This window comes from Pyrgilauda ruficollis, unplaced genomic scaffold (genome assembly GCF_017590135.1).
Source record: "Pyrgilauda ruficollis isolate IOZ18807 unplaced genomic scaffold, ASM1759013v1 scaffold49, whole genome shotgun sequence".
Classification (NCBI taxonomy): Eukaryota; Metazoa; Chordata; class Aves; order Passeriformes; family Passeridae; genus Pyrgilauda; species Pyrgilauda ruficollis.
Genome location: NW_024526488.1, coordinates 2,280,564 through 2,341,018, shown reverse-complemented (window position 1 = coordinate 2,341,018; position 60,455 = coordinate 2,280,564). Strand labels below are relative to the sequence as shown.

The following is a 60,455-nucleotide window of genomic DNA, read 5'->3' as shown; positions in this document are numbered from 1 at the left end:
CCCCCCGCCTGAACACCCTCCCCTTTCCCCTAATTATTGTTGGTCAATTATTAATTTGCATATAGACCTTGTCCTAAATCCTCCGAACTGAGCACAAGATCGTTCACGCTGCGATAGGCTTTAGCCCGTAGCCCGTGGCCAGGGAGAACGCGGGCTCGGTGGCAGAGCGGATCCAGGGAGCGCACGCTGAAATCTTCCCAGGGCACACATGCTAATTGCGAAGGTGGAAGGGGCTCCAGGCAGCGCCCGCGGAGCTGCGGGCAGGGGCTGCAGCCGGCCAGCGGGATGTCCGCGGGAGCTCTCCAGCCCTGCGTGCGCAGGCAAACGCTGTACCTGTGGAAATCTCCACAGCGATGTATCCCTCATCCTCCCCATCAGCCCCCCATTAGCTCGGGGAGTTCGGGTAGAGCCTTACAGAAAGGAAAAGACCGAGAGCGCCTGTCACGTTACTAAAATATTCCGAATATTGCACATCAGATATTCTTTCTCAAATGCTACGGCAAAAGGACATAAAAGCGCCCTGCGATGGAAAACTGTCGTTCACAGGCAAAGTGCTAATGCCGATGGATTCATGAGGGGCAGGCTCGTAGATTTGGATTTTAGGTTCCCTGTCGTGTTCTTTGTGAGCTTTTCTCTCCCCCACCCCCCAAGCAAACCAGCAAAACCGTACGGAATCCCTCTTGCTATAATGGCAACCTCTCGCTACCAGCCTGCCTTAGAGCAGCGGAGCTCCAGTTCACAGCGAGGAATGAGATCTCAGGAACATTGAAATAGATTTACCTTGATCTCCTACAGGCCTTTTGGAAACGGAGAAGTCACGTTTGATGCTAGCAACAAACTTTTAGTGTCCCTTTAGGTAAGAATTGGTCTGCCAGCATTAGGATGTTAATCAGAAAACGCCTTGGAAACCCCTGGCCTCCTTTACTGGAGCAGCAGCAGCTAGTAGCGTATCCTTAACCGTACCTGATGGAGCAGAAAGAAAGGACCCTCTAATTAATTAAGTGTGTCTAACCGGAGGAGGCTCAGTCATTTCTGAGTTTTGTTATGAGTCTGCCCAATTACTCCTAACGGCGCCGTCGAGCTAAGGTAGAGACGGGAATTTAGCAAGCAATATTTTCCGTGTCTCTGCCTTGGATGCTTTGACGCCGCACCTGCAGAGCGTTTCGGTGAACCCGAGACAGCAAACGCGAGATAAGTGGGGGAGAGGGCAGCGGTGCCCGCACCCGAGGCACCCGAGGCGGGAGCACAGCCTGCTCGGGGGGCACAGGATCCCCACTTTAGCTTCCGATGGAACTGGGCCCAGCGGCAGCCGGGGGCTTGCCCCAGACCCCTCCCCGCTCCCGGCGGGCACGATGAGTTTGAGTGTCCTCAGCCTGGCAGGGACACGGTCACAGCGGGACGGCGGTGGCGCTTCTGAGAGGGCTCTGCGGGGCCGGCCCGGGCGGGCGGGGGTCAGCGAGGGTCCTGCCTGGCACACGCCGGCGTGTCTTTGGCAACCCGAACGCCACGGGTAATGCAGACCATTTCCAGGAGAGCACATGCAACGTGAAACAGGGGCAGGGTGAGTTACCCCGATAACATAACTGGAAGAGAATACAGAAAAATTTCCTTCGAAGGGGAAAACACCCAGAACAAGCCCTGAACGTGCGTGTAGAGTGCAAAGACGATATTGCAACGATTAGAAACAAACTCGTCTCTAAGGGAGATTTTTTTTACCTCTGTCGCAGCCATCGCTGCGATTCTCCGAGCCAGGCGGGCACACGCCCGCGGTACCTGCCGGGCGCGGGGCGAGCGGGGCGAACCCTCCCGCACAGGGGTTCGCCCCCGCCCGCAGCGCCGCCGCCCCTCCCTTCCCTTCGCTTCCCTTCCCTCCTCCCGGACCGCTCGACAAAGCCGCCGGCCCCGCAACAGGGCTGGCCTGGGCCACACAGCCCTGCGGGGGAGCCGGCCGCGCTCCCGTTCCCCGGCGGGGCTGCGGGAGAGAGGGAATCACCTCCGCCCGTCCCCTGAGCAGCCGGGGCGTCGCGGAGCGGCGACGGGAAGGAGGAGGTGGAGGAGGATTGGGGATCCCGAGCGAATAGCTCCCGTATTCCGGATCGAATCACCTTGTTTATTTTTCCTGATGTCTTATTGTGCTAATTGACTTGTTTTCTCCAAGGAAAGCCTATCTTTTCCTCCTTCTTCCCCACATACGGATATTTTTTTTCTTCCAGTCCGGGAGTGTTCTGCAGAAGACTACGGCTTCTGGAGGGATCTGCCCTTTTTAAGGGAGATTCCCTCAGCTCTTTTTGAGACTCGTTGGTTTTATAGCTATTACTCTCTTATTAAAACACACACATACATACAACACATTGATTCCCATCCAAAAGGGCTAATTACATTACTTACAGTAAATAGCAGCCCTGCTGTCCAAGGTCTAGTGTGCCAACAGAGAAAAAAAATCCCGGCTTATTTCACTTGATTGACTTCATCTTTGTGTGAAATTGTGTTTTATGAGCTGTATTCTGGCACTCGGAGGAATGTAACAACATTCAATCTGCAAATAACATTAATTTTAGCTACTTAGGGGGAAAGAGAGGGGAGGAAACTTGCTGCCTGAATCTTGGGTTACATGGAAGAGGTGACTCGAGGAGCCCCTGAGGATGTCTCTGGGATGCTTTGGAAAGGAAGTGGGGGCTGGGGTACTTCTTTCACTAGTCGCGCTAGGGTTTGGTGTGGAGTGTTCCCCAGGGAGCAGGGAGCGCAGGACTGCCGCCAGGAAGATCCTTCAGTAGGGATCGAGGTGTCAGGAAACAGCCAGCAGCTGTTTCAGGGAAAGGCAAGGAAGAGTGGTGTGAAAAGTAAGTAGGAAAACGGGGAACGGAGGGGAGGGAGAGCAGACAGAGAGATTAGCCTGGAAGGAATGCATCGCCCGGTCCCCTGCACACAATGATCGCTCGCAGTCCGCGGCCGGGCAGCGGGCGAGGGTCGCGCTAGGGCATCCCCGGCCGGCCGGGACTGGCCCCGCGGAATGCCCGCGGAGGGGCCGCATCCTGCTGCGGGTACGGGCGGGGGCACCGCGGGCAGCAGGGCGGGCAGCGCCCCGGGAAGCGCTCGAACTGCCCGGGCCGCCCCTGCCTCCGCGGCTCCCCCAGCTCAGCACCTCTCCGCGGGCCCGGGGCGTGGGGAGCGCTCCGGCCGCTCCGGCCCGCCTCGGCCGCCCGGCACCGGCGCTCCTCTCCCTTCTCCCGTTCCCGCGGCGGAGCCAGGCGCGGCGGGGCCAGCCCGAGCGGCCGCCGAACGGAGGTTCCCGCGGCGCGGCCCGGGGGGAGTGGGACCCCGGGGGGAGAGCGGGCCACCCTGCCCCTCGCCAGGCGCCGTCGCCGCCAACTCCCGGGACTCCGTGTTTGGGGGAGGTAATAAATCCCACCCCACCCACAGCCCCGACCGTAATGTTTGTCACTGCTTGCCCATCACTAGGGGTTGAGAGGAGTATGACAGGTCTTTGTTGTCTGAATAAAAATCAGTGGCAGCTCAAGGGAGAGAACTCCTCCTACTAAATTATCAAAAATGGGCTGGCTTTAGTCTCTTAACAAATTGGACAGAGCTCCGGAAAGCAGCAGTCCCAAATCCAACCTACAGGCACTGGGAACTTTAAAGCAACCAGGGACTGCTGAAAATAGCACTTCTTTTCGCTTTCTTTGTATTCAAAACTATATCCTTTCCCGACTGATTCTACTGCCCCAGGTCCAAGTCTCTCCAGTCAGAAGCCCCCAGCTCTCCAGACCAGTAGCAGATACTTTAGCTAGCTTTTATTATTTTATTTTTTAAACTAATTATTATTACATTTTCTCCCCCTTGTTTGTTTTCTGCACATCTTCAGGAAGCCCTCAGTGCTTGCGCAAAGAGAAGCTCCTATTTGCAACCTCCCTCCCTGCGCTGTGCGCCTCGGTGTAAACATTTTGGATGATCTAAAGACTCTGGGGTCTGTATATGGAAATAGTGGGGTGCAGAGCAGAAGAAAATACTTGTCCTTTCCGTCCCCCAGCCATGCTTTTCCACGGGATCTCCGGAGGCCACATCCAAGGAATCATGGAGGAGATGGAGAGGCGATCCAAGACCGAGTCCCGCCTGGCCAAAGGGGGACAGATGAACGGCCGAGATACGGTAAGAATGGAGCTGGCGCTCTTTGCAAGGGAATCTCTGCAAGCATGGACCCGCGTCGGGACAGACCCTGACTTTGGGGAAGAGAAAGACGCTGCTTCCCTCTGTCCCTTCCCTGTCACCCCTTGCTTGTGGAACCCCTTCCGATGCTCCCTGTAAACCCACCCGTAACGCTGGGTGCTGTGCTGGCCAGGCTCGGTTATACATTCGTCTAATCTGTGTCGCTGCGTGTGCTCTCTGGATTAGCGGGGAAACTGTTCTAAATCGTAGCAGGGACGGGGTTTCAGCCCTTGCGGCGGAGCAGCCTTTTGCCCCCGCGTCTGCCTGCGGCCGCTCTGCTCCTGTGAGCAGGGCTGCAGCTGGAGCTCCCGAGGTGTGCTTTATTTTCATTCTGCGCTTCTGGCACCTCCTAAATTAAACCTCAAACCGCGACTACTTACTTTTCGTAACTGTCTTTGGTCTGAAGTGTGTGATTGATACAGAGGCACCGCTCTCTGAGTGTTTTGCCGGCCGACTACTTTGCTTAGAACGTAACATCTCCTCTTTACTTAGTCAAAAGGACCAAAGTCTTCGGATATGTACTAAGGGATGGCGGAGAAATCGAGTGTCACGCTGGGCTTTGTGCAAAGCGAGATCTCCCTTTCTCCAACTTGTAGGGCTTCCGCCGATCGTGCACAAGGCTCTGCACACAAAGTAACGGCCTGGAAAACTGCTTTAAGGTTTTGGAACACAGGGTCCTTTACCCCCTCTCTTAAATAAACTCATGCTTTGTTACATGAGGATTTGCAATGTACATTTAACTCACCTTTCCATCGCTAAAAAGGAAAGGGGGCGAGGAACACAACTTCAGATTGAAAAATGAATGCAGAGTTGCCACTTTAAAACAGTTGAGACTTTAGAACAAGATGTTTGGGATTTTCCCCCCTGTTACTTTATCAGCAAAAGCTGCCCCAAGTTTCACGGCCGAGCTTTTGTCTCCGCCGTCCGTCCGTTTCCCTTTGTCCCGAGCGGCACTCCTCGTGGGGAGCAGATCAATGGGAACTCGCAGAAGTTTACTGAGAAAAGGACACTGGTTTGAGCTGAAATCAGCCCGTGCCACCTTTCTGCCCAAGTCCCTGGCCGTGCTGGTGAGCGTTCATACTCGCTGCTCTTTACACCATCCACCTGTCTCCTTTCTCTTACTCCTGTTTTAAAAGGCCTATCTTTAGAGATGCGGTTGCCGCTCGTTTAAATACGGGTGAAAGTTTGCCATAGAATGAGTGCAAGCCTGAACCCTCTGCCATAAACTTTAGGAAGAGCAAACCGGTATTTTTCTACTTTAAAATGCTGTTCCTGTGAAGTGCTTTAAGATTACAACGCTTAAAAAACAAACAAACAAACAAACAAACAAACGGGGAAGCCTCAGACTTTAAGTTCAGAACCTCAGAAAATAATGAGATCTGCTTTTCCTACTGCGGCCTAATCCATTGCTTTCACGTATTGAAATGACACCAGATCGTTAGGAGAGGTTTACTGTGAATCACGGTAAACACTTTACTAGCGGGGATGGTCCCGGTTCCCCCTTAAACTTCCCGCCGGGAGCCAGGAGTTTCGTCCCAGAGAGCCGTGCCTTTGAACGAGCCCCGGGCCCTGCGCAGGACCCGCTCCCAGCCCGGCCTGCCTGCCTGTCTTTCTCTCCCTGTCTCATCCCTTGTGGTGTGGTTGTTTTGCAGAACATGCCCCCCAGGAGCCCCGAGAAGCCTGCTTTGTGTGCTGGTTGTGGAGGGAAGATCTCAGACAGATATTACCTGCTGGCTGTTGACAAACAATGGCACCTCAGGTGTCTTAAGTGCTGTGAATGTAAACTGGCTTTGGAGTCAGAACTCACCTGCTTTGCCAAGGACGGCAGTATTTACTGCAAGGAGGATTACTACAGGTACAGCAATCAGTCCTCATGGGTTCAAAACACATCCCCTCAAAAGGCACTGTGAACCGAAACGCTCTTTTCTCCACACGGGCTTTCAAAGGTAGCTTTTTGCAGTCAGCGATTCCTTAATCCTTAGTCCCCTCAGAAAAGTCTCGCACGTCTCCAAACTGAACGGGCCGTCAGGGGACGCGCTGACTGAGCATGTGTGGCGGTGCACAAACAGGCGAAGGCTCTCCCGCTGTTCGGCGGTTTCACTCCGTAAAGACCCGACCGAAATTTTCCCCTGGCCGCAGCTTGCCGGTTTTCCCGAGGGCCGGAGCCCGCCGCCCCGCCCAGCCCCGCGGCCGGGCCCGGGGAGCGGGCCCCGCTTGTCCGTGTGTCACAGCTGTCCCGCTGGCCAGCGCCCCGCGGCTCTTCTCGTCTTGACAGGAACGCCAGGAGAGCGGGGGCCCATTCCCCCAGCTCCGGCCCGCCCGGCCCCGCGCTCACGGGCAGCAGCAGGGCCTTCGCCAAAGTCCGGGAGAACGGGTCAGCTCGGGGAGAGGGCGAGCCGCTCCCCCTGGGACCTCAGGGCCGGTTCCCTGAGGCTGTCCCGACACCAGGCGGGCCAGGGGCCACAGCCGGTGTCACGGGCCGTGCTGGGGCCGGGGTGGCGCGACCTGTCGGGGACAGGCTCCCTCACGTGGCCGGGAGGGAAGGCGGGAGGTACCGGGGCAAGCTCTGCCTTTGCCGTTCTAGTTGATGCCCACTTTTCTGTTTCCTTCAGAAGGTTCTCCGTGCAGAGATGTGCCCGCTGCCACCTTGGGATCTCAGCCTCTGAAATGGTCATGAGAGCCAGGGAATCGGTTTATCACTTGAGCTGCTTCACCTGCACCACCTGCAACAAGACTCTGACCACGGGCGATCACTTTGGCATGAAGGACAACCTGGTTTACTGCAGGGCCCACTTCGAGTCCCTTTTGCAAGGAGAATACCCCCCTCAGCTGAGCTACACCGAGCTGGCTGCCAAGAGCGGAGGGCTGGCCCTGCCTTACTTCAACGGCACTGGCACGGTCCAGAAGGGGAGGCCCAGGAAACGAAAGAGCCCTGCCTTGGGAGTGGACATCGTCAGCTACAACTCAGGTGGGAAACACACGCCGAGTCTGCCTCCCGCTCCCCCAAACAGAGCGTTCTCGGGCTTCCCCTCAGCCAGGCAGTGCGTGAATAACTCAGCCAGGCCAAATCTTGCTTAACCATTGGAAAATCAAACAAACAGCCCTCTGAGGGCTGGAGCATTTGCAGGAAAGCTAACAGCAGCCCTCCTCAAAGGCTGTCTTTGCCTATTAATGTCAAACACCCAAACTTAGCCACTTCCCAGGGTAAAGACAAAAAAAAAAAAAAAAAAAAAAACCCCAAAAAAAACCAAAAAAAAAAAAACCCCAACCCAACCCCAAAACGACATAGCTTTCTCCACTAGAATCTCAGATATACAGTTACCATTATTTACATTTGATTAGCTAAAAAAAAAATTCACCACTTAAACCTCAAATTAGGAGTAACCAAATGAATCAGAAAAAATAGAATAAAAGTTATAGTATATGGTTCCTACAATACCAATATAGTATGCATATAACTCAATTTATATATTGAATTTATAGTGATTAATTCTTCAGGCTGAATAATTCTGTTTTACTGACACATAAATGATCAGACTGTACAAGAGGTCAACGAATAAATGTTGTTTCCTGTAACTAAACCCTAACAAATGTAATTAAGGAGAATGATTTCTGTTCTCTCAACAGTAGGAAAGGAACAAGTGCTGCCCTGTATTGAATACCCTCTATAACTCCAGTCACTTGAGTACCCAAACCGTGTATAAACAGTGCTAGTGGCCAGAGGTAGAGGAGTTTCAGGTATGACCAAGCAGTTGAGGCAGAGTTTCATTAGATGAAGGACGAAAGCAGGAAGGGTAAATACGAATTGCCAAACTCCCGACTCCAAAATCGTTTCAGGGAAACTTAAGCTTCCCACGGACGGTAACAGAGGAAAGAAAGCCGTGGGAAGCAGGAGTGATGCAAGGTGTGCTTCCCCGTGAAGCGTGGAGCCGTGCCGGCTGGGGCAGGGAGCCGGGGCTCCGGGCCCAGGGCTGCGGACCGCTGGCCCCACCGGGGGGCCGGGAGAGGGGTCAGGGCCTCCCCCTCCGACAATCGCGGGTCGGTAACAGAGCACCGCTCTGGGCCCGGAACTCTCTCTCCTGCACCAAGTTCAACCCGCTGCCACTGAGATCCATAAGGAATCTTCCACCGCCCCCCTGCCCTCCCCACCCCTCCCCCGGCACCTCCTCTGGGGCCGCTCGTGAAACGGGCTTTAGCTGGGAACCAGGGAGCTGTGCAAGGCGATTTCATCTCCTCTGATGCGTAGACCTTGGAGCCAGGGTAATCACTGCGCTAATTGTTCCTTGTTAATTGAAGATGACATTGGAATCCCTGGCTACGGAGCGGCTTCCAATCAATCCTGAAAGCTGCTAAAGAAAAGGGAACCTGTAGTGCAGCCAGGATTCATTCAGCCCCAGCTTCCAATGGTGGATTTCCCGTGTGCCCACTCTCCGCTCTGGTCTCTATCCCTGGTCCACACAGCATCACCCGATTCCCCAGATTCCTAAAGGGAAATAATCCTAAGGACAATTTAGCGTTAAAATTAGAATCAGAAGTTATGGTAAGATGAAGAGTTATGGATATGATAAAGCTCCCCTTAAACTTCAGATCAGGACTCAAGAGAGACATTATTTGCGAACGCTGACATAATCTTCGTGTGCTGGTCTTAAAACTCCCCTTCTTTACAACAACGGGCCATAGAAGATGTACCACTGACTCCAAATCAGATTAAAAAGCGCCACCCATTATGAAAATACAGCTCACTGCATTGAGAACTCACAGAATCCTCCGTGCAACGGAGAGAAAAAAGAACAAATCAAAACAAATCAACAAACGCTCTGATGCTTTGCACTCAGGCTAGATGGCTGAGAATTCTCTTCTATTAGGGCCGTGATTTTCTTCTTTTTTATAAGCATTATCTAGCTACGTCCAGGGTTGACACATGGTCTCGAGAAAGTTTGCAGCCAAATCGTGCATCCGGTGCAAACGGCTCCAGCCCATTGACCCACTGTGCCCCAAATCCAGGGGGAGGAAAGAGAATCTGGAACAGCCACGAAATGAGTTGCAGTAGATGAAACCACTTCTTGAGAGAAAAAAAAAAATCTCTAACTAATTGGCAGCCACTTCCCTACACACATTTTTCGTTCTCTGCCCTGTGACTCAGTAACTGCTCTTGCACGTAATCATTTACAAAGGGCAAGCAGTTCGCAGAAATTAAATGTCGGATGCACGGCTGCCGCCTTCCGAGGGAGCAGCGGGCCCCGCAGCCCCGGCCGCGGCGGGCGGGCGGTGTCCGGGCCGTGTGCCGCCCTGTCGCCCCGCGGGGATGGGGACAGCGGCGGGCACGGGCACAGCCCTGCCCCGCGCACCGAGCCGGACCTCACCCGCGGCACTCCGGGGCTGGGGCACCGCGGCTGAGACCTCCCCAGTAAGCCGAGTACCTTCCCAAACAATCCCAGCCGCGGTGTCCATACCATGTGCCAAGCCATTATGGAGAACGACCCCCAGCTTTAAAAACGAAACTCCGATGGAGCCAACAGTTTCACCCAGCTGAGCGTGAGCATGTGCGTATTCACAGCCACCCAGCAGGCCCTGGCTTAGATTTGTGTGCACATTATGTTACAGGGGAGCTGAGCCCTGGTCCAGAATGGAAAATCAGACTCTGCTGTAGAATCTACAACAGCTTTTCTATTCTGTATTTTGTTTGCTAGTTTAATTTCTTTTTCACAGCCCCTCGGTTGTAAAGTGGAAACAACAATAAATAACTCAAAATGTTATGAGGTAGAAATCACTCATACTTGCAAGCTGTCTGGAATTAATGTGAAAAATGGAAGAAACTATTCAAAAGTGCTTAAAACATTCAAAGCTTTCTCTATATTAAATCTTATATCATATAATTAATATATATTTTAAGGGAAACTGTGTTGACTTAGAGCTTAGAGGATATAGAAATAAGATGGTGAAGAAGATTTCCTTAGGAAAATATTTTACACATCTGTTCCTTAAAGAGCTATTTACTTTATTTCACTGTGTGTGTGTGTGTGTGTGTGTGTGTGTATGTGTGAAAAACTATGAAGAGTTCACTTGAAGAATTCTTGGCAATAAGAAGCAAACTGTTCTAGCTCTTTTGAAAGCAAAAATTAAACAACCCTCCAATCCTGCTGCAAAGAAATGAGCAGTGTCTTGCCTGACTTTGTGCTTTCCCTTAGTTCTCCAGGAGACAGTGTAAGACTCTGCTCTATGATGTGGCCAAACCACACAACACTCACAACAGAGTGAGCTGAAATCTTTGTATAAACCAGGATTGTCTGAAGATACTTGGAGCCCTCTTCTAATTTTCTCTTGAAAATAAAAACCAAAATAAAGTAGACCACTGACAAAAAGAAAAAGAAGAAAAAAAGAGTAGAGTACAGAAACAAAGGCAGTAAGCAGGACAGAGGAGGCTGAAGAAGTTTGTGTTGCTGCTACAAGCCTGAGTGGCCCAAAGAAAACAACACAAACAAGCAGTTTGCAACTCTGAAGTAAAACCTGAGGACTGAATTCTGGTACTCTGATTTATGTCAGCTCATAAGTTACAGCCCACGCAGTTTGACTGAAGGCAGTGTGATTGCTTGTGAAAACAAGTAGTAAATACAATCCAAATCTGGTCTGAAATAGTTTTTAAGGCAACTTTCAACTCCTGGTCTTTTCAGAAGTGTCAGCTTACTTTGTTTGAAAGTACAGATATACTTCTTACCAAGACTAGGAGCAAAGCTAGCTATAATTAAATATTCACCTGATTTTCTGTCAAAGTGCTGTCTTACCAGCATCTGTTCATGTTGACTTGTCTTATAATTCAAAAGAGAAAACACCTTCAAGAAGCTTTTTATTTTCTTGTGGTTTCAAGTTGCTTTGCCTGTTTTCAGCACGGCCTATATCAGTCTCTGTATTGTGTGCCTTCTCTCTTTCTCTTCTCTCTCTCTCTCTCTCAATTAGGAATGAGGACCAGCTAGGCCTTGTAAATAATCCAGTAACTATTGGAAAGTAGTTCAAAAATCAAAAGGAGCAACTAATGAAACTGTCTAATTTACAGACATTCTGAAGCATTTTTAATTAGCTCTTCTTTAATTAATATTCCCTGCTATGATGACACCATTAATTTTCTCCTGTGTGACTGAACTATCTTTATAAAATGAGATCCTAGAAATTGCTAACCCTTTTGTTTAAGCTGAAAGGAAAAGCACAGATGCATTTCTTACTTTTCTTTTTGCTAATACTGTAATTTCTTTCTCCAGTATGAAGTAATGATGCCACCATCCCCAAACAGCTGCAGCCCTTGCGTACAATTCACACCCACAAACGTGTAATCTGAAACAAACTTATCCTTCATAGACACTTTGAAAATACTGAATCAGGGGAAGAAGAGAAACCCTTCAAGTTTTGAGCCCCTAGCTGCTTGCTTGGAGAAATGTCCTAAACCAGTACTAAGACCAACTGCTGATTGGGATTGGGGGTCTGGATCAAGTCTTGATGCAACTGCTTCCTGGATATATTTTACAGATGAAGGGCTTCAGGCAGTTCATATAAGCTCCCAGGCAGAGACCAAAAACATTCATTTTATCAGCAAAAAACTCAGCTTTCTTGATGAACTGTCATAACAAACTTCCCTGCTGTACATCTCTTTTTATAGGTGCTTGTGATTTGGGGGGAAAATCTCAGGAACATTCAAAATGCTGGTTTGACCTTAACTCTTCTCTCAAGATAAGAATGTTTCAATGAGTAAGATTTCAAAATCTGAATGAGATTTTGAATGACTCTTTGAGCACCCAAAGCAAAACCATCACCACAGGGAAAAGACTTGTTTGAAATAAATGCCAAAGGAGACAGAACTTTCAAAGTCTGCCCTTAGTAGGTACAGGCCTGGGGGACATAGGATAAGGACAGGAAATGACAGTATTCTGGAGCTCTTTTGGTCTCATCAATTATCACATCTGTACCTATCCTTGTATGATCTTGGTCCTTCCTTCCTTCCTTCCTTCCTTCCTTCCTTCCTTCCTTCCTTCCTTCCTTCCTTCCTTCCTTCCTTCACTCCCAGCACTTAAACAGCTGCCAAAGGGTTTCCATTAATAGGTTCTTTGGATACAGTATAGACAGGCTTATGCTGTGCTGTCGCTGCTCCACAGCCCTTCTTCCCTTCCTTGGCTTCCTTGGAAAGATGAGGCAGGCAGGTCTGGCCAGAGCCAGGCTCTCCAGAGGAAGGCAGGAGAGCACAGGGTGAGGCAGCAGCTCTGCACGGGGAGGGAGAAGTGAGAGCAGCAGCCCCTGCCATCCCTCCCTCCCTCCATCCCTCCCTCCCTCCATCCCTCCATCCCTCCCTCCCTCCATCCCTCCATCCCTCCATCCCTCCATCCCTCCATCCCTCCCTCCTGTTACTCAATATTTTTGCCTTGATTCATTTATCCTACATGAGGCATGGCCACTAACTCCTTGCTCACTTTATTTATTCAACAGGTTGTAATGAGAATGAGGCAGATCACCTGGACAGAGACCAGCAGCCTTATCCCCCATCCCAGAAAACAAAGCGCATGCGTACCTCTTTCAAACACCACCAGCTTCGTACCATGAAGTCCTACTTTGCTATCAACCACAACCCAGATGCCAAGGACCTCAAGCAGCTTGCCCAGAAAACAGGCCTGACCAAGAGAGTTCTGCAGGTAAGAAGCCACATCACAGGCTTGACAGAATTTCCCCCTGCTAGTCAATAGCCTTTCCCTTATGTGTAACTATAGCGATATACGTAGAAATACTTTTGCTGGGTGTGTCCCTAGTGGGTGTGCAGAGGGGTATGGTATCATGTGGCAGAAGTGCCAAATGTGTGTGCCTTATTGCCCCGAGGCAGCCAAACACCAAACTGTGGTTTATGATTAGCTGCATCCTCACCATGAAGAGAATGTCTTCAGAGTCCACCACCCAGTAGATCTCCTGGGGTCAGTGGTCTCTCTGTGGTGACTGCACTAAGGATAGAGGTGGAAAATCTACTGATTTTATGGGTGAAGCCTTTGGGCTCCCCGAAGGAGTAAATGTAGCCCCTCAGCAAGCAGACCCCTGATGTGTTTGAAGTAAGCTCTGACCAATATGATCCTCCAGGACCAGCTGGCTCCCCCTCCCAATGCTTGTTAGACAACTGTTTTCCTTAAGAGCCTGCATAGTCAAAAGTCCCTGTGAAGAACCGCCTAGCAAATGATGTTAAAAATCCCTATATGGTCAGTGATAGCTCAGTGAAGTTAAAACGAGGTGTGTATTACATGCAGAGTGCCAAAGAAGGGCAGTGAGTGAGGCAGAAGGAGAATCTATTAGCGGCAGTTCCTGCCCGTGTTACATGTCACCTCAAACACTGCCAGTGAACCTTACAGAACAGAAAGACTAGATGACCCATATCAACAATCTGTAAGACAGGGACGGTGTAATTACCCCTCCTTCCTCTTCAGCCTTTTCAAATAATCAAGGCAAGCTTTCAGCCTTGGCAAAAATCTGCTCACTCACCCTTTGCCTCAATTTTTGTGTGTCTTGACCTCAAAGCTACCAACCCAAGAAACCCTATGTGGCCATCAAGAGAGTTGCTTTCTTTGGGTAAGTGAGCGAGCAGATTTTTCTCGAGGCTGCTCTCTGAGGGCTGTAAGCACCTGCAGCACTGGGCCTGTACACAGAGACTCAGGACCACCAGTAGCAAGAAAAGCTATAGAGTGGCTTAGGTGATGTGCCACACAAAATCAAACATCAAAAATGAATTTAAAAAACAAGAACAAAGACAAAAATAAGCAAAGCAAAACAAGCATCGGTAAAGAAATCCATTGGGATTGGTTTGCAGGTTTGGTTTCAAAACGCAAGAGCCAAATTCAGAAGGAACCTTTTGCGGCAGGAGAATGGGGGTGTCGATAAAGCTGATGGCACCTCGCTCCCGGCACCGCCCTCAGCAGACAGCGGCGCACTCACTCCACCCGGCACTGCGACCACTTTAACAGACCTGACCAATCCCACTATCACTGTAGTGACATCAGTGACCTCTAACTTGGACAGCCACGAATCCGGGAGCCCCTCACAAACTACCTTAACGAACCTTTTCTAACAGTTCATTTTTTTTTTTTAAATTCTTACTCTTCATTATTATTATTATTATTATTATTATTATAATTATTATTATTTTCAAGCCTTTTTAAAAAAACAAACAAACAAACCCACAAAATATTTGGGAAAATAAACAGCTTGATGTGTAGCATCTGCAACCACCTGGCAAATGAGTTTGAAGTAATATGTTGCTATAATATACGAACATTTATTGTTGGTAAATTGTACTCAAATTCTTTAAATTTATCAAATGACTGAAGAGAAGGTGATGAATCATTCTAATAAGTGCCTCTTAAAATTGTATGTTACTTATTTCCAGAGCCTTGAAAAAAATTGATTGTTCCCCCCCACCAAAAAAAGAAGACTCTATTTTCTCCCTGATAACCAGATAAAAACCATTTTAATTATAGCCAAAAGAATGCTGCTTCAGGATTGTATGTTCACTTACAGCATTTAAGAACCCCAAATTTAATTTTATTTTCATAATGCATCCAAAAATTTTGTACTATTTATTTTTAAATGCTGAAAAATAAATACAAAATGAATCAAACTAATCATGGAAACAGTCAGGCTGGAAGTACCAGTGCTCTTTCCTAATGCAGTAGTCACAAGCCTGCTTCTCCCTGAGCACTGGGGAGTCTCACTGGGATAGCTAAACGCTCCTCTGCCAGTTCTGCACCCAGCTGGGATGTCCTTGGCCACCACTGAAAGCCATGCCTGATGGAGGACTTGGAGAGAGACCCAGTGATGAGAGCACGTGTGGGTGAGGATGGCAGGACCAGGCCGTTGGTCTCCAAAATTGTGCCCCGCATTAAGGAGGCAAGATCTGGAAAAAACCCTCCAGAGTGAGCTTACTCCTATAAGAACGTCATTAAAGTAACAATAGCAGAGTAACAATGCAAGTGGAGACTCCTACTGATCTGAAATGTTGCCTAGGGAGGGGTTTTAATTTTTGTCTGTCAAGCAGCTCTGAATTTTTGTAATTAAAAAAGATAAAAATTGCAGTTGGCTACACGGCTTTGATGCCATACCTCCAAAGCAAACAAGAGGTTGCCCAGTTACTTTAGGGAGCACAAAAATAATTTTCAAGAAGGTGTATGCATGTGTACTATTCAAATGAACTTTTGATAAATCCTACTTTTTTTTTTTTTTCAGGGAAATGGAAATAAGCAAAATATAATTTATTAAGATGTTTAAGGAAAAAAAAAATCAGTACAATTTATTCATTATTATTTTGAATTTTCTTTAGATGTTTCCTGAGATTGTATCAGACACTTTGTTTAACACAGGAACTTAAAATCTTTAGTTCATTAATATCTCTAACATATGCTTTAACTTTTTAAACTTTGTGTAAAAGAAAAAAATGTTAGCAAAAATCACACAAAACCAGGAATTGGCAGTGAATAACTTCAAAGCTGATAAACTCAGAAGCCTTGTGGATGCTGATCTGAATACATTTCTTAGTTTACAATAGTGATCTTTCTTTTTTTAGTTTTATTTAAGCTAAAAGTCTGAATGGTCTGGGCAGTGGTGAATGTTCATTTGTATCCTTTTATTGTAGTTGAACACCAATTAGATTGTGGAGAGTCTCAGAAACAAAAACGAACAAAAACCAGTCAAGATCTATGTCTTGCTTTTAGTGGATTGTTAAGAATAACTTTGCACATATACCCCACTTTTTAGACACCATCAAATCTCTTTTTGGTGGTCAAAGTGGCTATTTAATATATTTTAAAGGTGTCCTTTTTGGCTGTATAAATGTGTGGTTACATATTGACAGTTCACTGCCCACATTAAAGTGCATTATTGTAATTTTTGCTCAGGGTTTTTAGAAAATTAGCACAGAAAAGTAGCTTATTTTTAAAAAAGATGATGGAAGAGATGTTAACACTGTAATAGAAGAAAGGTGTGTTTGCCATTATATATTTAGCAAGTATGGTTATCATCTTCTACGGATATTGAATCTTGACTTTTCCTATTTCTATTACCTTATGGGCATTTACCACTAACCAGACCAAAAGACCTTGGTAAGGCTGAGATCTTTATTAATACACTTTTACAGGTAAAAATATTGATACTTATAAATTTTGTTCTTTGACAGAACAATATATGGTACTAGAGATCTACTTTATTAAGTAGACTAATTAAAACTCAGTTCTACTATGTGCCTTATGATATACCTTGGGAGTAAGTTTGTGAAAAATCAGGATATATGTGTTGTTTGTTAAATTAACTGTTTTAAGCCCTTTTGACACCTCACTAGTTTTGTACTGTTTTACCTCTTATTTCTGAAACTCTTTTTATGGTGTATCCTGTTAGAGGGGACAAACATGTCATAGAAAGCAGTTGTGCACTCTTTCAGATATAGTTGATAAATCCAATAATCTTATATATTGAGCTTCGTGTTTATAGTACAGTAAGTGGTCTAGCAAAATTGTCCATGTTTCTTTGTTTATTGATAAATGCATTGTATAGAAACTATTTCCCCTAAATATTTATGGACCAAACAATTGTGATATATCCTATTAAATTTGTGTGAATAAACCATTTTGAATCTAAGGAGTTTTATTTCCCATCAGTTTTTGGTTTTTTTGGTTTGGTTTTTTTTTTTTTTTTTGTTTTTTTTTTTTGGGGTTTTTTTTTGGGTTTTTTTTTTTGTTTGTTTTTTTTTGTTTGGGGTTTTTTTGTTTTGTTTCTTTTTTAAAATTTAAGATCTACATATACCTGTGCGTCTCTTTGCTTTTACGATACCTATGAACAATTGGTATTAAACACAGAAACACGGCCTTTTAAATATTTTAAAGTACAGTTCCTTCTTAGGTTTTCAATTTCTTCATATTCAATGTATATGCTACTGCTGGTGCAATTTAGATTTTAGCCTTTTAACCTCCTTTTTTGAACATGCAAAGTAATGCCCCACTGATTTGATACTGAAACCCTGTCTTAGCCCTCTAAAAGAGCCAGAAAACTAGGAGCTAAAGTAATTGCATGACAAATATAACCTAAATAGTATGATGAAATGAATCAGGATTTAATGCTAGGTATATTGAGCACAAAATAGAATTGCAGACCCCGAAAAGCCAGGTTGCTCTGTAGTTTAATAAATTGTCACTATGATTTCTTTCAGGGAGAACAAATCATGGGGCATTACAGCCAAACATCCCGACGTTTGAAAATTCCCTAAAGTATTAAAAGAAGGGGAAAAGTTTGATCGGAAATCCACTGCAGTGAAGACAAAGACAATATTAGGTTATGATAATCATACATTTAAAAATCTATTGAGCCAAAAAATAAAAACAAAAGACTTGATGTAATTTCCTGAATGTTAACAAAACATACGTTATTTTATGGTGTCTAATTAACAGAACTGAAGGCTTCAACAAATTGTGTGCTATCAAAAACAAATTTAGAGAACCTATGTATAAAACCAGAGCAACCTGGCAGCAATCTACCCAGCCCATATTCGAAGAAACCTTTTCTTTTTTAAAAAAAGAATCACATTTGTCAAGCACAAGTACTTGTAAAATAAAATCTGAGTGCATTCATTCCACTTGCTTGCTAATGTGTACTAGTCATATCTGTTAAATGGATTTTTGTAAATTCAAGGAGAACTTTTCACTCATCCGAGATCATAGGAATCAAAACCCAGTAACTTTAGTACTATTGTTTCAGAATTAATTTTTTTAAAATGAGACAACTCTGCATGCACTTTTCCATCTGTCACATATAGTGTACATTTCTGTATGATGAATTTCTCTTTGATGTTTCTTGTATAATACCTTTCATTAATAAACATTTTATTTGATGCAAACATAGTTAACTTTATGTACACACATAGCTAACTGTTCCAACTAATTTAAACTCTTCTTTTGAAAGGAAGCAGTACAGTGCAGTTCCAATATGCTATATATATATATATCTAAAATCAAAAAGAATGAGGTAGCAATACTATTGCACAGTGTAAAATTATTTCCTTTGGTGTTAATTTTTTAACTTCTTGTATAAAACAGACTTGTTTTAAAAAGAAATTCCCATCAGCATCAACAATAAAACAATCCCCAAATTCTTCATCAATATAAGAAAACATGAGCAGTACAGTGTGTACTTTACACAGTGGCTTTAGAGTACAAGGATATAATTTGTGGGTCCCTGAGCTGTTTACATGGTCACTATGCAATGAGCACGTTTGCTACATAAAGTTGGTCCTAAGATTCCCTGTTCAAATCACAGATGATATTTACAAGCCAACAAGCAAGTGTAACAATAACAATTCTTAGTAATGAGGTTTTGTAACTGTTAAGCAACTATTTGCAGAAAGACTTTTTAAAATATATTCCTATTTAGCTGTATAGCCAAAGCATATGTTAAACAAATTAACATATAAAAGACTTGCCAGAAAATCTTTCATTAAGATGACATTTTTATTATATACTAATGAACCCTATGTAAACAATGTAACTTTTATGAATGATGGACATTAAATATTTCACTTACGTGTATCCTCAGCATTTTGCATGTTTTCTTAAACCTTTCCAGTTTCAGAATTCTAAAAAGAAAACCATACAACTACTTACAACATAGCACAAAGTTATGTACAGGTTACTGCAGCAATCTCTGGAAACCAGTTACTAAGAGTGTTCTAATGGCAATAAAAAGGTATCATTTATTGGTGGTAATTATGGGAAGGATTGTTTAAACAACAGTTTTACAGTATATTGTAAAGTTCTATTGAAAAAGGTTAGCATGGTGGACTTAATTCAAATCAGCTTGATCAGAACTTTAAGTATATTGTGAAATTCCTAAGCTAAGCCTTATGTGTATTTATAACTGCAGAAAGTAAGTAAATGTAGGAAAGTAACTATTTGTGTCATAGCCACAATGTGGTTTCCTCCTGTTGTCCTTAGGAAAATGTTACAACCATTAATTATTCCAATCAGTAAAGAACTTGGTGGTGCTTAGGACCAAGAAAAAAAACCTACGCATTTTAATTTTTCTTTTGTAAATCACTGCATTCTTCAATAAGTTGGATTTCTTCTCTCCCTGATCTAATACTTAACAGAGATATTTCTAGTTTTGTTCATGTGCTGCATTTTACACTTCATTTAAATTAGAAAAATAAATGAAGTAAATAATCCTGGTGAAACACTGGCAAAATCTAAAATAAAACCAGAACAACTTTATTCTTCTGTGTCTGATTAGAGACATTAAGGTTTGATTTTTTTAACAACACTTAGCTTTGTCTGGAGACAGTCCTGCACACAGTGCTCTGACTGACCCGAGAAATGGCACTAGACAATCCAAATTTTTTCAAAGATACAGAACTGTCTCCTGCATTAAGAAAGCAAACATGGTGAAAAGGAAGCATCATCTGAGCAAGAAAAAAAGGAAACATTTCAGACAAGGCTTGAGAGAACTCAAGACAAAGGTAGGTTTTCAGTATTTATGTGAGTGAGAAATGTCTTGGGGGTCTTTCTAGTGGATACATATCCATGTCTAGACACAGCACTTCTTTGCTGTCCTGGTCTTGAAAAAGAAGTCAAATTGTTCAGTCCTAGAACATTTCCCTCAGAATTATTCACTAGAGAAATGGCTCGCAGGACCAGGTCAAGTGACAGAAGGATGACACTGCAGCGCCCTGCAATTGGTGAAATATTCTTTCCCTGATTCCGTGGGCTTTGAGCCAGGAGCTGAATGAACATGGAGATTAAATTACACTCTTGTCTCTAAAGAAAGCATAACCTTCAGAATGAGACAGAATATACGGGACAGCAATGCTGCTCTGTGCTTTGGACTTCATCCTTCAGAGCTGCTAATCCAAGCACCTGGCACATGCATTAAATCGACTTCAAAATATTTCTTCCTCCTTCAGCCAAATGCAGGACACAAATTATACTATTGGAATTTCCAGAAGCTACTACAGTGTCAGAGACTTTATTCAGTTATTCTGCAAAGCTGAACAATTCTTTTGCGCTTCTCACTTGACACAGACTTATCTTGACACATACCTATACACATATCCTTGTCTTGCCTTCAGATAACCAGTACTTTCATATTTATTTAAGTCATTCAAACCTACAGGAAGCAACTCTCTGTGCTTTCACGTTCTAGCAAAGGCAGTTGTCATAATTTTTGTTCTGATGCTCCTTTACCGTAAAACATTTTTTGGAGTAGGTTTTATGTTAGAAGTTTGTACATTTGTATGGTCTATTTTTTTTTCTTTTCATAGCTTTGGACAAAAAAAACCCCCTGACTGTAGTCCTTGATGCGTCTAAGTGCACAGATTATTTTGCCAGCTTTTCTTGCAATATCTAAAAAAACAAATCTATGGTAATCACTGAATTCCTGGCTTGCATGTTACTGTTAAGGTGTTCCCCTCTGCAGACTGATTTTATCACAACAAATGATATGAAATATAGCCAATTCTAATTTTAACTAATATGATTAATACTATAAATTATAGGTGGTTTTTTTAGCTGTACTCCTTTCTGGCTCAAGATTGCCTCTGTTTTTGGAAATAGGATTGTGAAAAGCATCCTTTGAAATTTCTGGTATTTGCTTCTGCTAGGAACAGAGGGCTAGACTGAAGGTCAGCTCTGGCTTGACAAAATATACATGTTATTTTCTAGTTTGGTCTCTTTTCAAATTAGGCTTTAACAGAGAATAAAAATACTGTTAATTATTTCACTGCAAGATAACGAAAGTCTTCCCTTTTGCACCTCAGTTGCATACTTCAGAATGGATTTTTGAGGCAGAAGAGATATATAACTGTTTGCATCTGTGAGAATGCTGCCTGTAGCAAGTAAATAATAAGGGAAAGAACAAGCCAAGAAATGGTTATCAAGTTGCAAGTATAAGGAGTCACTGGGAGAGATGTCGTAGTTTTTTTATTTAACACCCTACGAATTCTTATTTCACCATTTTCTTTGAGGAATTTGGACATTCCACGGACTAAATGCTCAAATAGCTTGCTTTGCCACATGCACCTTGATCCCAGAACTGAGATGCAATAGAGAACAACATGTAACAAGAATTTTTCAGGAGTTATTATCTAGCACAATAAAAAATTGTTGCCCAATGTCCCAAAATCAGTAAAATCAAATGCAACCTCAGGAAAGCTGAAAGCACTGATTACTACTATATCTTAGATAGAGAGACATTCAGGCTCGTGATTTCTTTTTAGCTCCTAGATGATAATTACCTTTACCAAACAAATACCTATCCCATCACAGCAAGGAGCCCTGCAGGTAATGTCAGCACGGACAGCTGAGAGCAGTTTAGAAAGTAACCAAGCTGGCACCTAGAAGGTGAGTATTTTAATGTGCCAAGAAACTTGCATTGTTACTGCTCGGGCTGCAGCCACAAGTATTAGACAAGTATGAGACAACTCCTTTTCTGGCCGTCCAGCAAAATATTTTTTACTTTATAAGAAAGAGTGGGCTACAGAAAAGGATGTTAAATGGACACTGAAAAGTACATGAATGAGACTGCGTGCCTTCTATGTCCTTGCTGGCCCTTTTGTTATAAAATGCTGTGGCTTTGAGACTCAATCAGTTTTACAGACTCATACTACTGCTTTCTTTCTTCTTTATAATTTGAAGATGTCTTGTTTCTTGTATATGAAATTACATAGACAAACTACATTAGCTGAATTAATTACCTGCCGCATTTTGTCAAAACATTTCTTAACAATCAAACCCTTGAGATGGCTATGGGTTTTTTTGAATCTGGCTGGGATAAATTAAGAAGTTTGTTCATTATGATCTACTAGAAATAGTTTATCTGTCCAGAATTGTTCTGCACATACAGTAATGTTAGACTGGAATGAATAAATTTCTGCTCTTTTTAACCCATAACAGAGCACTAACATGACAGCAACTACATAGTAGTCAGTGGCTCGAAAACTAATTGTAACTATTTCTGTTGTTATGGATGGATCAAAATCGAGAAGCTGTTCAAGCCACAATTTACTTCTAAAATAGTACCATTAAAAGACTATACAATCTGTAGTGCTCAGACCTTTTTAAAATAACATCCAGATTCTGAGATCTTTCTATCCCCTTGTATTATAATACCAACAAATTCAAACTGGTGAGCTTAAAAGCATGTTTGTGTTCTTGAACCTATTCAAACTGTCTAAATTAATCGTATTTCCAACATGGACTGCTGAATTCTGGTTAAATCTGGAACTTTTGGATTAAATTTTCTTGATTTTTTAATTTGGATCTGCTGAAATAAAAACTCAGTTTTATAATAGCCTATTGCACTTTCTGGTCTTTAGAAAAACTTCAGAAAAACTCAGAAATAAAGTACTGAATAGCATCTGTAAAGAAACAATTTTATGGAAATAAGAGTTTTAAAATGTGTGGGCCTTATTTCTTTAATTCCTAAGAAAAGTAACAGGGATACCGATTTTTTGGGATCGTAACTAATTTCCAAAAGCCTCTCTCTCAAACTTCTCTGAAGAATTTTGCCATTAAACTAAATAACACTTCATTACAAAAATCTCTTACTTCGAGTAAGCTGAATCCTCGGAATCCTCCAAATTATTTTACTCCTTTTTCCCCCCCTCAGTGCTGTTGAACACCTGTGTTTCCTCTGTCCCGCTCCTGCCCGTGTGGATGCAGCCCTCGCAGGATTGCTGCGGCGGCTCCCTCAGCACTGCCCGTGCCGGGGATGAGGCTCTGCCCTGGGGCTGAGCACACCCAGCTGCTCCCCTCAAGCAGCTTTGATCCCTTTTATTAAAGCTTGTCCTTTGGGAAGTGTGTGCCAGGAGCCCTGCTGGGCTGAGGGCACACCCTGCCCAGCCCCACCGGAGCCCTCCCCGTGCTCTTCGGCCTTGAGCCCAGCTGTGCTCCGCCTGCCTCCAGCCCGGCTTCCAGGGGAATTCTGAACGGCCTGCCTCCATCCCAGCCCGCCCGTGCGCCCTCAGATGGCTTTTGGTAGGAAAGGAATACCTCATGATTTGGTCAGAGACTGCTTTTGCAATCACGGAGCAGTCTGGATTGGAAGGGACTTGAAAGTTGCTGCCCTTCCTCTCCCCCAGCCGTGGGCAGGGACACCTCCCTCCCTAGGGCTGTCCAGCCTGGCTTCATGCACCATCCCATGCAACTCAACACTAATGGGCAGCAGAGCCCTCACAGAAAAAACTAATTTAAGCTCTTCTTTCTAATTCCAACTTGCATCCATATGCTATGATCCTGGTAGTGAAAGTATTTATGCTTGTTTTTAATTTCCTTGTTCTGTGAGTTACCATGAAATGTATTTAAATGGGATTATTTGCAGTACTGGACTTAACTAGATGTATGAAATCACAGTTTAGTGTACAATTTATACCAACTCTGTTTCCATCTTAATGAGTCAAAAGATTTTCAGCCATGTTAGAATACCAGTGAAATATCCCTACCACTTCTGAATTTTGCCTTGTTTGTGGTCAGTTGCTTACATTTGCTTAGGAATTAGCATTAGAAGGAATGGAAGCAGTTGGACAAATGGTCAAGAATACAAATGGTCAAAGGATGAAACTATAATTTGAATGTTTTGCAAATATGTCACTGCCATATATGAAATGCATTCTGCACATATGTTATTAGTTTCCTGACTGGCATGGAATGAAAAGGCCTACTTTTGGTATTTCAGGTTACAACAGATGTTATTTCTTCTGTGCTTCCAAATTATGATACTTAATATTCAGCACAACTTTAAAGTAGCTATATGAGAGGCAGAGATAGCAATAAAGCCTGCCCAGATTTTGGGGTTTACTGCCAGTATATAAATACAAAGCACCAGGGTTTTTAGTTTGTGTTTGAGCCATGAGGAGGATAAGCAAGAACCAGCTATTAGACAGCTGTTGAAAAAAGAAGCTGTTCCAGACTCAAGCCTATGATATTTCTGAGGTTTTTTTTTTGATCCTCATTTCCTTGCTTACAGGTGAAAGTGGTTTCCCTGGTAAAAAGATTCAGGCAACCCAGAGCCTGAGAAGGAAAGGGAAGCAGGATTTGGCAATGCCTTCCCCAGCACGCTGTTTAACGCCCAGTTCCATGCCCTGCATGCAGTCCCACACAGTCACCTCAGCAGGACAGTGGTGCAGAGGCAGTGCTGGAACACAGGCTGGTGCCACATTGCTGCTCCCTGCTCCTGCTGCCATGTGCCACAGCCCGGGCTGCTGTCCCCTCCCCGGCTGATAGGCACTGTGTCCTAGGCTGGGGCTTCACCTGGAGTGCTAATGGCAGTCCTGTCAGAGAAGTGACTTTGCACACTCCAGAAAGCTGCTCTTCTCCCTCCTGAGGAACTCTGTGTGGATAACTGACTGGTTACCAGTGGCAGAAGGCAAAAAGGTATGTGTGCATACAGTGTCCTTTTGTAATGTTCTGCCTGCACTGTGCTGTGTACAGGTGGAATTCAGGATGGGCGGTTTGTTCTCTGCAGACTTAAGTCTGTCTTGAATTCAAGGTGAACTTTGATCCCCTATTATTAAAGCTCAAAATGGGGAATAGCAGTACTAGGCTGAACAGGTAAATGTATCTGTGTGTTCCACAGAGGGAAGTACTGTATGTTGTGTATTTAAATGCAAGCAACAGCATGTGATGAACTGAAAGGTTCGTGGCTGAGCACCTTAGAAGACAATGTTGTCTAGTGTGTAAATTCTTCAGTGGTGAATGTCATCTTACTGTGACCTGGCACAGACCTGGGCCACGCCTGTCTTCAGCTAAGGTGGAAGTTATTTACACTCGAGCAACTTTCAAGATGAGCTAACCTGTGGGCTCCAAACTGCAGCCTCTGCGATGCTCATTCATGCACCCTGATTTTGTACTGCACCTTGTTTGAAAGGGAAATAGGATCATAGGTGGGAATTTCCCATCACACACATGGAGCATGTGATTGGAATTCATCAATGTCATTTGTAGCTACCCTCAAGTTCAGCAGCCTGTCAAAGGGAGTGCAGCAGGCATTAACCTGGTGTTTGTCTGATGCCCTCAACAGCAAGGAGTGGTGGCTGGGGGATGTGGGCATTGCTGTGCTACTGCTGCACTACATTTATTATCATTGATATAGTATTACTAGTGAAAGTAAAATCCAGTGTAGAGTAATGGGAAAAAGCAAGTCAAAATTCCTTAGAAATACTTAATATTGTGACAAATGTAACGCATGTAAAACATTATTATTGCACTATTATATGTTTTGTTCCTTGTGAACTGATATTGCACTGTTGTTTTCTAAGGGACTTGTTTACCTGACCAGAATATGCATTATGTGGACTTTGCAGTAAATAAGGGTGGCATGCTGGTACACAAGTATGACCTGTGCACCTTGTCTACTAGCATCTTCTTTGCTCAGAGATGTTTTACTGCAGCCCTGAGTCTTGAAACACCTTTTCTTATTTTAATTTTGTCTGTAATTGTACCATTTCAGTTAAGTTTTGCCCGAATTCACACTGGAATTGTGAACAGGATCAAAGTCTGTGGTGTAATTAAACCAATCCTGGTCACAAGAATGCAATCTCCTTTCTGAAAGCTACTTCTCATATATACAAAATGAGCTTACTTGTATGTGCTCACGTCATCTGTTTCCCATTATGCATGCTTTGAGACCTATATTTGAGGAAACATTAAGTAAAATATTTTTATTAGACATTTTAAAGTACATAAGAAAATGGAGAAAGTACTGAGATGTAAGGCAGTAGGTTAAGTGATCTTGCTGTACCCAAGGCAGCATTTGCACCCTATCTCAGATGGTGAGACAGTGGGGCTGCACAATTTCAGATTTTTCCTGCAATGATTGCAGCCAGCTCCATGGTGATAGGTTAAACTTGGATTTGTAACCAAAGAAGACAGATTCACTCTGGAGCCTGAACATTGCACTCTGTGACTCTCAGATAGTCTCTCTGAAGGTTTGCTTTCTCTACAAGTCATTCTGAAGACACTGTTGATCACTGTATCTACAAAATGACTATGCAAATGTGGGCTGGTATCCTTATAAAAATGCTACTTCACAGCTGGTATTAAAATAGTGTTGGTATGGGATTTGTGCTTGGATTGTTAGACTTATTTTCATCATAATTCTACAATTTGGGCTTTTTGAATATAGCAAATCTATTGTTGCTTACGTTTCTATGCGATTGCTTGAGGATGCTGGTGTTTGGAGCGACCATAAGGGCATTTTGTGTTCTTATGGGTGTTTCACAGTTCTATAAATGTGGCTATATTTTTCTGTGCTCTATTAGGAGGCATCCTCATTTTTAATGCCAGTAGGATTTTTGGATGTAGCAAAAATACTGTAGCTTTCTGTACCCCAATTGTCAGAAATACCTGTCTTGTATTGCCATGTGAAAAATAAATCAAATTGCCAAAGTTTTGCTGAACTGCAGGAGACCAGAGTGTAAGAAATATCATAGTGGAGAATGCAGCAGTTAGAATGATGCACCATAATCTGTACTTGTAATTAAACAATCACAGCTGGAGGTGACATTAGAACTTTACCTGATTATCAGCAACAGCATATTTACAAGTAAGAATTATGCCTTTAAAAAGCTTTTTAAAAATGGTAAAATTGTTTTAACAAATGTGGTGCTGCGCTGGCAGCTAAGCTGCTGCTCCCTGTGGTTTTGTACTTTATACACCCTCCTCTAAAATATGGCCAAAGGTTTTCCTTACAGCTGATTAGTATCTCCAGAGTTTTCCATTCGCTTAGGGGCTATCTCTGGCAATAAGTAAGTGCTGACAATGCCTCATTAGTTTTTTCTCTATTCTGTTTTGGTCCAGCTGTACAGACCAAATAGCAATAGCAAAACTTAAATGATACAGGTTTGAATTAATTCTGTTTCCAAGGATCTGATCTTGTAAAGTAGCAGATAAATTTCTGCAAAAGTCAACATTACTCAATACTCTTTTTATCTCTTTTTATTTTTCATTTCTTTTTCTCAAACACAGAATAGGAAATCTAATTTGTCAGCTAATACCTGGTCAGCATCTTATTTTATAAAACTGTGCATTATAATTTAAAGTCTTTCTGGGGACAAAAATAATGTGGTGTCTGTCTTCTGCTTTTAAATGCAAATTTAATAGGGAATTTGACTTTAGAAGAAAATGGAGGTTCTATCTCTGTTAGTCTTCAGGCAACAACATTATACTACTACTGATTGTGGTGGCACAGGAAGGCTTTTATAGCAGTGATTTCACATAACTGAAGGAGTACATCTCAGCATACAACCACCCTTCATTAGCACCTTTTTAATTATTTCAGTGCCTGTAGGTCAGCATATTTTGCATTGCTCCATTAGAGGTGATGGGCACGTATTGTAGACAATGATCTGCGGCTTTATAAACAAATAAAACAATTTCAGTTCTTTATCAGTCTGCTGTAAATAGGAGACACAGCAGAGTTGATCAGAAGAAAAATACTCCATCTCCCATTTCTTCATCCCTGAGAACTAAAGCCTCTTTGCCACTAGAGGGTGAGACAACTACAAACCAAACACTTAAGCCTTACTCTTTCCTATAGAAGGTACAAATACAGAAAGTTAAAATGCAGAGAGGACCTTGATTATTCGTATTGAGGAGAGAAGGGAGCATACCGTGGGCACAGCACACACTCTTATACTTAAATCCAGAGCTGTGAAGAAATATGGGAAGAGTTTGTGATAATTAACAACATGGAACAAAACTCACTATTTAAATAATAGACTTTTGGACCTTGGGCATAGTTATAAAACCAGATTCTGATCTTCATCTCAGTACCAAATCAAACTGTTCTGCTTCAGAAAGAACTATTTTTGGCTTAGAATGACTTCCTTTTAGTGAAAAAAGGTCTAGCTGCATTTGATCTATACTGTCTATACTGAAGATTTTACTTGCTTTCTTGTAGATTTTTGGATTTTCTAGTATTTATTTCTTTTTACTACAAGACAGCCTGATGCCGTTGCCCTGCTACACCTTTCAGAAATGCAGATAAATTGTTTTGTGTAGTTTATTATGGCTCTGCATCTAGTCCTGGCAAAAAGCACTAATTCCTACTAACATGTCCAATGTTTCTTGACTAAATGTTTTACAAATAAGTCATGTTTTGATGCTTGCAGAGTCTCTTAGAAGATTTTTTTTCTGAAGACTTCTTTAAGTCACAAAGAAAAGATGCCATTTACATTTCAATTTTAAAAAGCTACTCAAATCAGGGATTTAACAAATCAATACAGTTTCTTCAGGAACAATATTTCTCAATTTAAAACAAAAATCAAGTCCCACAGGGAACTGTAACATCAAGTTTTTTTTTTTCTTTTTTGATCTCGCAAAGCTCTGTGAAGAATTCTGTCATTAAATATGTTTTGACAATGCCTGCTGCCTTGTTACTCTTTTGCAATCTGAAGGTCCAAACTCATCTTTCCTTTTTTCCTGAAGAAAGACTTTGAGTTTGTAAAAATAATAAAGGGCATGTATAGGGTGAGAAGAAACAAAATGATTTGTCACTAAGTGGTGGCAGAAGAAGAGGAAAAAGAGAAGAAAACTTTAACTATCGTAAACAGTTCTACACTATTGCCTGAGATACTTTAGTAACTTGTTCAGCTTCTGTGAATCATTGTGGCAAGAATTAGAGTGAAATTTTGAGATTCTACTCTAGTTAGGAAAGGGCAGCATTAATCTTTGTTTAGGAATTAGTTTTCCGCTACAGTGTGATTAGAATTTTGTTGAAAGCTTTTTGCATTTATCATTTTAATTTTAGGGAAATTAACATTTGAGTTTGAAGTTACATGCAGGATTTTACATTTTCTGGCCTAAAAGCTCTTCATGCCCAGGCTTAGCTGCATACCCAGATTTTGCTGTTTTTTTGGTTTTTTTTAAAATTTATTTTTAGGATTTTAACTGAAAGGAAACAAATTATGAAATGCTCTCATGCTAACATTAAAGATCCCTGGCCCCCTTCTATGTGCTCTTTTCTTTTAGTGTCCTAAGTACCATAGGAGTAACCGAGGGTTTACAGTTGGAGGCAATGGTTGCTTTCTTCATTTCAGAAGAAGATATTTTGAGCTCTATCAAATAATTTTAACCTTCGAGCCTATCCAAAAGCTTTCCTGGGAGACACAAACAAAAATGCACAGAACAAGCAGGATATTGTTTTGCTATTCTGAATGTACAGTATGAAGTGCTGAAAGCACAGTAATTTTTTTTATTACAATACTAGCATATTTAGCACTGTTCCTTATTTTACATTGTCTTCAGCATCTTTGTGCTTGATGATTTCTCTAGGTTTTGCAGCTATCCAAATACTTTTCATGAATTCAACACAAACCATCTTTTTCTGGACAACAGAACATAGTTTTTATGGTTGAGAAAACTGGAGATCTGTCCAGCTTTTATCTCCTTCCACTACAGAAACACCACTAGATCTTAGCTACCTAATAGTTTCTGAGGCTTAGAGCCAGACCCAACACCAAATTAAATTACTAAACTCATTACTTTTAACCACACTCTATACCAGTGTCAAAATACTGTTAGCAGTAAGGTTCTTTCAGTTGAGCTGTTATTTGATTTTAATAAAAAAGCTTGAGGTAAAAAGCCTGGTCCCTCTCACAGATTCTAAGGTATTGCTGCTATCTTTCCCTCAAATCCAGAGGCCAGAGGATGGAAAAACCACATCTGTATGACACCTGAAAAGCGTTTTAGAGGAGGGTTGGTTCTGTTAAACATGTATAATAGATGAACAATGATAAAACTAGTAGGGACGTCTTGGGCAGGTCACAGAGAGCCTGTCAGGCTATGGTAGAAGGCATGAGCTGCCCAAGCCCAGGCCTGACTCTGAAAACTCACCTTTAAGTTGTGGAGTTGTATGTTGGAACCGGGGGCTTCTGCATTTTTTGTACTTTCCTTCACATTAGTAAGTCAGATAAACAAGGTTTAGGTTTTCTAGCACAACCTTTACTGGCTATCACAAATTCAGCAGGGGGCCAGCCACTCAGGGCCACAGGCCCCTGAACAGCAAGGCCGGCCCGTTTCCCTGGGAAACAAAACTCAGCAGCCCAGGTTCCTGATGTCAGTTTACAGGAGGCACCTGGGATTGTCAAAAAAGCCCAAGAGTGTGGTGCTGGTAGGTTGGGTCTGGGAGGCATCCTGCGCTGTGCAAAATTTCATTAAGAGGCTATAGGCCCCTGCACAGCATGTCCGGCCCTTTTCCCTGGGAAACAAAACTCAGCAGCACAGATTCCTGATGTCAATTAGCAGGAGGCACTTGTTACTGTCAAATGAGCCCAAGGTGGCAGTGGTGGCAGGTTGTGTCTGGGAGGCATCCTGCGCCATGTGGAATTTCAGGAGGCGGCCGGCCACTCAGGGCCCCGGGCCCCTGCACACCAAGGCCGGCCCTTTTCCTGGGGAACAAAACTCAGCAGCTCAGGTTCCTGATGTCAGTTTGCAGTCAGTGATTGGAACTGTCCAACGAGGCATTTAAGCACCATTTTTTCTTTCGTTCTGTGTTCTCTAGTGTCGAAGCAGTTCCTCAGGCTCCCTTGCAACAGCAGTGTTTGTTGCTTTGGTGCCACTTCATTGGTCTGGGATTTTGGGAACCTTGCCTGTCAGTCTAAGCTCCTTCTCTTCTCTGCCTGTCTTTTGGCCCTGCTTTAGCTGATGTGACATTCCTTCCCGCAGAAAGATGAGTGGGAATGGCAGGTAGCAGCATAGTGCTCATCTGCTGCTAATTTCAATTGGGGCTGTGAGTTCGAAGCTGAAATTGCTGTTTTGCAAACTGCATCTGCGGACAGAGTGCACAGGACTAAGCAAAGAGCCAGGAAGAAACCTACCATCCACCTTCTCAGTCTTTGAAAACAAGGGTAATTTTATTATACTTTTTTGTTTTCCGGTTTGACAGTGTTTTTAGGCCTGAAGAACTCTGTGATACACATTCAAATTCATCATTTTAACAGCTTTCAACTTTCACAGTAAATTATTTGTTTTAAAGGTTGAATATGTCACATGGTAAAAGCATCTAACCAGCAGCTATGAAATGTCTAAGGAATCAGAGGAGAGAGAGAAATCTCAGGAAGCAAAAGATAGTGTCTGGGACAGCAGAACACAATCAGTCGAAACAGGCACAATGGGGGGAATGCCAAAACCTTAGATTTTACTTTGTTTTTGGATCTTGTTATAACATCACAAAGATCATGCCTGTCACATAAACTTAATCTGAAACTTTTAGTCAGGCTTTGACTTATGGAAGTGCCAGAGGAAATAGATGGTAAGAGAATGGATCATGTTCGTATATGGATCATGTTCGTATATGGATCATGTTCATATATGATGAACTGGAATTTTAAAATATATTTTTATGTATTTGTTTTTTTTTTCTGGTACAACACTAAAGCCCAACAAATTAATTTTTTTTTGGTTCTTATTCCGTTTTTTTTTTTCCCTTTTCCCAGCCACATCCAGCTGAGGCAGAAGAAAGACTTAAAAAAGATAGTTTAGGAGAAGGAAAACTTCTTGGAGAAAACCCTCATACTATGAATCTGACACATTTCTCTGCTTTTGTGGAGAAGGTATTATTTTAAATTAAAAAAAACACATCAAGCTATTGACTGAAATTTCTAGAAAAAATACACTTAATGCTGAAAGTGTAGCTCCTTTATATTGAACACACAGCTAAGCCACAGTGTAAGTTTCTTCAAACATATGTAAGGTATATGTAAGGAGCATTTTGGAGAACCATCTCTTAAGCAAGATAAACTCAGACTTGAAAATGCAACCATTGCAGACTGTCAAGTTTTACTTCTGTATTTTTTTGCTCACTTTGGGTGGGGGGAAAAACTCTAAATTCTTCATTTTGTTGTAAGATGTTGTAGTATAGGTAGGAAGAGTATTTCTATAATACTAAAGACTAAAAGAATGAATCATACTAGCTTTGACACATGATGTATGTTAGTGTATGAGGCCTGTTGTCACAGAATCTATGGAATTCTAAGGTACCTGCACTAAGGTCACTGAAGTTCATAATGGTATGCAGCAGGAAAATACTAATATAATGAATTGAAATGAAATATTAAATATTGTATATCCTATTGTATTATTTGGAACTGAATGGGTTTAATAAAGTATAACCACGCTCTCTGAGTGTTTTTGAGTTGCTGCTGTAAACAGATTACGCCTTGTTAGCGCACTGTGGTTGAAATGTTGCCATTCACTAATGCTGTTTGTCGTGCCATGGACAGCAGTGTTCTGTCACCTTAATTTCCAGTTCCATGCAAGCTTCTTGAGAGATAATCTCTGCACAAACCTGACTCAGCTTGCAGACCTCCTGATGTGCAGATGAGCTACAGCATGTGCTCTTTCTTTTTGCTGCATTTGCTTGAGAATTACAAAGAAAAAGTCATGATAGATCGTGAGGTCTGGGATCAGTATAACCTTCTCCATAACTACTAACAACTGGGAAAAGCTAAATATAATAAGGATAAAATAGTAACTTTATTTTCATCTATGATTCATTCAACTTGGTAGCACCAAATATGGGCATATCTGAGTTCTGTCTTTTGGAGAAAATGTGAACTGAGACAAATTTGTCATTAAAGTAACACTGAAAGTTTTGAAGCAGTCAACATCTGGCAAATAAAGGTGGAAAAATTAAATATATTTTTTCAAAATAGTTCCATAGAAATGAAGACAAGATTTCTATTTTGGGGCATGGGGGAGAAGGGACTTTCAGGCCTCTGGTTAGAGAAAGAAAAGTATCATGAAGATGTTGGTAGACTTCCCTTGTATCGAATCTTCCAAATTAATGAAGAAGCCCAAAATATTTAATTTTTGATATAAGAAGTGAAATACCTCAAAATAATAAGAGTATTCCTGGCAGCTTTCCACTGTGGACTACTGATGTCAAAGTGAATGATTGAGGTATCATGCCAGATTTTAGAAGTAAGTGAAGCAAATAACAAATCAGTGACAGATAGGAATGGTTAATTTAGGAAAAAGAAGTGAGAAGGAGCAAACTGATACAGCTTAACAATATATAAAAACAAGAAAAAGTAATCTTGAGGTAGTTGTAGTGGTTCTGCTATTTAATAACTGTATGTAAAAGGTTTGGTTAGGACTGCTTTTCTGTGTTAGGTGTCCTGGAATCCTTTCTTGGAAGGTGTAGACAGAGGTCATAGAAGTCATAGCTGAATAGAACAAAATGGGAAGGAATATTAGTAGAGCAATCACCACTTTTAAGTGCTGCAAAGTGTGCCCTGAATCTGTCAGCAGGATTTCTGTTTTTGTTTTTCAGAAGAAAAAGTATAGCAAAACAGATCAAACCTAACATTTTTTGTCTGATTCCCCATCACTCACTAGAGGAAATGACAAACTCATTTTATGGAATTTTTATGGGTGTCCCTTCCCCCTTTCCCTCAGTTCTGTTTTATTCATTAATTGCAATTCTCAGTTTTTGTTCCAGGCTTTTTAAGCTGGATTATCACCTTTTCATTCCAATATTCTCTCCTAGTTGCCTGTAGTTATCACTACCTTTTTATAACAGTTGATTTCATAACCTTTTGATCTGCTTTAGTACTTAACTACCTGTATTTTATCACACAATAGTAATTATTTTTCCTTACAAAAAAAATTGAGGTTTGTTTTCAAACTCCTGAAAATTTTAAATTTAAATGGCATAAACATTCATTAAACTCTATTTATGGCCCAACTTAACAAATACTCAGTTAACTGTAGTGCACAGAAGGTATTTTCAAGTTTAAAACTTACTTCTTTAAATGTACCAGGGGAATTTATACAAGGTTGCAAGTAGAAATTTCAAAGACAGGGAATATTTACATGAAGAATTCCAGTTAAAAAAAGCCCAAACAAACTAACTGAGAGGCAATGTAATTACATCAAAATCCTAAACAACCACAGTAGATACTTATGTTATCTGTTAAGGTAAATATTCAATTTAACTTAAATGATCCAGGCATGTAGTTGTCCATCTTTCACTTTTCTGTTGTGTTTTAGGTCTTAATAATGTTTTTGGTGAAATGCTCTCAACATTTGGCAGTAAGCCTTCTCCTTGGTCTTTTCCTTTATTTTCACCATACTGCAGATGACTGTCTTCTGATTTGGCTTTTTAAATTTTATTTATTTTTTTTTTTAGACTGGAAAAAAAGAGTTTACAGTGCTATTGAGTAGATTTAAGACCTTCGCTAAATCTCATGGATGTGATTGCTGTACCACCATTGCTTCTACCCTATTAGCATGGGTTTAACTGTGAACTCCCAAGAGAAGAATTAGTGATCAGAAAGGTCTGTTTCTGAGTTTTTGCCCTTTAGAATGAATGCTGCTTAGCCTTTGGACTAAAGCTTGGTTTAGAACGTCGGTGTTCATGTTTCAATATAATGCTCTCATGGTTAAGCCATATCAAGTTGAGCACTAGGCACTGAACCTGACATAGCACAAGTAAATCCTCACGTCAGCACTTGCCAATCACAGTATACAGTTCCAGAAAAATACGAGTGTAATCTATTGAAGATAGAGAAACTTTTCACCAAAGACAATCTATACCAGCAACTCCAGGAAATGACTTTGGAAATATAATTGCACCCAAAGGGAAAGGACACATTCATTGGTACATTACATTTTGCAAAGCCAAGGTAGTTAACTCTCAAATAACAGGTAAATTACCTGCCATGGCTTATTGTTAATTTATTAACATAGAACCATGGAAGACCCAATTGGAAGGGACCTGGTCCAGACATTTTTGGCAAAAGCCAAGACAAGATGACCCAGCCAAAATCTTTGTTGGGGAATCCACCACTTCGCTGGGGAGATTATTCCAATGGCTGATTGCTCTTATTGTGACAAATATTCCTCTTGTGTCCAGTTGGAATTGACCCAGGAGTAACTTGTACCTATTATCCCTCCTCTTTTCTGTGTGACTCCTTATAAAAAGGGAATCTCAACTTTTTGTAGTCAAGTCTTGTAGTCCTTTAAATACTGAAACATGGTCACACAAGATGTCTCCTTCTTTCCTCTAGGCTGAATAAACACAGGCATCTCAGCCTTTCCTTATGGGAGGCTTCTTAATCCTTGGATCATCTTTGTTGCCCTTCTCTGGACGCTGCCCAGCCTATCCCCCTCTTTCTTTATAGTGGGGAGCAAAGCTGAACAGAGCATCCCAGCTGTGGCCTGGCAAGCACAGAGTAGAGTGGGATCATGCCTTCTGTATCTCTGATGGTGATGCCCTTGTTGATGCAACCCAGCATCCTGTTTGCTTTCCTTGCCACAGCAAGGCTTGTTGTCATTCAGATTGTGAACAAAAATATAGGTAATCTGTTTCCTGGATTTATATTCTGTACAAAATAATAATAAAAAAGGTAAACGAAAAAGGAAAGGCAAATTGTCCTGAAAGAAACCACAACTGAATCCTATCTTTTCAGAACACTGGTACTAACTGCAAGAATAGAAGAGAAAAATAAGAGTGCTTTCTGAAGTCTTTAAAAAAGACTTGCCTGGAAGATTTTTGGAAATTAAAATTAGGCAGAAAATACATAAGGCTCAGCTACCTGCTAAAACTTGTCAACTCTTAATTTTACATCTGTTGTTGATCACACTGCAGAACTTGATAATATGTTTATGATCATGTCACTGCAGTGGAACAGGCAAAGTTAAATTGTCATGTCTAGTCAAGTAGGGGTCCTGGTCTTTCATGTATATTTGATGATAAACAGTCCCACTGAAGCCTGGCTGGTGTATTACAGCAGTACCCTTACCGCAAGGTTTGTGATTCGTTGCTGCCTCAGGCATAAGCATCTATATTTCTCAAGTTGTTTTAAACCAAGTAGAATTAAAATTATACAGACTTTTAACAAAAGAGTAGTTTAATCTGTAATCCTGGTTTTGTCTTAATGGTTATCATTTTGCATTTTGTTTAGCAACTGAATAAGAGAAGCTGTACCAATAACTGCCAGGTACTGGCAAATAATTACTTGGCATTCAAGTCAAGTAAACATTTTGTATATTATAAAATTATTTAGCGATTAAATTTCAAAGTAGCTTATGATCTGTGGTGTTAACCTCAGCTTCCTTCTTTCCTTCCTCTTACATGATAAAACTTAGTAAATGTAATTTAAAATGTACTTTTATGTTCTGTTTGTAAATATCCCCCTGCCATTAATATAGGAGAAGCTAACGTATTGCAGTATGAAACCTGACAAGATTCCTCAACTCTAAATACATTCAATGCTAAAGTTCAAGATGAAACCTACTTAAATAAAGGGCTGTAAATATTTAGTTGCTGGGGTTTTTTTGTGAATTCAGTTTTTTTATGAGGAAAAAACTAACGTATACACCCATTTCAGCTGCATACAATAGGCTATTGTCATTTGCTCTCACTGAGCTATGCATGTTCATGCTCCCAGCAGTTCAATATGTACTCCTATCATTACCTCCCCAGAGCTCTGCCTTGATTCTATCTTGAGTTTCACTCCAAGCAGCAGGTTTGGAGCTAGAAAACTTTATATTATGAAGATTTTCCTGCTGTATATGTTGCAGTTGTAAATATGCCTTTGAAACAATTTTGGAAGTGAAGAATTATTTATCTTATCTATAGCTGTATTTTTATAATGACTTGAAAAATTACTTCTGAGATCCTTTCTATTATTTAATGAAGAAGTTTTTATCCATTTAAAGCCAAGAACCGCCTGATTAGGAAAATATGTAGCTGAACTGCTGAGCAGATGAATTAACACAGTTAAGTATTTTTTTGGAGAGTCACCAGAAATGCTTCAGAGTCTTCCAACATCTTGATTCTTAGCTTATTACCTAATTTTCAATCTCAAGAAGGCACATGAAGTTGTCACTAACTTTTACTGTGAAAATATTTTGCAAAGTGAGAGCTGCACAAATAAGAGTGGTGGTAGCTCCCTCCAAGTGATGACAAATCCTGAGTAGACTTGCAGCTTTACTCAAATATTGCAGCTTTACTCAAATTTGAGTGATGAATGTCCTGGATTCACTGTCATAGGAATAGCTTTTAAGTGCAAGTAAGGAAAAGTACACTTTTCCAAACCACTTGGCAATGATAACACAGCTATGAAGCAAATTCTCCAAGCCTGATAAATACTGATATATCTCCTGCATAATCCTTGTGGCCATTTTCTCCAGAGGAACTTCCAGGAAAAGGCAGTCAAGTGTTAGTGTGGAGGTGTAGTAAGATATAGAACTTACCTTTCTGATAATGCCACTTATGCAGACTTTGTCCTGTCTGCAGCCTATTGCTGCCCCAGTGCTCCATGACAATGTTTCAGGTTTGCTGTTCACTGTCCCTTGCTGTTGGAAATGGGGTGCTTTGTCCTAGTGGCTCTGTGCTCATCTTGGAGCTAACTGTAGTCTTCCTCCCCTTTTATCTTCCCATCATTTGCCTTGGATTCTCTGACACCTATACTGATAGCTCTGATTTTCCAGTCTCCTGGGAAAGCCCTTTTCTTTCTCTCCTTCATGGAAAAATGACTCAACAGCTGTATGGGAAAATTGTGTGGATTTGCTCTCGAAGACCTTGGTTTCCTCTCAGAACGTTTCCCATTCACACCCCAAGGTGTGAGCAGGCAATTATCCAGCTCTGCTTCTCTGCCCCAGTCCTGACAGCCTGGAGATCCTCTGGCTTTCCACAGACCATTTTGTGGGGAAGGGAAACACCTATTTCATGTGGTGCAGGCCAGGCTGAGCCAGTTGCTGGGATCTTGAGAGCATGTGTGTGTTTAAAGTGAGTGTGAATATTTCACAGTAGAATATGAAAGGTCTACTTTGTGGTCTTTTAAAAATATTTCTGGCGCAGCAAAACAAGTAAGATGGGAGACAGGCTTTTTGTATGGGATTACTTGGTGCCAGTGCAGAACTTTGCCAAGTTTTTGGTTAAGTTGGAAAGTATATTTCCTTGATTATGATGAGGCGAGACGCTCTTTAAATAGAAAATAAATTTTACTGCCATCTGCAGAGCAATCTGATGAATTAAATGAGGAGTTACAAAACTCTTCTGTTGGCCCCTTTGGAATAAGTCAGTTTGTATGGATTTTATAAATCCAGAACAGGATTTTTAAATATGCCTCCTTCAAAATTTATCGCAAACTATCTTGTTACATAGTGGCAATCTTGGTCAGATTATGTTCCTTTTAGATGTTTTCTCCCAGTTTGAGATAAAATTCTTCTGCTGTGTTTCTATGAGATTTAAACCCCATATCTCTGTACTTGTCATGTATTTTGAAGAGTTTGAGATGCTTCAGGTGTTGGCATTCATATATCATCCATCAAATATAGCAAAAATCCAACTTTATCGCCAGAAACCTTCTGTCATACTCAGGTTTAACAGGCAACCTCACGAATTAAAACAAGAGCTTAGGTACACCAGCAGCTATAAACATCTGTTTAAACATGTTAGGGATTATTAGGCAGTACCACAGCCTTGTTAACTTGAAGTGTGAGCCAGGATTGCAGTCCAAAGCAAGCATAAGAACTGCGATGTAGCAAAAAAAGAAGGGAAAACCTCAATTTTGCAGAGTGAAGATTAATTGGACATATACAATAAGTATACACAAGCTTTTAAACTTTCATTCAAACCTACTCCAGCCATAAAAACACAGCTGTTCAAGCTAACTAAGCATTATAGGTCTAGACCTGCAAATGAGCACTTGAATGGTATTAGAAATTAAAATTTGCAGTAAAAGTCTTTGGGTATACTTTGTCACATCTATGCACAGATCCCATTGGAAATAATGCCAAGTTCAGAGTCAGACTTCGGTTTTCATCATAAATGAACTCCAAAATCATATGATTGAATAAAAATTAGTCTTGGATTTTCAAACTTCCAATATAATGCTTTGGGATTAGGGAACCTGAGAGACAGTGAGAATGATTAGTTTTTTGTGCAGAGAGATTCGCAGAAATGTTTGTTCTTTTTAGAAAAGACAAGAACAACATATTTATTTCATTCTAGTCCTCCTCCAGTATGCTTTATGCCTTAACCATAATTGAAAAAAAGCTTTGCCAAAGTCTTTACTTCATCCAAGCAAAATCCCACGACTGGTGGTATTATCCTTCTGAAAGTGGCAGGTGTCTTTCCTTTACATCTTTTCCTCTCTGGACTCCTTGATTTTGTGCTGTCTAAGCTCTCTTCATAAACCAGGGAATGTGTCTTTTTACAATTGCTGCTGTGGAGATGACATACAGATCCATCTTCTCACTCTTTCATCTTCACACCCATTTTCTTCCATGCAAACCATGGCTTTACCTCTTCTGACACTATCTGATGGTTGTTTGGATTTTATTCCGTGTGTAAGATGACTAAACCCCTTAGTGTTTTCAACATGTTGATCTTTTCCTCCTTTTTAATAACTGTGAACAAAATTAAACTTCATCACTTATGCAGTAATTATTTTATCATAATTTCTTTGTGATCTACAGATTTAGGTGATATAGTAGAATCTTGCAGTGTTTTCCATAATTAGTTGAGATTTCTCTTTTTTGATTTATTCACACAACCAGAACATATAATTAAAATATTCAATTGTGCCAATATCCTTTTCAGTTCTGTCGTGTTTATGTCTGCTCAATGTGCTGTTGAATGTTTTTCATCCTTGTTTTGTTCGCACGACTCAAGTCTTTAAATCCACCTCACTTCATTTTTCCCTCACACCACGTGCTGCCTACTTCCGTAACATTCAAGTTCTGCCATTGTTCAATCTTCAGGTAGTTCTCAGTTTCAAATGAGATCATGAAAGCAATTCCTATTTGTCAAATACAGCCAGATATTGCATATAAATAACATACATCTCTGTTATTCAGAGTCGTGTTAGGGAACCTGGGCGTTTTGCTGCAAGGGAGGACTTCAAACAGAATGGGTAGAATAATGTTTACAATACATGAGACAACAAAAAAATAGGTGTGAGGACATATTATTAGAATATCTTATAGTGAAAAGCTGTTTGAATTTCAGAAATTGAAGGGAAATAGTGCAAGCAAGTATTTCACACTTCCTTGTGTGTCTATATTGTGATGATAAAGAAACACTACAACCAGGCACTAAAAAATGCTAGAAATCTACCACTCATATCTTGGAATGCCAGTGGAAAGAATACAGACAAATCACTGTCATAGAAATATGCCTAAACAGTTTGCCAAGAAGCAAATTTTGCTGCAGAGTTCTTAAATGATTCAGTGTATTCTCTGGTTTGAGAGAATTACTTATTATCTTGTTCCTGTGTGTCAAGTTATCTATTCAATTTTTTAAAAATATGTCCTTTTCCTTATCAGGAGAAAAAAACTCTTCCTTAAGTGCTGGAAGAATGAACAGCTTACAAAATTGTCTGTTCTCTAAACACAGATTGGAAGGATGAGTTTTTGAAAGGACCAGCATTGGAAAGACTTTTAGCTGTACTTGCCACTTTAAAAATTAAGTCAGTGACTACAAAAATTTTCCTGTACTGTAATTCTTCATCGTAGATGTCTGTTAATGCCTTTTAGCTAGCTAGTGTTTTGAGTGTAAGGCAGCTGGTGAGAGCTCTGTCTACCCAAAATGTCTTGGTGGAAGGTACATGGAAGCCCTTGAAGGATCTAAATCCCATCTGATCTTTGTGCCTCAGTCTGTGTTTTCCTCACTGCGCTCATGACTGGATAACTTTCAACAAGACTGCTTTGCCTTTCTCGCTCCATTTCAAATGAATATTGACATTTGCAAACAATAGCAGCCGTTCTGATGCAAATGACACTGCTGCAAAGGATGTTTGTTCACAGCTCCGAACAGAATGGCTCCAATTTGATTTTTCTAGCTGGTGTCAGTGTGACAGATACATGACAACTGTGGGAGAACGGGGCCAGTTTTCCTCCAAAAGCCTGACTGGCACATCTGAACAGTTGCTCAAACATGACAACAGTCAGAATCTAGAAAAAACTTTGTACTTTCAATTCTCAAAATGTGTATATTTGGAAAAAAGCTTCATCCAACTCAACAACATAAAATCCCACCACATTCTGTGTGTAACCAATGATTTTGTAAATAAAAATTAACTACCTGCTAGCAGGGGGTGATTAGCTCCCCTAATCTTCACCCAAAAAATTAAAAGAGCTACTTTAGAAATGTGATAATCTTGAGAAATTTGTTGGAAAACAGATCTTATCTCCAGTGCAAGTCTCATTTACCTTCAAGATCTCAGATGCTAAAAATATCATGGGTTTGCACAGGAAATTAAAGTGGTTATTCTAATACAACCTTCAGAAAAATTGAAGTTGGGTTACTCTCTACACAGCAGTAGAATTGGACCAGGAAATAAAGAAACAAATACATGAATAGTATTTCAGCCTGAGACATGCAACACATTGTCATTTGCTGAATTTAGTAGTGGAATGCTGAAAACCCCTCTCTGTCTATGCCATGCCTAAGCAATGAGATTTGTTTGATTTGCACCCATAAATTCAAGATAAAAGATGAGTTTGTCTCTCCTAGAAAATAAAATAAATCAAAAAATATAGTTGAACATTATTCAAAGAAGGTATTAAAGACAAACAGGAAAATGGCAAAAAAAAAAAAAAGGCTGCTTAGAGTGATGCATTTGACAATTCTGATCTGACAGGTTGAATTAACGCTTGGGTTCTTTGGGGTTTTTTTAACAGTTAATTCAGTTCTTGCTTTGTTTTGAAATTTAATAACCTAAGCATGTTTAAAAATTTAATGACAGATATTTTATACTCAAATTTAAATTCAGGAAAGCAATGACAAGTGCTCTAGTACAAAAATAACACACTTCATTTCAACACCTAAAGTCAATGTAATCTCTAATGTACAAATTATAGAATGTATGGTAGAATAATTATTTGATTTTTTTTGGTCATAGTAATACAAAGTTTTGCAGAATTGTAGAAACCCTCAACTGTTGATAAATTTTATCAGGCGTAACACAGAATTTTTCAGTATTAGGCCCCATCCTTCATTAAACTTCTCCTTCATTGTAATGTCTACAATAAATAGGCCAGTTTTGGGGCTGCTCTTATAGTGATATCTTATACTACCTTGTGTATCAAAATCTGTATTTTTTCTCCCAAGCATCTCTGTGCACCTCTCTTAAAACTTTTTTGAATGAACCATGAGGATCATTTCTGTTCTGTACAGACCCTGGCACAGTTGGCCACAGCAAGTCCTTGCAGTTGCTATGGTAACATAACAACTATTGAAGACTGCTGCAGTCTAAAGATCATGATTTAGAAAAAACATGGCATAAAACCATAGCATACGATTAGTTCCTTTCTTACAGAGCAGTCTTCTGGTTTTTTTGCTTCTGGTAGCCACCATGAATCATGAATTCGTCTTTGGATTTCAAATAGGATGGTACAGGTTAGTACTGAGTGCATGAATTGAGAGTAAATTAAAGAAGAATAAGGAAGCAGCTTTCCTGGAAGCACATACCATGGTACTGAACTGTTGAAATTGATAGCTGAGTGAAGTGGAGCAATAGGTTGTTAAAGGAATCTTGGATTTCTTAATTCTCATGTTAAGTAAAGGGGGAAAAGAGACTTGCATGGAAGAAACCAGAATCAGGGTGAAGAAAAGATTTGTATAAACAAATGTGCATTTTTTTCTTTGCTTTTATCATGCATGGGAATTCTTCCCCTCTGCCACCCCTGCAGATCATTTGCTCATTCCACACTTCATTGTGGCCCACTCAGGAAGTCATCTCAGATGTTTGCTAATGAATTTCAGATGCTATTGCCGCCATCACAATTTCTACCCTTGTATAGTTAAACCAGTAAGAATATTTTCGTTGTCAAACTCAGAAAAGAGACCATATATTCCTGTGTGCTCTGGTGCTGGGAAGGAGATACTGCATAGAAAAGACTTGAAAATGAATATAATGAGGAATATGCAGAGGAAAATATGGTGCATATTTACATTGCAACTCCAACAACAAAGCAAAATTGAAAACAAAACAGAAAGCATGTTTGCAATATGTCACCCTAAAGGATACCTTTGAGTTGAAATATTAAAAGCATTCTCAGTAACAGCAGACTACGCCAGTTTAAAACAAAAACCAAATTTGTCATACCTCAACAGCTCAGTGTAGAAAATTCAAAGCAATTCCAAACTATTCAAATGTTGTCCAAACTTGTGATCTGCTTTTCTTTCTTCTTTTTTCCTAACCTTTCTCGTCCCTCTTCCAAATGCCTCACATTGTCTGGCTTCCAATAAGTGCTATTGGTCTGTCTGATGTGTGCCTAGTCAGAGGATAAGGGAAAAATGTTATAACTATTTTTCATGTACTTTTTTATGATTAAAGAATTGCTTTCCTCTCTACGGTAACTGGGATTTAAGCAAATATATGGATAAAGAAACACACCCTCCTACCTATGAAAGATTCCATTGCTTTGCTTTAAAATTTTGATTTAACAGATCCTTTATAGCTGTAATTTGTTTGCACCTAGAAACTGAAGTAGGGCCCTCACCATGCTAAAAGGTTAATGCTTGCATAGAATTAAAACTTGGAATGCCCAGAGCTTGGAGTTTTACTGCTGACTGCAGCACATCAAGGATTTCACCTGTGAAAAAAACATTCCCTGCCAAAAAAACCTCACCCTCATAATGAGCAGGCCAGATTCAGGAGGGGAGGAGAGGAGGCAAAGTGCTTGGTGGCTGTGAGGCAGATGAGGCACAGAGCACAGAGCAGGTCCTTCTGTCGCCTGTCGCAGCGCAGTGCCCTGGGCACGCTGCCTCCACACGTCACCAACTGCTCATCTTTCCAGTGCCCTTGCAGAGACTGGCTCCATGAGCCTGCATCCAGCCCTTTGCTGATTCCAGTGCTGACCCAGCTTGCTGAAATCCTCTTGAGTCTCTCTGTGCTATGTTCCACCCACCTCTTTCCTTTCTGCTGGGAATCCATAAGGAGCTGCCTCTGTTTTGGAAAATGATTCCTGGAAGGAAGGATCTGGTGCCAGGATGGTATAAAGCTCCCTTCCCAAAGACCAGAACAGGACAAGAGAATGATGACTGCTCACTAAAGTCGTCGTGAAGAGTGTGGACAGTGCTGTTGATCACAAAGACTTGTGGGGATGTGGGGGAAAGGACTAACCTTTACTGCAGGGGACTCTCCTGGGCAGGGAGATCCATCACAAACTTCCACTGGACAATCCATTCAGGCTTCCTAAAGCAAGAGAAATGCCATAGAAGAGAAACATACAGCATGTAATAAAAAGGTGGATCTTAAGTACTTCCAAGCTTATTTTTACCACACTGAAACCTATGACAGCTACTGCAAGAAACTGCTTCTGGAATTTATATCCTTTTCATTACAGAATTTTAAGAATCATTGTTTTGGCAGCCAACAAATATATTGTGGAGGATTTTCTCCTTGGAGTTATTTTCCTGTTAAAACTGCAAATACAAGACAACGCAAATGAAAGTGTGGAAAACTGAAAGTGGGGAAAAACTAAGGTGTCACTGTGCTAGCTTCGTTCTGGGCTTAGACTACATTTTAGCCTCTTCAATCACTTCGGAAATACCCAGTTCTGATATGTAGTGACTGGTATGGATGGGCTCTTACACCAAGTTTTTCAGGTAGCCTGGAGTGCTGACAGGTATGCAAGACTGGATTTCACAGGCACTAAAAATCAAACTTCCTTAAAGTTTTAAGAGGTTTTTTAGTTAAACAGACTAAATGATAGTTTTGAGGAAGGTAAACTTGGGCCACAGATTTCAGTATATTTTTTTCCTTGACAGTTTGAAACTCAGGAACCAGTAGTAGAAAAGTGTTCCTCTTCATGTGTTCCTCTTTCAATCGTCCTCAGTTTCTATCTTATTGAGAATTTCTTTTCAATAATTTATATAACTACTTCTAATTTTAGAAATGTTTGAGAAATATACTTGTGATGTACTCTAGTCACTCATACTTCTCATTCCCAATATCCAGGAGAAGGAGTTTGGCAACCTGCTTACAACCTACTTGCAGCCTTTTTTCCAGTGGCAGCTTGAGGTCAGATGCATGGGATATTTCTTTTTGGGAAGGTTAATTGTTGAAGTCCAAATAAAAAAATGTGTTTAGATCTATTTCTGTGATATAAATGCAATATTTTAAATAACAAAATCCTAAATATCTTCCTATTTAGGAATCCTAATTAATTTCCTTTATTCTTGAGTGATCCACACATGGATTATTCCATTATAGGTAGACTGGAAAACCATTTGGAGACAAGTTCTAAGAAAGCATAAGTATGCAATTTTCCTAAAATTTAACTTGAGTTTAGTGTCTGATATGCAAAATGAGAAGTGGAAGCACAGACTAAAGGGAGGGGAATTTAGTCTTGCTCAGATTCAGTAGGAAGATATGACTTGTGTACCACCTGCACAAATCCTCAGAAAGTGATAAACTAAAATGCCAGGTACAATTACACTTTACATAAACTTTGATGCAAGATTTAATTACCATATTTTGTGCATGCTCATGTAGTGTCATGGAAATCTGTAGGCCATTTTATCTGTTGGCATGATCTAGATGAATAATATAAACAAGTAACTTTATTTTCTTCTTTAAAGCCTTAGTGGTAGTGTTACAATTTGTTTCATATTTCTTAAGTCTTCTGCATGCCTGGGGAAAAAAAAATACTCTTTGATTTAACAATGACATATTAGAAACCAAAGCATGTGAAACATACTGGTGTTTTGCAAAAATAATTCTCCTGAAAGTTACTCCATGCTTATGCTGTTGTCAGCGCTAGGAAATTATACTTTCTTCTTTGTCTATGCAATTTCTACACTGAGGTTTTATTTTCTTTCTTCTCTGCATTTTGCACTAATTTTCATATATCTGTCATTGGAGCATTAAAAAATCATAAAAAAGCTTGGTGTTATAAAAGTCCTGACAGCACATTTTCAGCTTGTTTTATTTTTTTCTTGTTCAATTCACAATCAGTGTTTGGCAACATCAAAGACTGTATAAGAAGGTTCTTTTTTTTTATCTAGACTTTTTATTTAGCACGTTTTTAACAACTACTTGATAGCAGCCTCCTTTCCCCCTCCTTCTCCCACTGCAACCCCCCAAAATATGTCAAGTTTCTTCTAAGACGAGAATAGGAAATGATTGGGTTGTTGTCTGCAAGGTTTCTCCCAACCATACAAACTCTAGGTTAGGAAAGCACCTCCCAAGCTTGTGCTTTGGGCACTACAGCTCAAAATTATGTTCATGTAGTGACTAAACATCACATTAAAATAATTAGGCTTTTTTCCTGATTGTTCTTTGGGGGGCTGTTGCAGACCATCATGTCTCTAATTCAGCAAAGAGGCCACATGGTTAACTCCACTCTGGCTGAGCAAGAGGACACATCTGACACATGTAGTAGGTGCAATGTTTCTGGAAACATCAGTGCATAGATCAGCGTCTGTTCTAGAAAGTAAGTGAGAAGCTTATTGAGAGGAAAAATATAATTTGCATCAAGTATCTCATTTAATAAAGCTATAAAGAAATTAAGAATCTGAACTCCTTTACAGTCTTACCTAATCTTGGGCAACACCAAACCATTAATCAGGTGGGTAAAAATAGGAACCTTGCTCCTGCCTCTCTGCTATTTCATGTGGATTACAGTGCAGGAACGTCTCCTTTGTGGCTGATCAATCACTGTCCTTGTCAGGACAATGTGCAGGAAGGAAAAGCATCCCTGTAAGTCCTGTGCTGATGTGTGCAGCCTTTTACTCTTTGCAGTGGCAGAACACAGAGGACTTGCCTGGCTGAGAGAAGAACCTAGCAGAGCCCTGCAAGTGTTAGCAGGGCTCAGTCAACACCTGGACAAGATGGTTTTCAGGATGCTATTCACTAGCCCCATAAGTCTTTCTAATTTGATGTTATTTGATGTGAATTGTGTGTAAGTAATGTTAATTATGCAATAGGTTTTGAAGAATATGTTTTGATTGTACAGTGGAAATGTCAGTCCCATTAACAATCATTATTACCTGTCAGAAGGCAGAGCAGCTTTGAATGAATGCTAATTTTTTATTCTTGTATCTCTGCAGATGCATACCAATGTTTCCTATGTGTTTTGTTTATTTGTATCCTGATCATTACACCAACCTTTCTCTCCAAGTTTTCTCTCTTTGGGCTGAGTCTGGAAAAGAGAGAAGGAGGCTCGAACTTCAGGTCTCCTGTGAGTCAGCTTGTATTGAATGTTTTTGAAACAAAGGTTGCAGTTCTCAGAAAGTGGTTCATCTGCTGAAGTGTTTCCAAACCTTGCTCCAGTGGTCTCTGGAATTTATTAAGTCTGTGGCAATGGTTCAGGAGCATTGGAGTGGGATTTTGGGAGCAGCATTCCGAAAGGAAGGAACTTATCCTGTTTCACTTTGTTTCAGTAATAGCAAATCTGTATGAAAAGGAAACGTACAAGAGCATTAGAGGGAACAAACAATATTTCTGCATCCCACGCTTGTTCAAAACCATGTTATATTATTAAAGGCTCTTTACACAGTCCTTTACACTGGCAATTAGGATCTACTTAGGATGATCAGATTTTAAGCCCAAAATCGTGTCTTCCTTTCATTCTAGTCTTGCAGAAGACCTAGAAGCTGAACATCAGGATGGTTCCTGCACCTTTTTCATGTTGCTATTGAATTACCTACTGAGCGTAAGTTTAGCAAAAAGTATTACTGGGAGACTGGGCACTTTCTGTGCAACTTTTTTTCTTGAACTTATGACTTGTTCTCACTTGTGGGAAATACTGACAATAGGAAAGTCTTTTTCTGTGAAAATTAATGTACCCTGTTTGATTCCTCTGGGTTTCTGTTCTTTGATGTTTGCTTAATTAAGGATTGATCCATAGATGTAAACTCATATTTTAGTACTTTAATAGGCTACAATAATTACATTTGTCAGTCTAACTTTTTTTTGAATATATTATTGGCAACCTTTATGAAATCAGATGGACTAAGCAGTTAACAACAGCATGCTTTGAACATGAGTGAACAGCAGGGGATAGTCAGTGTACCTGTATAGATTTTATTCACCAGCTTGTGTGTAATTGAAATGACTATTTTATTAGGAAAAGGTGAAAAGTGAGCGACAACAGGAGCAGGAAAATCATTGTTGGCTTGCTCTGACTTTCTGTAAATTGGATAGTCTGGAACAAAGTTTTCATTCATAGATATTTTCTTGTATTTTTTTAGGGAGAGCAGTCCATGAAGCCTCCAAATTCAATTTCAGCCATCATGTCATGCCAGAAAAAGCAGTAGTTTGTGGAGTACCTGGAACAAAACTATTATTCTATTTTTCTCTTACAATGGAAACCCTACCAGATTTCCATTTTTCCTTGCATAGGGTAGAATTAAAAGAATAAACCAGAGATGGGGGAGATTGATTAGGTAAAACAAACAAAAGCACTAGGAATGGGTCTTGAGTGTGTTGGATCATTGATGGGATGAAGTTTATAGACCAATAAATAGTACATTTCTAAATATTTAATATTTAGTAATAATATATATGCTCCTATTTTTGTATGCATATTTTAAAATAAGTATTTGACTTCTATTAGGTTTGTATGTGTAGGCTTACCTGCAGATGTAGGAGCATTATGCTACATTAAATCTGCTGTAAGTAAATAACAGGAACACCCTAACTGACAGGTTCAGTTTGCAGGTAGTAAAATAGTTATTAATCATTAAATGCTGCTGTACCCCATTTTCAAGGTTGTGAATTGACTGTGTGTATGGATTATGTGTCCTTGAAGTATCTCCTAAGAAGCTTTGAGCAAACCAAGAGTATGTTTTAGTACACTGGGTGTAAGATGCTTGTAGGAGAGTGATTAACACTGTTCCTTAGTGAGACCACACAAAAAAGGTGTGGTATATACTCCCATATATAGCCTTGAGAATCTCTAAAGCTTAGGGCAGATGAGGAGATTATAGAAAGCTTTCAATATTTCAGATGAGAGCTGTAGAACAACAATTTTTAAAATAATCTAAAAGACTAGACTTCTAAACATTAAAGCACTGCCTCATTAAGCAGAGGCTATGTTTTTCAAAATTACAATTCAATTGCATAAGCTTCAGATCTAAAAATGACTGATGGAAGATGTCTGCTGAACATCAAGTTATCAGTTTTTTTTTTCTACTACTATAATATTACTTATAGGGGGTAATTGCAGAAGAATAAATAATTAGAACAGAAAGTATGATGTTAGGTGGAAATTAAGTTTTTAAAGGAGAATTCAGGTCACAGAGAGATAAATGAAAATTTCCCGCAGTTTTAATGAACCAAGATTTCACTTTTGAAATGTAAGGTCTTGTTTTCCGTATTCCTTGGCCTGAAACAACACTTTTAATCTTTTTACTTCTGATTTGTTAATTTCCATTGTACATATAATACTTTATATATACACCCAGAGATGCATATGTATAATGAACCTGAGACATGTAATGTTCTGGAAGGTACATAAATCATGTGCCCAAATTAAAATATGTGAATATTGTAGTCCTCTATAAATCAGCTCCTTGATGCTAGGTATGATATTCCATACTCACACACTAGAGATCTCTATGGACAAGATCAGGTATGCAAGGTCAATATTGCTCTCTTTAAAGTAAATCTAGATTTATAACAGCAGTGAGTCTGTAGCAAAGCTCCAGAACTCTGCTGTCATTTTGAGAATGCAGTGCTTTTCTCATGTTCATTCAAGAATGTATATATGTCTGCAAGAAAGGTCAAAAAAAGTCTTTCTGCTGAAGCTGTCACTCTTATCAAAAAGTTGTGCACAAACTGAGCAGTTTGCCTGTTGATGCTTTGTCTGATAAAAACTGTTGTGAACACATCTTGAAAAATAACATAAAATAATACCCTTACATTGGCCTTTTGATTAACTATTAATAATAAGACTGCACTGTTTTAGAGTCCAACAGGAGTTTCTCAGTGGATGACATGGCAGGGTGATTGCCAGCTGTTAAAGCATCCTTCACCAAAAGCATGGTGAAGGGAATGACAGAAATATTTTGAAGTTTAACAGTATATGCACTACGGAGAAAAAAAAGCTTAAAACGTAGGCAGAGAAGGAAGATATGCAAGTTATAAAGGAATATATGCAAATTATAAGGCAGACATTGATCTTAAACACATATAATTTTAGGGTTTTTTTTGTCTTTTTTTTTTTAATGTGGCAAATCAAAACCTGTTGAATGGAGGAACTCTGTTCCCTTAATGCTACATCTTTGAATAAGATCTGGCTTCACGTTAATCTGAATGACTGAGAAAAGGCAACATTTTTGCTGGAGCTACTCAATGGGCTTGGTACAGTGGGGTTAATTTATTTATTTCCATTTCACAAAATAAAAGGAGTTCTGACAATTCCATAAATGAATAGGGAAGCTTCTGGCTTGTCTGTGTGTCTCAGTGGCTGTACAGGATTGTCCTTCATACTCTGCTTTACAATGGCAGTCAAACAAGCAGCCACAAGCCATCAGATAAAAAATGTGTTTCTTTTTTGGCTTAGAAAAGGAGTTAAGTAATTTCCCCATGCTGTAAGAACTATGACACTGAAAGAAAGGTGAATTCCATGCACAAAGACTGGTGGTAATACAGACCTTTGCAAGAAGTTATGTAAGCTAGAGCACTGCAGCACTAAAGTTTGTATCAGATTAATTGCAAATGAATAATTTGAATTATTTCCTTGTCTTCTCTAGAGTGCTTGAATATTCCCAAATAAATAATGAGCTTTGAAATATATTCATCTCCCCAAGAGAGATAAGTTTCTGTAAACTTGACTTAAAGAAGTACTGCTGCAGGCAATGAAATCTATACAAGCAAACAAAGCCCAGGAGATAGGTTGCCTTCTGGCAGACTATTAGAAAACATTTCTTTAGCAACCTGCTACATTCTTCAAAATAATAACCACTATTATTTTTAAATGGAAATCTTTTCTGTTTGAAATAATACTTCAAAAAGCCTCAGGATCAGAGCACACCAGAGTAAATCTTATCACTAGTGCTGCTGAACGTGCCTGCAATAGGGCTCGTAGAACATAACCAGCCATTTGAGCTTGAACATGTGGCTTAGTGGTTTTGTTTGTTTGTTTGTTTGTTTGGGAATTTTTGGGAAGGAAGGTGGGGTTGTATGTGGATATATTCTATAAACTCTGACCAATCTGGGCTCTGAACATCTGGGAGACTGCAGAGCTTTTCTCTGCTTCAGACCAGAGCCATTCAATGGCTCTTCTTTATTAAAGGCCCTGCAAAATGGATTTGGAGGCAAATTCTCCAAACTCTGTGGAAAACAAACGAGCATTTATTGCAGCACTCTCCTACAATGTTAACTTGAAAAGACAACTGAATGCAACTTTTCATCTAGAATTCCATTACCATGGTACAATACCCACCTCTGAGAAGAGCTCTAAATATGTTATACGAAAACTCCTGTTTTATCATTGGAACTAATTCCACCATACAATGGAGAAAAAGTCTGGACATCAGAAGAGGTCAGGCTGTGGTGAAGCAAGAGGTGTTACGCATGCTGTCCTGCTAGCTCAAAGTCCACTGACAACTTGCAGTGGTCTTCCAACTGGCAATTTAAAAATTTGTGTTATCCTAATAAACCATCTAAATCGTTGAACTCGATATCTGATCTCTAAAAATATATTTTTCTCCACCCACAAACCCCATTATGCACTTGCCACTAAACAGCTGCTACTTCCAGCATTTAACAGAGTACAGAGTGAGGAATGTGCCTCTGACATGTACCATAGAAGATCTACAGGCAAAATTCATGCAAAATCAAAAAATAGAGGATGGCATAAAATCTAACAGTACCTAGTTACAATCACATTAAGAAATTATTTGGCAGACTGTTAACTTCAGCTATTAAAACAATTATTCAACATGAGAGAAACCTGTAACAATTACATTTAACATTGGTTTGTCAGAACTTTCTCGTTTATTAAGTTCAGTGACAATGCCTTTAAGAATAATATGATAGAGGAGTATTGTACCATGAAATATAGCAAGAGACAGCTTGACTTTAACCAGCCATTTCTGTTTCCTTTAGACAAGGAAACTGCACTATGCTTGTTACTAATTGATTTTAAAAGACTTCCACTTTCATTTTGTACTCTTGGGATAGGGAGTGCAGTAACTTCAGGACTGAGTTCAAGACATCTCCTTTTGTAAACCTATTTTTAAATGAGTTATGTGGGGAAACCTTCAGAAATCCAATAAAGATTTTGATGTGAAGTCATGAAATCTTTTTTTGGGGGGAAGTTTCTGCTTTAGCACCAACACAATGACACTGCTGGATTATGGGGATTTAAGAACTTGTCCTGCACATTAAATAGCCCTATAAAGTAAAAGCAGAAGAATGTGCTGCAATTATAAATAACATCTTTGACATGACAGAAGTGCTATGTGTTTATTTTTGACACAGCAAGAATGCAAATGAATTTCTGCTAGCAACTGGTATTCTAAAGTATTAAGTTTTCTTCCTAGATGAAGTTTTCCCACTATGTCTCATTATTTCAGTCAGCATTTTTGCTTTTATGCCTTTTTCTTTTTTTTGAGGAGATATTCTACCAAAAATAAATAATTAAACCACAGATGAACTGTCAAAAGGGAACATTCATATTTTAACGCAACATTAACATTTTGGTAATTAACATGGCAGTTAATGCTTTTAGCAGATGTAACAACATTAGACTTGTAAATTTCAATTAAAGTTAATAGTTCACGATAGCTGTAGGGATCAGGCATCCTCTCTGGATACTGAAAACACGTCTAATGTGATTAGAAATACTAATTGAAGAAAAAAGGACTGCTATAGTAATGACTGTACTTCTTTATCCTACTAAATTATTACAAACCTGCAGGAACTTTTAAAAATATATTTGTAGGAAGAAGCTTAAAGAGTCAAATGCTCCCCTTGAAGAAATTAAAAGGGGTCAAAAGAACATTGTAGACATTTCCTGTGTGTTAGAAGAGGGAAAATCATTAATTGAAAACCATTGCTCCTTCCTTATCCTCCTGAGATCATATTCCCAAGAAATACTATAAAGTTATTTGGTTACATTTCCCAGCCCTTTTGGATTTAATTAGGAACTAATGTGTTAGTTTTAATTCCCTCAGAGGCTTTGAATTCCAATAGCAGGCAGAGAAACAGGACTGGCACTGGGAACTGTGACTCAAGTGGACATCTCTCGGTTTTAGCGCAAGTTAAGAGATTGGTAGTGAGTCCTTTTCATGGCCTGCTGAAACATGAAACATTTTAATAAGCACAAGGAAAGGATTAGTTTTACTAAGGGTAATTACAAGCTGCTAGCCACCTATAAAATGCACCCCCATTTTATTGTAAAATGCCAATGATACTTATTTCACTTGTTCTGTGCATTTTTCTTGTCTCAAGCTGGCTCTGAAATCAGTACCTCATTCTAGCAAAATGGCCACTGAAAATCGTGTTCTTTCTAAGGTTTCAGCTAAAAAAGGCTAGACACTGAAATTAAGTTTGCTTTTTTGACTGACAATAGTTATTTTTAGGATAAATGCAGTTATTCCCCACTCATGCCGTTTGCTCCATTTCTGTCAACACCCCTCCAACATCACCATAAATTATTATTCATTTGCATTGCAGCACAGGCAGAGGCTCCATTCTACCAGGCAAAGTGCAAAGACATGGTGAGAGACAACTCTTGTTTGGAAGAATTGCACTCTAACCAGTTGTGACACAGGCTGAGAGAAAGGATGCTAGCAGAACAAATGCTGCTTTATCTTCATTTTGTTTCTATCTGGAAAGTTGGAACAAGAGATTAGGAAATTTGGTCAAGCTTATATGGAAAGAATGAATAAAATAATTTGAATTTAATTTATCAAGTAACAACAGAATTGAGAACATATTGGTCAAAGTCATGTTAGACTCTGGGCAAAGTGCCTATATGCCATGTATGTACCTTTTTGTCTCATGTCAGGACTAAATATGAACTCTAAATGGTGTTTAATTAATCATGAGCCTCAGGCTGCCTTTTTCCAAAGGTGTACATTTTACTGAGCCCAGGTAAGACCCAAACTGAGTATTTAGAATAGCTGCCAGGTGTATACCTGGAATGAGACAGTGGATAACACAATACATTTGAATATGCATCTCCATGAGGTCTGTGGCTTCATTGACTTGTGTGCTAAATAGACACAAATGCATTTATCTTACCTATCACTTTCCACTAAAAATCCCAATATATTTAACAAACTTCTGAATTTTACCTGTGTTACTATGTAAGGTAAGGTGCTTCTGTGGACACCCCAGAGTTTCAACACTGTGGGTACAATGGCGTGGATGTCTGATCTACCCAGGAATTTAGTCAGGTGGGAGAGGAAAATTAAAGGTATGGTTAAGGTTTTAGTAGTTTTTTAAACACCACATCCTCCTTTCCTAGGCACCACTGAAGCCAATGGGATTCTGCATATGGATCCATATACACAGATATTTACTTTAGTTAGCTTAAAATGTAATAGCTGTGAATTTTCAGTCATAATACGGCATTTTTGTTCTGCAGTATTATAGTAATAAAGTCACCAGCATAACACAATTGCTAGCAGCTATAAATTACTGAAGGAAAGTATGAACTTGACTAAATTTTCTTTTTTATTTGTTAAAATACTCAGATCCAACAGCTAAGGCCCAGGTCTTCAGCTGTGTAAATCAGCATGACTCCACTGAAGTCAGAGCACCTACACCATCTTACACTGTGTAAGAACTTCAGTGACACCAGATATAGCGTTTACAGTTTTTATTGGCAAGTACATGTTTATAGACTTGAAGGCAGTTTCTAATCCTGTGTCATATTGTAAACACTGCCACCTTGGACAAACAGACAGAACAATTATTTGGAAGCTCAAAGTCTTACCCACTTCTGTAGGAATTTCTTTTAGATGAATATGCTTCTGTGAAAGAACTTCATGCATGAAGGACCATAACCAGACAGAAGTTAGATAGCTTTTACATTAGCAAAACGTACTAATACTCAGATTCTGGCATTCAGAGCAGGATAATCATCTTAAGAGGTGAACAATTGAAAAATATATAAAGAATAAAATATTTATAAATATATAAGTCACATAGTTATTGCACATTCTTACTGGAACTGTTATATTTGTAATGTTTAAAAGGGTTTGAACCTTTAATAAATGTAAAGGATGACTTAGCAAAAAAAAAAAAATCTTGAGAAGCACAGTTTGGGGTTTATGATAAATATATGTTAAACAGAAGAACCGAGGTAAGACATAATACAGATGAATATGTCTGCTGCTGGTTCTTGAACAGTCACTGCCATCATGTGTGAATGGCAGAACTATCCCTAAACTGCATTTGAACTCACTCCCTGGGCACTCTCTTACTGACATTGCTGAAATGGGGACAAGCAGTGCTGCCCTCAAAGAATATGGAGAATGCCAGGACATGCTGAGGGAAGATGTGAATGGACTGGGGTATGAAAAACCTGAAACCTGCTCAACAGGCTGCAGTGGAGTGGGAGTCCGGATGGACAGATCAGCTGGTGCTCAATTAACCTGCACCAAAATGTAGTTTTCTTTATTACCAGTAAGCTAGGTTAGGCTAACTGTGCTCACTACAGGAAATATACAAATATTTTCTTCCTTCAGTTAAACAATAACACATGTATAATGATAATACATCAGAGTAGCAGTGTGCTAGAGCAAAGAAAAATTTTGAAAAAAAGAACTGTATTTAACTGTGATTATGTATATAGAACCAAATTTTAGGAAAAGGTATTGCACACTACTCAATATTGCTCAGTACTGATCCTTTCTTTGTATTGCAATGCAGCTTAATTTCTTTAAGCAATTTTAGTGAAGATTTGTTGAGAAGTTTTACTGAAATACAGGAATCTTCTATCATCCAAGCTCCCTGTTTCCACATACCTTTCCAAAAACTCTCACAGGTTTCTGTGGTATAAAGGGGGTCCCTGTAGGAACCTCTCATAATATCCATATAAGCAAACAGTTTTTCTGTCCTGCAGGCTTCCTGCTTCTGTGTTTGGAAGAGGTTTTACAATAAAGTTTTATACCATTACTAACATTTTCCTTCAAATGCTTTTGGTCTGCCTTTTACAGTTTTATATGTAGCCTGCCAGAGGTTTTACTATTTTCTGTTTTTCTCATCTGAACACCCTTTTTTTTAAGGAGCTCCTTTTCCTTTTCAATAATATCCTTTATTCTCATGTAGAGCTCTGCTAGTCTTTTGGAGACCCTCTAACTGGCTTTGACAGATGATTGATAGACACTTACTCAGAAACTGTAATACAGATAATTTTCTCCTAACTTATTTTTAACAAACTTCCTTGATTTTATGTAGTCCTCTTTTCAACATTGTTGCTATGGTAAGTTTATTTGGCCTTTTCACTTCTAAAGGTTTTTGAATTTGAATATATTATGATCAAAATTCTAAAACAGTTCTTTGATACAGAAATTCAGAAGGTCTGGTACCCTGCTTGATACAAATCAGTTCTCCAAGCTCCCCTGGATTGCTCCATTTAATGATTTATGTTGTCTAAAAGCTTAAGTTCTGCATAAAGCCCTATCATAATATTTATCCAGTGCAAATATAATGGAGATCTCTTTACTCCTGCCTTCACAGCCTTTCTCATTTCCACATCCATGTCACAGGCAGCTATCCTAGCCTTTTTACTGTTAGTAACAAAGAACCAGGAGAGAGGGGAGACTTTTCAGGCTTCAAGGACTTAGAGCAGAGCAGTTGCTCCTTTTGATTAATTTCCTGTACTTTATTGATTTGAAGAACCTGAAGAATTGTTAACCAGTGAGCTGTTATGTTATGCTCCTATCTGTGTGATCTCAAAGACATCTATCCCCATCCTCCACTGGCCTAGTGAGTGCTTCTGCCTGAAAGTTTTAAAGTTTTCAAATCTATATTTTTCCCGAGTCTTCACTTTATTCTGTTAATGAACATCTCAAGAGTCTCCAGCTGTACAGAGCCCTGGATAACAGTGGCAGCAAGTTAGAAACCATCCGGGGAGTTGGGCTAAATGTTTGAATTCCTGGTTGATTTTTATGTTGTTACCTAGCCCTCTCTAGGTGCTTTCAAGTCTAGCAGCTTAGTCCTGACAAAGGACACTGTTTTCAGAGACAATCCAAGTGTCACGTTGCCATTCCAAATAATACCCATTTGTCATCACTAGATATTTTTTATATTCTTGAACGCTGACTATATTTATAGGTTATGTATATTCACACACTTCAGTGATCAGAAAAAGACTGGTGCAGCTTTCTTAAATCACTTCTGAAATGTAAATAGATTAATAATAGCATGGCTTAACATCCACTGTCAAAGAGTGAATGAAGCTTAGCATCCACTGACAAATAGTGAGGTCCTTGTTCCTTCTGCCTCTGGCCTGTTCAACTCCAGGTGTAAAGCATTTGCTGTCAACACCTTCAGAAGTTGGTAAGACTTAGGGAACAAGACATGTTCTCCCTCACAGATCCCTAATTCCAGCATGTCTTTGTCCATTTTCTCTAATCCTTTGCTAACTAGTTAGGCAGTGTCCCCTCTGGCCTCTGAGAGAAGCTTTAGCCAGAGATAAGCCTGCTCCTTAACAATCCCTGAGGCTGCTGGATCTTCTGGAGCCTCTTCTGCCTTTCTGATTCTATTTTATATAAGGTCTCCATTACAGGGAATATTAGACAAATTTATTTAACTGTAAATGTGCATTGAAAAGCAAAGAAAAACATCCTTCTATAAATAAACATTTGTACAACCCAGGTCTGAAGAGCATCTTCTGTGGAAGATGTGTCACTTTGCAAATTTAAAATTAATGGGGGCAGTGTAGTTACATTTATATGAAAGCATATTTGCCTGGTTGTGGTGATGAACTAATTAATTAAAGCAGACTCTTCATTTTTAGCATCTCTGAGTCCCAAGCATCAAGAATGAAATAGAAACAACCATCTTCTAAGAAAGATCAGGTTGGAATACAGGAAAGAGAAGATGCTTCATCAACTGGTAATGTCAAGCTAAAGTAGCCATTGGATTCAGGTGTATAAAGAGAGAAGTCAAAATATTATACAACTGTACAGTGAAATTACAGCATGGAGAAAATCAAAGAAAATGAATGAAAGAGCAGTGAGTATAAAAACAGGATGAAAGAAAAAAAAATTCAAATACAATCAGATTAAACAAAGGAAGACTGAAAAACCTACCGTAAAAAAAGGCAAGTAAGCCCTGGGTATTCTCTTTTTATGCATGAATATAGAGAAACCTTCAAATGCTACCTAAGTCTAGGTTGTGAATTGCTCATATTCCATCTAATAGAGGCCAGAAACTAGCAATAGCTGGGTATTATAGTGCTATTGCCTTTACCCGTGGGAAAATGAGATCTAATAAGACTCAGTATTTTATGGTCAGCTATACACCAAATAACAATCTCTCCTTTTTCCATCAGAGGTTTTGCAAATAGGTGACTGCCCTCACACAGCCCCAATTCTGGTTGAGGCTGAAGAGATTTTTGGAGATGGAAGTCAGTGGAATTGCTGATAGTAATTCTTTAAAGTAACTTCTTAACACTGTATCGCAGACCTATCAAGTTTTCACTTTATGGTATGTGGGGAGCCCTAATGTAGTGCACTTTCTACAAAAAACCAATCCAGTGAATTCTTGTTCAAGAAACTGCATTTACAACATAAAGAAATACAAAATGCACATCAAAGGGGAAGGCAGTAGGATATGTGTGATTCCACAGCCTGGGTGGTCACTTTATCACTGTATTTGGCCAGTGGCATAGCCCCAGTACTAATACAAAGGAAATGTGCAGAAAGATTAAGAAAATCAGAGAAATGAGAGCCAGCAAAAACAATTTCCTTTCAAATTTCATTAGACTTTGTATCACTGGTGACATTGCAGATGTCTCAAAGCTGAAAAGTTTGCCTCAAAAACAGACATAATTTTGTACACAGGGAAGTGAATAGACTTTTTCCAGACACACGGGCCCATTTCCTACTTCTTTTTCAAGGCTTAAATCAAGTATTACCTGTTACAAAGGACAAACTGCAGCAAACCCTCCAACTCTTAGGAGAACTTAAGTTTTGCTCTGGAAAAATCAAGTACATCTGATTCATGGTAATCCTCAATTGCTGTTTTCTCTTTTTAAAATTACTGGAGTGCCTTTTACAGAGAGCATCTACACCTGAGGAAAAAAGTTATTTGATCACAGTAATCCATAACCTTACTGGGGAAACTGGTCAGCTTCTGTACTTTTCCCCCATCATTGGTTCTTAAGGCTTCTGTGTAGGTAATTATCTTTCCCTGCACTGAAGGAACCTGAAAACCAGTAGTATTTTGGAATTCAGTACTTTTTAGCTACTTAAACCCAGTGCTCTTGCAGAGTAGAATCTGGTGGAATAGGACTTACTAAGAGTCTGTTCTTTTTTGTGCCCGTCACTTTTATTTCTCCCAGTACAGCAAAAAGGAGTTTGTGTCACTTCCAGCTGATGTACTCAGTTAACATCGAATGTATCGCAGATTGACTACCACAAATCAAGTGCAAAATGAGCAAGTGTGGCATGCTGCGTTTTCAAATCTGGCAGGGCCCAAGCCTCAGAGCAGTGCTGCTCAGAGCAGAAAGGCCAGTCCCGGCTCTAGAGGCGGGAGCCGGTGTTCCTCCCGCTCCCGGCCGCTCCTGCTCCGGGAGAGCTTCCCGTGCCCGCTGCGTAACCGCAGTGCCCGGGCCCCGCTGTGCTCCACGGCACGAGCACGCTGGCATGAGCGTCCTCGTCTCACCGCACGTACAACCCCGGTCCTTTCCAGAGGAGCTGCGAGCTCGCCGCGCACAGCCGGACCCGGACCCGGACCCGGCCCCCCGGGACGGACCGTGGCCAGCCCAGCGGACACCGCGCCGCCGGCCGGCTGGGGGAGCGGAGCGAGGCGGGGCCCGGGGACCGCCCCGCCCCATCCTCGGGGATGCCGGGATGTTTACAGGCCTGGCAGGAGCGGCGGGGGGCGGAGAGCAGGTTGGGGCTGCTGCCGGTGCCTGCGCCGCCCGCCAGGAGCCCCGCTAGGCGCCCGGTGCCAGCGCCGGCGCGGCCCCGGGCTCGAGGCGCCGGAGAAGCCGGGGAGGAGCGGCGGCCGGTGCCGGTCTCCCGCGCCAGGAGCAGGCACAGCCAGGCTGCTCGGTGAGTGGGGCGGCGGCGGGGCCGCGGACGGCGGTGGGGCCGGGGGGTCCGGGGGTCAA

General features: G+C 40.7%; 2 protein-coding genes across 2 annotated transcripts in view; both read left to right on the top strand.

Annotated features, from left to right (window-relative positions):
* Window positions 1-2,611: 2,611 nt before the first annotated feature.
* Window positions 2,612-14,856, top strand: LHX9 (LIM homeobox 9). Its single transcript, XM_041479602.1, is given in 8 exon segments — window positions 2,612-2,840; window positions 3,863-3,897; window positions 3,899-3,932; window positions 4,028-4,146; window positions 5,856-6,058; window positions 6,816-7,171; window positions 12,673-12,875; window positions 14,030-14,856. Coding segments are annotated over 8 exon segments (1,437 nt in total). The 3' UTR covers window positions 14,288-14,856.
* A 45,312-nt stretch (window positions 14,857-60,168) lies between these two features.
* Window positions 60,169-60,455, top strand: part of NEK7 (NIMA related kinase 7) — a 68,103-nt gene continuing 67,816 nt past the window's right edge. Inside the window, 1 exon segment of the mRNA XM_041479526.1 lies at window positions 60,169-60,396. Coding sequence (XP_041335460.1) covers window positions 60,185-60,396 — 212 coding nt within the window. The 5' untranslated portion in view covers window positions 60,169-60,184.